We start from the raw sequence: 72089 nt of genomic DNA, 5'->3' as shown, positions 1-72089 counted from the left end.
GACTAATATATGTGTGTGATGGATGTTGTATCCGTTTATGATTTTGTGTTTTACTTACGGGTTAAGAAACTATATGCCTCTACTTAAACGAGAAACTATCCCGTGAGTCTCGAAAAGTAGGAGGAACTACTTGTCTTGATGCACGTAAGGGGTTAAATAGTATTGTTGTATTCTTTTGAACTATTTAAACTAAACGGTGATCATGTGGTATTATATTTGATATATGATTGTGAGCACGTTCGGATTTTGTAGAACTTTAATATTTATTAGTGGTGGTGTTACCCACGGGAACTTAGGGGTTCTAAAGATGATATAAGAAATTGAAATGGATGAAGCTTGATGAAGCTTGATGGAGTTGAGATTATTCTTCCTGAAAAAAAGATGGCCCCCTAGTAAGGCGATTTTATGTGTAAAAGGGCTTTTAGGTTTTTTTAACTTTCTTTTTCCTTTTTGGGTAACTTTAGTTCTAATTACAGCAATTGTGAGAGATAAGGTTGGCTCGGGAGAGGAAAACTTTCCCTTCGAAGGGTTAGCCAGCCTTCACCGGCAGTTAACCCCCTCTTTCCGGCATAACTTGTATGCTTTCGAGCATGGATATCGATACTCCTAATAACGAACAATCATTACAACGTAAAGATCCAGTCTTTTGCCCATGGGACTTTCTAGATGGGTGTTCAAGCAATAGCAAACAAGCAAATCCAAGAAGCCCCACTGAGAGTGTAATAGTCGAAGAGGGAAATGTTACAACGCCTCAACTGACAAACACAACAAAGAAATCATATGCAAATGCTGCAAAAGTTACCTATGGAAGGGATGTGGATACCTCATCGCTGCCTACACCAGGTCGACAAGGTGACTATCCCGCAATCACAATCCAAGCTTCTGAAGTGGATAAAGGCCTAGACTTCTGTAAACTTGCACTGGTTGGCAGACTAGATCTATCACGATGCAATATGAGCGTGGTTAATGATAAAATCAAACAATTGTGGGCTCCTAAGGGTGAATGGCAAGCTACACCATTAGGAAGAGGATACATTATGTTCCGCTTCACTGATGAGGCCGACTACAATAGAATCTGGGGGCAAGGAACCTGGGTTTTTGGTGATCAAGTGTTAAGGTTGTCTAAATGAACCCCCAATTTCTTGACTAATAAGGAAAATCATTTGAATGCGCTGGTGTGGATAAGATTTCCAGGACTCAGTCTTGAGTACTGGGAGATTAAAACAATCCTCTTGCTTGCTAGAGCAATTGGCAGACCAATCCATACTGATGAAACAATAGCAAAAAGAACACTATGATATTATGCTAGTGTCTTAGTTGACCTTGATTTAACAGAGAAGATCCCAGAGAAAATTTGGGTGGAGGTAGAAGGAAGAGACACTAAATTCTGGAAAAAGGTGGACACTGGAAAAATACCGAAATTCTGCAATCATTGTAAGAGGGTAGGTCACCTGGTAACTGAGTGTAGAATTCTCAAGGATGCATTCAGCAAAGAGAATGAGCAGTCTAAAGAGAATGATCTCTCGGGTGAAAAAGAACAACCTGCAACCGAGGGCATGCATAGAAACCAGAGAAGAAGATGGAAGAGGAAAAATAAGAACATTGGGGGTGTTAGAGGAGAACAGCAGGCAACTCAACCAAATGTGGTCACTCTAAACAACTTTGGTCCTGAAAATGTTTTGGGTGAGACACCGGTAAATCAAGACCAAGTACAGACAGAGGTGCAGTCAGTACATGGTGAACAAGTAGTTTCTCCTACAGAAGTGCAATCAGTGCATGGTGAACCAGTAGTTGAGTCTACAAAGGTACAGATAGTACATAGCGATAATCATGCAGATGAAGTGCAAGAAGAAACCATACAACATGTGGAATCTGACTTACCAAAGGAGACTGATGTTGTACAATCAGAACAACATGAGGGATTAGATGAAATCCTGGAAGTGGACAGGGGTCATGTGGAACAAGTTGAGACAGTTATGACAGAAAGGGTCACTTCAGTAATGGCAGGGAATTTTACTTCAGTAGTGGTAGAGAATGTCACTACAATGGCTCCAACACTGGTGGAGCATGAGGCTGGTCCTAGCTCACCATGTAAAGGATTGGAAATCAGTAACCAATTCCTCATACTTTAGAATGAAGAGTTGGATGGGGATAGTCACCCTATGGAACCTCAGGAAAAAGCAAGGACTAGCATTCGATGGACTGATATTGTGGAGAATCAGGCTCTAAAAGATAGTCCGAGGTGGAAAAAAAAAGGTAAGAGGGGGTCGTTTGTGCCTCCTGTTGCTAAGGAGCAGAATCCTAATCACAATTCTCAATGAAGATCCTCTTCTGGAATATTAGGGGTGCCTTAAAGATTACAGCTAGAGATAGATTGAAAGAGATGATCAATACTAATAAGCCGGATGTTGTTTGTTTGGCTGAGCCCCTTATCAGACCTCAACTAAATGTGATTAGCTCCTTTAGTATCAATTTTTTTGAAGAGTACATTCTACACAATGATTGCCCTAGCAGAATGGGTAATATCTGGGTTCTGGCCAGGAAAGGAGTGAAGATGTAAACATTTCTTCCTCGCCCAAAGAAAATAACCTGTAATGGTGGAAGATTGCATACTATCTTTTGTTCACGCAAACTGTTTGCTAGTTAATAAACGACAGCTTTGGGATAAGTTGAAGTTGGTGTCCACAGTGTTACCTTGGCTAGTCATGGGTGATTTTAATGTGGTTCTGAGAAACGAGGAAAAGAAAGGAAAAAGGCCACCTAGTAGAACAGCTATGAAAGAATTTCATGAGGTTGTTAGCACAAATAAACTTTTTGAAAGCCACTGGGTGGGAGTCCAGTTTACATGGTGTAACAACCAGTGGGGACCGAACAAAGTCCTTTCAAACTTAGATAGAGCCTTTTACAATGAGGCTTGGAATCATAAGTTCTCATGCTGGAAGTATAAGGTTGGTGCTCGACAAGGCTCAGACCACTCTCCACTTATGGGAATGCATCCTCTTATCCCCAAACCCAAGATACCTTTCAAATTCAATAAGATGTGGACTTCACACCCTTCCTTTTTAAATTTGGTTGTGTATAGTTGGAATCAAGATATGATAGCTGCACTAATGGTTAAAGTGATGAAAAAGCTCCAAAGACTGAAAGAGGACCTTAAGAAGTGGAATCGGGACATTTTTGGGCATGTAGATGATAATATAAGAAGAGCTCAAGAGGATTTACTCATATCACAAGTTCTGGCTGATCAACACCCTGAGGATGAGCAAATTACTTCTACAATTGTTCAGAAAGAAACAGAGCTTGATGCAGCAAGAGTAAATAGAACTTCTTTACTCAGGCAAAAGAGTAGAACTCACTTTGAGGACGATGGTGATAGAAATTCAGCATACTTCCACAACATGTGCAAAATTAGACAAGGAGCAGCCATTATGATTGAGATCATGACTGAAGATGGGATAGTGCTAGCTGAACAGGACCTTATCAAGGACCATGTTGTTGATTTCTACACAAAGAAATTCAAGGAGAAGCCAGTTCAGGAAGATTTAGGCCTACTGAGTTTAGTTCCTAACCTGATTTCTGAAGAAGATAACTACTCTCTTGATAGAACCCCTTCTTATGAGGAGATTCAACATGCTGTGTTTAGTATGAAGGTAGATAGTTCACCGGGCCCCGATGGTTTCCAAGGACACTTCTACCACAAATGCTGGAGCATAATCAAACAAGATATATGTGTTGTAGTACAATCATTTTTCATCCAAGGTTGCCTACCTAAGGGAATGAACTCCAATTTCATCTCTCTTATTCCAAAGAACAAAAAATGCACATAAGCTTAGCCAATACATGCCTATCTGTATGAGTAACTTCTTCATGAAAATTATAACGAAGCTACTCCAGTTAAGACTCAATGATGTGGCTGGGAAACTAATCACTCTTGAACAAACAGGTTTTGTTCGAGGAAGAAGTTCTCAGTCTAGTATAGCCATGGCCTCAGAATTGATGAATGAATTGAAGCAGAAAAGATATGGGGGGTCGGTGGCACTGAAGCTGGACATCACCCAAGCTTATGACACAATGAGCTGGGACTTCCTATGTCAGGTTATGCTGAAACTTGGTTTTTCCCTATGTGGATTAGGAGGATCAAAACTATTATAAGTTCATCACTCATTTCTATTCTGTTAAATGGTGGTCCTGTGGGGTACTTCCCAATGAGCAGAGGACTAAAGCAAGGGGACCCACTGTCCCCATTGCTCTTTGCTATTGCTGAAGATTCTTTGAGTCGAACCCTCCTCTACTTAAGGAGTATGAAGCATGTGAAGCCAATGGTCTCTATCAAAGGTGTCCATGCTCCTAGTCACCTGCTTTTTGCCGATGACATCATTGTGTTTGCAAATGGAGATATTCGAGGGCTAAGAAAAATAAATTATATTTTGGAAAGATACCAACGAGCATCCGGCCAATATGTGAACAAAGAAAAAAGTAAAAAAAAAAAAATGGAGGCTTCACTCAAGGAGACAACAATGCAGGAGCTGAATATGAAAGAGGGCTTCTTACCAGAAAAATACCTTGGTATACCTCTACACCAAAGTAAAATCACAAGAGCATCTATTTCGCCTGTTCTAGATAAAATAAAGAAAAAAATTCTCGAGTTGGAAGGGAAACTTGTTGTCGTTCCAAGAGCGAGTTATTCTTATCAAGTCTGTTCTCTGCAGCTTACCCATTCATAACATGGCAATCCTCAAGTGGCCTACATCGATGATCAATGGAAGTTGAAAGGTTGATAAGAAACTTTTTGTGGTCAGGTGACCCTACCATCAGAAAAGGTGTGACCGTAAGTTAGGAGAAGACGTGCAAACCTTTGTTGGAAGGTGGGCTTGGGATCAGAAAGCTTGTAGATATAAACACTGCTATGCTTATGAAGTTGGCCTGGGAAATCTTACACGAGAAAACTGATTTTGCAAGATTTATGAATGCAAAATATTTTAATGAGGATGGTGAAATTCTAAACTACCATAAGCCTACATCCATTTGGTCTGGGATAAGGAATGCCTTGGTGGAAGTGGTGAAGAGATCACAGTGGGTTGTGGTAGATGGGGAACAAGTGGATTTGTGGTGCAGCAACTGGTTGGGCACTCAGTCTTTGAAGCAAGCTCTCGGCGTCGATTCTACACAGATTAAGGGGTGTAGAACAAGAGTGTGTGATCTGTTAGTAGAAGATAAGTGGGTTATTCTTGATGTTATGAAGCAGTTGATGGATAGTGTCAACCTTAGCATTGAGGTTGTTCACAAGTGTGACCCCCACTTTGAGGATTTCATTGTTTGGTGTCCAGACTCAAGAGGTAAGTTCTCAGTGAAATCAGCGTATGATCAAATTAGAAAAAAGAAGCCAATCACTAAATGGAGCAAGTTTCTATGGAATTAGTATATCCACCCTCGCTATGCAGCTCTGGCATGGAAAATACTAAGACGAGGTGTGCCCATAGATGTGCGTGTTCAGAAGGTTGGTGTGCATTTAGCATCATGCTGCTGTCTCTGCAAAGATCATATTGAGTCCTTTACCAATTTGTTCTGGACATGCACCTTCTCACAAAAGCTTTGGAAGTGGATTGCATTAGCTTTTAACTACTCCACCCCTCTCATAGACTTCAGTTCAGCGATGAAGTTAGCTAAACTATGGAGCAGGAGAATACAACACTTATGGAGCTCAGCCATCATTGCAGGAATGGTAAGCATTTGGAAACAGAGAAACAAAGTGTATTTTGACAATAAAGTGGGTAACTTGTGGGAATGTAAGTTACACGTCAAAATACAAGTAAAGATGTCGGCTAGACTCTCTAAAGCACATAGCTGGAACACCGAGGGTGATAATGTTATTCTAAGATTCTGGGATGGCAATCCAAGACCAAGGCGAGCACCAAGCATCAAGCAATGTTGTTGGATACCTCCCGACAACAATATCATCAAGCTTAATACCGATGGTTCATCTATGGGTAACCCAAGTCCATCGGGCCTTGGTATAGTTTTTAGAAACTGCTTGGGCGAATTCCTTCTCAGTGTGTGGCAGAATATTGGAGTGGACACAAACTTCAGAGCTGAGTGTCTAGCAATTATTGTGGGGGTCGAAATGGCTTTACACAAAGGTTGGAAACAACTATGGGTAGAGTCTGATTCTGAAGCGGCTGTCAAGGCTTTTGAGAATGACCAGATCCCTTGGGAGCTTGTATTGAGATGGTTAAGCTGCAAACTTGAAGTTCAATCCATCAAATTCACTGCAATTTGGCGAGAGGCCAATATCATTGCAGATGCACTTGCACAAGTTGGTGGAGGTCTGCAAAATCAAGATAAGTTCATTTTCCTAGGAAGACCAAGTTGGATTCACAAGTGGGAAGCTCCTTTCCAAGTCTTCTATAGGTTTAAATGAATTATAACTAGATTTAGGTCTGACTTGGCTAGAATATGGTGTATGGCAGTCTGTTGCCTACACTAATAATTTTTGTACTCTTTCCCCTTTCTTTTAATACAATTTAAACTTACCTAGCAAAAAAAAAGTGTTGTTTATTGATAAGTGGATATTATGATATATATCCTGAAGAGCTTGTACTAGTGTTGGTAGTGACTTTTCATTTCCGTTTTATTATAAAATGATTGATTGACTCCTGGGGTTTTGGAATTACAATTAGTTTGCTTAAGGGCACGGTATAAGTTGTATACTTTTCTTTTGTAAACTTTTATTTAACTTATAAGAAATATTATATGTTTGTGTGCAGTCCCTAGTCCGCCACTACTCTTGGATCTAACTAGATTTTTTGACCCGTTCAACGAACGGGGACTATTTTTATATAATTTTTTTCATTTTTATTATTATGTATCAAAAATCTTACTTCTAAACTATATTGAAACTCATTATTGATCAAAGTTCTCAAGGCCAATAAAAAAATAACAAAAAAAAAAAAAAAATACCATATAGGTTTTGTGTTTATATTACTCTGATGTTTTTTATGTTAATATTAAGTGCTACTCTAATGGTAAAACTAAAATAGCATGCTTGATAACTATTACACATAATATGTTGTTTTAGTTAGCTTCTTGTATCATTTGGGTTCTCACACAAATAATATTAGCTTTCAGCCATCAACTCAAGCTTTTATGCCCATTTAAAGCAATTGTATCATCAATCCTCGTTTAAGTTACAATTTGTGATTTTCTCACTTGCAGGTAGAATATTTTAAGGACATACATCAGATATTTTAAGTAAAAGATCTTCATTATTATAAAGACAAACATCACATTGTTAAAGATCCTTTTAAATACAATAATTATGCTCTTTTATAAATAAGATTTCAAAAGGATACAAAAAAAATTGTTGAGAATGTAAATGACATAGTCATAGCATAATACAAAAACATCCCATGGCCGACCTTTTCCAAATCCAAATCTTCCTTAATCTCTTGTTTGCAGCCTCCTATTAAAAATGATCAAACACTTAAGTTGTTGCAAGGAAGTCCAACAATCCATAATCACAAAAGCCTCGCCAGCCATTTTATTAGGATCTTCTTTTATAACCAATGTCTTCAAAACATCCAAGTGTAACCCAGAGATGGGACGACATTCAAACAGCTTCCATCCACACCACCCTCCATAAGGTTCCCAGTGTTTCCAAATGAATTCTAAAAAGCCACTGCAACACACTTCCGTCATGGTGTTCCACCTTTTAATGTATTCTAGCCATCACTGTTAGTTGTAAGTCCTGCAGTGCTATAGAATTTTAAAAGAAAAGCATATAATTCTTAAGTAGTTTATAATTCTGACTTACAGTAACCAATAATTTCTATTATGTTATGGTGGCGCGTGAATCGAACTACAAAGTAAAAAAATAAATTAATAAAGTGTGAACATGTGACAATCATCACATTGTAAATCTTGTCACCTACATCAACTCCAAAGTGGCTTACATGTATCCTAATCCTAAAAGGCTCGTAAGGTCCCCTCAAGGACATGTAAAGTATCAAGCAATACATACAATGGTTTTAATATCAAATATTTAAAAATGGAATGGTATACACTGATTATGCACAAAAACCGTAGTTAAAACATGAGTAATATTGCCAAAGAAATTTGGTTGCCACACTTTTCATTTTTCAATAATGACATTATGTAGTGGACTTAAGGTCCCTATAATAGTTTAGTTCATCATGGGATTGATTAACTGGAAAAAGTTTATAGGATGAAGGCTCCTATGGTTTTGCTTCTTTAAACTACTTTCATGACTAATGTCAATTCAAATTCACAATCATCAAGAAAATTGTTCCCTATTGTCAGGGGTGACTAAGAAATTACATTGGTCACAGAGGACCTTGCAGTGTTGGTAGTGAGGTAGTATTGAATTTCCTCAATGTCTTAAGGTATAGGACATTGGGCGAGCATGCCAGCCTGATGCATGTGGGTGGCATATTTTCAAGTACGCATCAAATTAGAAAGATTTTAATAACTACATAAATGTGATGAGACTGGAATGAAGAAAATCTATTATCTGTTGCATCAGGATTCACATTGACGACCTTATAGGTAGCCACATCCTTGGATTCATGTAAACTGACTCTTAGTTACAATCATTCAAATCTATAATTATCAAATGCTAAACAATCCTTTTAACCTAACACAATGAATACGTACTGTTAAAGAATAAACCATGGCAAAGCAATGTATAGACACTTACGAAACACCAACATACAATAGAGAAGACCATATCTCAAAAGGAGTTCGGTCTTTGTGTTTAGGTATGGATTGCTTCAATTCAATTCAGCACTGCGTTGTGATAATGCAGTATTCATGGGGACTAATAGATAAAAGTGAGCAAGTAGTACAAAGACACAACATATAGCATATTATATTCATTTTGTCCAATTACTTAATCCGATGGATTATAAGTCATGGCAAGATAAATGAAAAATTACTATAGTGATGGAGCAATGCAAAATTTGTTGCCCAAATTGTGAGGCTGCATGCAAGCGCAAGATTTTGATATATATAAAATAATATATAAAATGGGCAATGCTCAATACCCCATGTTACAAATCAGTTATTCATATAGGAGCTAGATTTTCACTATAACAATTTTAACATTCATCCAAGGTTAAATTGATACCTTGTTTTCTTTCTCATTAGGCTTGAAGGCGTTCCATGCTATAAACTATTAGAATCCTTTGAGGCCTTAGTAGTCGGGAATCAAGTGTCACCTTCAAGGAGGTAGTTGGGAGTTCAGCTTAAATATAATAAGGAAAAAAAGAATAAATCTAAACCTCATGTAATGAATTATTCACAAATCATGTTTTGATTTTGCACCGCAATTTGTTACATGATACCAAAGCCGACTAATAGAAATACGATATTTTGGAATTTAGATCCATATCACCTCACAAAAAGGGCAATAACAACCTGCATGAGTACCTTTTCATATTTTTGCTGATGATGTTCGATATCCAAAAGGTTACCATATTATCATAAGAATCTAAGAGGGCTGCAAACTATTGGCATGTACTAAAACAATAAACTATGGATAGTTTATTGAATACTTTCACATATATCAGACAACATGTATAGATTATGGAATGAAAAAATAGATGGAGGGTAACAACTACAAAGATATAAAAATGATGAAGGTTGTGCATATAATGTCAAGTCCAAAGAACTATAAATGGGAAAGGTCTTTTGATTCTAGACATCAATAATGTCGTCGTAGTGCCCATATCTAGAAAATTGATTACTTGACGCATTTGTGTCCTAAAGTAATTTTGTTTCTCACCTGGAGGTGCATCATACTCCTTCAAAAACCAAAAATCTATCAACGGTTGTGTCTATAAGGACAGGATGAACAGAGAACCATATTACTTTCTATTCTATTTTTATTTTATTTTATTATTTATTTATTTATTTTAAATTCACAAAATGAATAGGAAAATGGAAAAAACAACGTAAATTGTAGATCTTCTCAAAGAAACAAAATATGTAAGAAAACCTAATGGAAATTGAATAGTGGCATGCTCCATAGACCAATACATGCTGCAAGGCTTACACTAAGCTATACTATTTTAGTTCGTTGGACCTTGCTTTGAAACGGGAGAAGGGCTTTGGTAAGTGAATTGAGACGAAGATGGAGTGTTTTTATTTTTGTTATCTCTATTTCTAAGAAAACCAAAACCCTTCGTTCCTTGGATTTGGGTTAAGTGTTACTATTTTTAATGGCAATCAAGATTGGGGAGTGACTATATTTTCTAAATAAACAAAGGAGAAAACAACAAATATCGGGAGGTGCTCCTAATTTTCAGCATTCCCTGTTTATTTGGACTCTCTAAAATTTAGATATAACTCATCTCAAACTCTTCAACTATCAATACCAATAGTTGGGAACATGATGATGCTTCTGGGGCCTAATGGCATATTATGGAAGCTGGAATTCAAAAGATCGTGAGTTGGCCATATTTAATAATAGTGCATGTGAGCATTATGGCTTACACCAACCCATATGACAGTGCCAATTAATCAACTACTCTGTGAATTATGAATAAGATGTAAAGGCAATTGCATGAGTTCAAAAGAAGTTTCACCTAGACAGTAAAATGTATCGTGTTCCATTCAATACAACTTACGATAGATGATATTTAATTTTAATTTTAGCTTTAACATACTATTTAGTAGTATGGCAAAACAATAAAACTAACCTCTAGAGCATAAATAGATGCATGACACTAATAAATACTTATATATAACTTGAGTAGCAAATCTGAATACTTGATAAAAAGAAGAAACAGCCTAAACAGTTGGAATAGCTAGAGCACCTTTTTGTCTACCTTTTAGTAGAGAAAACAAAATGAATTCAATTTTGGAGTTCCTATAAAACTGCCTAACTGCCACAGGCGGAAGTTGTGTGCCTGTGTACTAAACATTGCAGTAAAATACAAAACATCAAGATAAACATTGAAATGGCAAACTTTGTATCACTATGCAATTCAAAATACAAAGCACCAAGATAAACTTCTTCAAATTGTATACGGTCAAGTAGAATATAGTATTATAATTTCATAATATCCAGGTAAGAGCTAGACCAACTGCGACGAAGTGGCTCATGAGTTTATATATTAGAATGCAAATCAAAACGGAGTGACTGTGTTATAAATCAATTAATCCATCCCGATAAAAAAGAAATGAATAGAAAACATATGGTTTTAGATAATCGAATAGAACCAACCACTAATGGGATTCATCACAAAAAATCATTCACATAACACATACGCCTAGAATGTGAGTATAACCTTGAATTACATGCTAAATGGATAGAACCCACGGAATGTAGAAAAAATATAGAAACCAATCAATTTCCTCAACTGTCTATAAGAATCGACAGCAATGAGGTCCATTTGCACGCCTAAGTCTTTTAAAGTTTTTAAGTTGCTTGGTATCCTCAAAAGGATAAGCAACCACCATATATAGGAGCGTAATCGCTGATAAGAGCCCAAAACTGTAGTTTTAACCCCTTAACAATCATACTTTTAGATCAATTATGTGAGTAATAAATAAGAGTTAACACTGATTACGTGTTTTTATGTATTTCAGGCAGTAAAGTCAATTATGTGCAGAAATGTGCTACTTTGGCGAGATAAAGGAGCAAGGATTGGTTGCTAAGAAGTTCTGTGATAAAGGCCAAGATTCAAGGAGACAAAGCCTTCGTAAAGCCTGGTCAAAAGCTGAAAAGTCAACACGGGCAGAAATAGTGCACAAGTTGGCAGAACTTCCGAAGACCATATCTTTGGACTCAGACCTCAGAATTGGGCCTACCTTATGCCAAAACGACCGGCTCGGAAAGAGCTTTCCAATGGTCCAAGCCTTGGCCAAATCAGAGGAGCATAAGTGGACGAAAAGTCTGTTGAAGCCAAATCTAGCTGAAGAGCCCTTTTCGGACTGAAAGAATTGGGTTTTGGGCCCGATTTTCCAGCCCAAAACATGGCTCCAAGCCCATACACGATTTTTGGATTTGAAGCATATAGAAACAAAAGTTTAGCTCTTTGTAAAGGGTAGCTAATTAGACCTAAAATATAGATAATTCTAGATCTAGTTTTAATTGTTTTTAATTAAGTTTAGTTTCATTTCATTCCTGGTTTTAGATTAAACCTTGAAAATATTGTTATTGCTTGATTAGATAAATAAAATAGTAGATTCTTGTTCATTTTGATTTTTGTCATTTACAATTGTTTAGATCTAAATTCCTTTATTACTTGTTATTCATTTCCTATTTATTACCTGAGATTTCAATTATTGTTTAGTAAAATTGCATAAGATAGAAGTTTTATATGATGTCTAGTTTTAATTCAATGGGAAATGATATTAGTATAACTCAAGGCTAAACCTCCATTAGAGGGGGTTGAAGAAGCCTTGATGAAGTTTGATCCTTGTTAACTTAGAAATCGTCGTGAAAGTTTATTCCACTCTAGAAGGTCGTTGATTCGCCATGAGAATGGGTGGGCGACCTCACATGCTAAGTTATTGATTGGTAGAGATGCCATGTATAATTAGGGATTAGAATTACTATTTTGATATCACGAGCATTCAATTTGGATCACGACGAGTCTTTGTTAGTTGATTAAGTCGAGTTAAGGTGGATTCAATTCCCTTTAATTCTTTATCTAGATTCAAACCCTTAGCATTCTATCATTTCGTTATTCGTAACTTGTTAATTGAATTCACTTCGTAGTATAGAATTCCCCTCGTAAATCTCTCATTAGACTTTGGACTGATTAGTTGACATGAAACCATAGCATGCTAAAGAACTAGGAGTGGAACGAATCATCTACTCCCCTATATCTCAATAGGATTGAAAGTAAGGAAACTTTGTTAAATTAGATAAGAAAGAAGTTTTAGTTTTACAAGTGTTTAGAGTTCTCGCGAGCTTTATTCATTAGTAAAACTATTCATTTTACGATTATCAAATGGCGTCGCTGCCATCTTAGTTCCCTTTAGCATTGGTTTCATAGTAAAATTAGTCATTTTTAAGTCCCATTAAACCCACCCACCCTTTTTTCATTCATACTGTGGTTGTCTGTTTCAGCACTTAAATTTTCCTCGCAAAATTACACGGAGCGCACCTGCGCCCAAATAGAGCGCTACCTGCGCTCAAACGCCTGGAAATTCATTTTTGTACGGAGCGCACCTGCACCCAAACAGAGCGCCACCCCTGCGCTCAAAACACTGGACATCGGACAAGTCCTGAGCGCACCTGCGCCCAAAACGAGCGCCACCTGCGCCCAAAGACCTGAACTCTTGAAGTTGTCCTAAGCCCTTTCGCCCTGAAAAATTGCCCGATTTCCTCAGGTTTGTTTCAAACTTTCTATTTCTTCAAGTTTTCAGTGTTCTAACTTGTTATACACACTGAGCACGCGTAAACAAGACGCTATTCGTAAGCAAACCAAGGAGGCATTCAGGTACTCTTTTCTTCCACACCTCGCATCTCCAGTTAGAGGTTTATACTACTATATCAAGATTGTTTGGAGTGTTGTCGTGTTTAGACTTACACTTGCATGAGATTGAGGTCTGGTCGGAGAAAAACACAGAACGTAATTAACCGTCAACGTCAACAAACATGTCTATCTGGTATACCAATCACTACACCTCTAGCTACTATTCCACACACCACACTTGACATAATGGCTGAAGAAAGAGAGACTCCTCTCTCCGACTTTTACAAAGCCTTGAGCGATAGCCCTAAATCTTGCATCGTTCTAGCAGACCCAATGGGGGATTTTTGAATCCCCCCAAACATATTTAATTTGTTACCTGTTTTTCAAGGTTTAGACCATGAAAAACTTTATCAGCACATGCGTAGGATTGAACAAGTCCTTACAACATTCCACCATCCTACGGTTGGTGCAGAACAAATTAAACTGAGGGTATTTCCCTTCACCTTAGCCGATAAGGCGGCGTCTTGGTTAACTGCCCAAGCGCCTAATTCTGTTGACTCGTGGGCTAAACTTGTTCAGCTATTTATGGAACATTTTTACCCACCCCTAAAGACGGATGAGATGCTTTCCAAGATTCATTTCTTTCGACAAAATCCTCATGAATCATTTTCAGAGGCTTGGAATCGTTTCACCGATCTCCTTATAGAGTGTTCACATCATAACCTAGCGAAAGACATGTTAGTTCATGCCTTTTTCAAAGGACTTCTACACCACCATAAAGAAGTCCTTGACATAATGAATGGGGGTAGTTTCCTAACTAAAGGAGCCTCGGAGGCTTACAAATTTTTAGAATATCAAACTAAGCGCAATAATAATTGGGGGGGTAGTGATGATATCCCCCGCTCTGCTAGTTCTTCTTCAACAGTTAAGGTCGCCGGTATGTTTGAGATGAAACCCGATCCAGAACTTAAAAATCTAATCGAATCTCTAACTAAAAAGGTAGAGGCTATTTCTGTTCAACAAAAGCATGTCCCCATCATGAATGTCAACTCCAACCCATGTAATTTCTGTTTGAGTCCTAAGCACCCTGACTCCTATTGTCCTCTCGCCTATGAACAACAACAATCAGAGCAAGATAATGTTTGCTCCATTAATAGCTATCCTATGGAGACAAAATCCCAACTTTAATTGGCAAAACAATCAACAAATTACACCTCCAGGGTTTAATAACCAAAATGTTAGGCAAGCAAACAATTATAACCAAGCTCCACCTAGGCAAGGACAAGGACAAGGTCAGGGGAATTATAATAATTATAACAACCCAGCGCAACCAAGACAAGGTCAAGCACAATGTCAGGGTAATTATAATAGTTATAATACCAATAGAGGTATTGTTCCGGTTAACAATAATAACTATCACAACCCACCCATAAATAATCAACGTGAGATAGTTCGGTCCACCACTGTGACTACTACACCTACACACACCGGATCGTGATCGGCGCTTTTTATATAGGTTACCCAACAACTTTTCCAATCAATGACTCAATCAAACCAACAGACCTTACAATCCATAAATCGGGGGCACAACAACAAGCCCCCGACCAAAAGCGTGTTTCGAGGGCCAAGCGATACCAAACCCTAAAATAGTAAACACAGCCTTTGAGGTAAACGGTAATACTAGTACGGAAACTACAACCGTAGGTGAGCTAAATGCCATCACCACTCTCCGTTCTGGTAAAGTGGTTAATAACAAAGTAACTATGTCTATAGTTACCCCACCACCCTACACCGGATATCGAACTAGATACCGAAATAGAAACTGAAGAGCCTACCACTGTAGAGGTACCAGTTAAACCACAACCTAAGAAACAAATACCCAAGATTAGACATCCAGTTGAGCCATACGCTAAATATAGAGAGAAACCACCGTTTCCCCAGAAATTAGCCATACTAACTAGGGATACAAACATTGAGGAGATTAGGAACGTTTTCAAAAATCTAACGATAAACCTTCCTTTTCTCGAAGCTATTAAAAAGCTACCTAACCACGCTAAGTTTCTTAAGGAGTTGTGCACTACTAGGCGTAAGACCAACATACCTAAAGACGCCTTTCTAACTTAACAGTTCCCAACTTTATCAGAAAATAATGGAATTGTTAAGTACAAGGACCCTGGTCGTATTGCTGTAAAATACACCTTAGGAGATTCCCACACGACGATCGCTTTATTAGACCTGGGGGCGAGTGTTAACTTACTCTCGTTTTATTTGTATAAACAAATAGGTCTACAGGAAATGCAACCTACAAAAATGACGTTGCAGTTAGCGGACGTGTCTATAAAGTATCCTAAGGGTGTAGTGGAAAACGTGCTTGTTAAGGTTCGTGATTTCTACTATCCTGCAGATTTTGTTATCCTCGATACGGTCGCTAACGACTCTGTACCGATCATCTTAGAAGCGCCTCTTCTTGGCAACCGCCAACACGCTTTAAATTGCGATGGTAAGATGTCCTTATCTTTTGGCCATCTTTCTGTTGAGGTAAATATTTTAAAATGATGAAACAGCGATTACGAATCGTCTATAGATGGGGAGGTTAGCATGATCGAGAGCTTAGCTCAAGATTATTTTAACAACATGTTTCCCGAAAACCATATGTATAAATTCCTTTCTTTTGGAACTTCAGATTTTGTAAATGACTCCTACTTAGAGGAAGTCAACACCATCCTTGAGTCCACACCAATTGTAGACCCTTCGGTTGCTCCATATACTGAGTATGAAGACTTGCTACCTAAGCAAGTATTCATTACGCAAGATGAGGACCCTGATGAAACATCTATTAACATTCCTTCCACCCCGATGCTTAAACCTCTTCCCCCGGAGTTAAAATATATTCAACTTGATCCGGATGGTAGTCATCCGGTAATTATATCTTCTCTCATTATCTAAGGATGAAGAGACACATTTAATCGTGGGTGATTAGGGAACATCGGTCTGCGATTGGTTGGTCCCTAGCCGACATTAAGGAATTGACCCTAATGTTTGCACTCATCGTTATCTATTTGGAGGATAACGCCAAGACTTCTCGTGAACCTCAAATCGCTTTTGAACCCCGCCATGAAAAGGTGGTTAGGGAAGAAGTCTTACGATTACTTTCGATCGCGGTATCATATACCCAATCTCCGATAGCAAATGGGTAAGTCCCATTCATGTAGTTCCTAAGAAATCGGGGGTTACCATGGTACGTAACGCTAAGGGTGACTATGTTTTCACACAAGGTCTTATGAAATGGAGAATCAGATTGATTCTGAGGGCGTTTAAATGCTATGACACAAAAGGATCACTTTCCTTTACCTTTTATAGATCAGATGCTCGAACGTCTAGCTGGTCATGCTTTTTATTGTTTTCTGGATGGCTACTCTGGCTATTTTCAGATTATTATTGATATTGATGACCAAGAAAAGACTACCTTCACATGTCCCTTTGAAACATATGCCTATAAACGAATGCCTTTTGGCCTTTGTAATGCTCTTAGTACTTTCCAGCGGTGTATGCTTCATATATTTAGTGACATGGTAGAGCGCTTTATGGAAGTTTTCATGGATGATTTTTCTATTTATGGAGACTCCTTCACAGATTGCTTGTCAAACCTGTCTAAGGTTTTGACACGGTGTGAAGAAAAAAGCCTCGTTTTAAATTGGGAAAAGTGTCATTTCATGGTGAAAAAGGGCATAGTACTAGGTCACATTGTATCTAGTAATGGCATCGAAGTAGATAAGGCCAAACTAGATAAGATAGCGACTCTACCTATACCATGGACTGTCCGTGATATTAGAGCCTTTCTAGGCCATGCAGGTTTTTATAGGCGCTTTATTAAAGATTTCTCGAAAATAGCTAGGCCTTTAACTAATCTGCTTTTAAAGGATGCCATCTTTGATTTTAATTTTAATTGTAAGCAGGCTTTTGAAACTATAAAAGCCGCCCTAACCTCTGCACCAATTATACAGCCTCCCGATTGGTCTAAACCTTTCGAACTCATGTGTGATGCTAGTGATTATGCCGTTGGTGCTATCTTGGGACAGAAACTAGATAATAAGTCCACAGTTATTTATTATGCTAGTAAAACCTTAAACGATGCTCAACGAAATTATACAACTACTGAAAAAAAATTCTTAGCTGTCATTTATGTTTTAGATAAGTTTCGTTCTTATTTGGTTGGTTCTAAAACTTTAGTTTACACGGACCATGCAGCCCTTAGGTACCTTCTTGCAAAGAAGGATGCTAAGCAGAGATTAATCCGATGGATTCTTCTCCTGCAAGAGTTCACATTAGAAATAAAGGACAAAAGAGGGGTCGAAAACGTAGTTGCCGACCACTTATCTAGACTTACAAACGGCGATGATAGTGATTACGAGTCCATACCGGACTTTTTCCCGATGAGCATCTCTATGCTATTTTTTCAAAGACCATGGTATCTTTGACATTGTAAATTATTTAGCGGCTGATGTTATTCCTTATGATTGGTCAAGAAATGAACGTAAGCGCTTCTTGGCCGAGTTAAGTTATACTCACCGGGATGAGCCCTACCTTTTTAAGTATTGTCGGATCGATTATTCATCGTTGTATTCCCCAGTGGGAAAATAATGAAGTTCTATGGTTCTGCCATGACAAAGAGTGTGGTGGCCATTTTAGTGGAATGAAAACAGCCGCTAAAGTTCTTCAATGTGGATTTTATTGGCCTACCCTTTTTAAGGATGCCCAAGTGCATTGCAAGACGTGTATTCGTTGTCAACAACTTGGGCGAATCACGAAGCGTAATATAATGCCATTAAATCCAATCATGATAGTAGAAATTTTTGAGGTTTGGGGCATTGATTTCATGGGTCCCTTCCCTGTTTCCCACGGTTTCATTTATATTCTAGTTGCTGTGGACTACGTGTCTAAATGGATAGAGGCCATGGCTTGCCGTAGCAATGACCGTAAGACAGATGTATTTTTTATTAAGGAGTATATTTTTTGTCGTTTTGGCATTCCTAAAGCCATCATTAGTGATGGTGGAACACATTTTTGCAACATAATTGTTGCATCTCTAGTGAAAAAGTATGGAGTTACACACAAGGTAGCAACTCCTTATCATTCACAAACTATCGGACAAGTAGAAGTTTCTAATAGGGAAATCAAAAAGATTTTAGAAACAACTGTAAATCCTAATAGAAAAGACTGGTCGAAGCGTCTACCGGATGCCTTATGGGCGTATAGGACGGCTTTCAAAACTCCTATAGGTATGTCTCCTTTTAGACTTGTATTTGGGAAACCTTGTCATCTGCCGTTGAATTAGAGCACCGTGCTCTGTGGGCTATAAAAAGCCTTAACTTCAATATTGATGAGGTGGGTGTCAAACGCAAGTTGCAATTGAATGAGCTTGAAGAAATCTGTAGCGATTCTTACGATCTCGCGAAGGATTATAAAGCTAACATGAAACGTGTTCATGATAAGCAAATCTTGCGCAAAGAGTTTGTGGTCGGTCAAAAGGTCTTACTTTACAACTCCCGTCTACATATTTTCCCAGGAAAACTAAAAACCCATTGGTCTGGTCCTTTTCTGGTTACTGAAGTCACCCCTTACGGGGCAATCACCTTGGTAAATCCCAAAAACAACAGTACCTTTCAAGTCAATGGCCAACGGTTAAAACATTTTCATGAGCTTCTGTCCCCTGATGTAGAGGAAGTCCTTTTACAGGACCCTGTCTATGAGGAGTGACCTTTGTCATTTGGTGTACTTCCTTTCACTTCCATATAGTGGTAAGTGCACCATTCAGGTAACCGGGCCCTCCCTATGGATCAGTGTGTAGCTGTAAGTACCGGATCCTAAGTCCACGTTTCACATAATTCACGTTTTCCACTTTTGCATGTTTTCTCGGTTTCTGAGTCATGTTCCTCTATGGGGTGAATTATGTATTTATTGTTTTTCGTTTTTCTTATAATAAACTATTATAAAAATTTTAAAAAAAAAATCTAAAATCATATAAATAGCAATCCAACAAGTCTTGGGAATCTGACTTTAAACGACCCACGTTTAAAACAAATTTTGTGTTTAAAAATTTGTTTGGGGGTGGGCAGTCAGTCTTTCCATCCGGATTGCTCGAACTTTCCATTTGTGTTGCTTAGGCCCGTTAGTCGTAGTTCATTCGGGTTGACGTTATCTATAACTTAGATTTCCTTCGTTCGCATAACTTATGTCACACACGCACTTCAAGGCATTTTTCCACCTTCTTATATGTCACCCATGGTTGGAATTGAGTGTTTTATGGATCATTGGATTGGAACTTCTCTACTGATAATTTCCATAACTCATTCGCCAAAATCGGACCAATAACGAAGCGGCAAATTGAATTTGAAATTGCCCTAAATATCGAAAAAGTTCGGAATTCGATTTGGGCTTGGGCCCAAACCGCACGCACGTGCGTGGCACATGCGTCTCCTTCCTTCCCAAAACGCAAACAGTCGTGTTTCCTTTTCCATCCCGCCAGTTAACAAAGTTTAAAGGAAAACCTAACAACCAAAAATAAAAAAAACAAAAAACAAAAAACAAAAAATTAAAATTAAAATTAAAAAAATAAAAATTAAAAAATTTAAAAAAAAAAAGAAAAAAAAAACACCTATCTACACCACGCCCATTGTTAACCACCAGCCCGAGTTCTCTCAAACAAATTTCCCACACCACCGAAAACAACCGCCAATTCAAGCTTCCAACCTGCCACCGTACCCACCATCGCCACCACCATTGTTTTTAGTTTGTTTTTCATCAAACTCGCCTCCTCCACCGTCTACAAAACCATTGTTTGTTTCAAAAATTTCAATGGCACTACGACGAAGAATTTTGCCGGAACAAGCATTTAGGCCCGACCGTTTCACGCCATTCTACGCGGCGGAGATGATTAGGAGGGATTGGAATGGACTGTGGTACTCGACTGAGGAGTTCTATCACTACGATTTGGTAGAACAGTTTTATAAGAAGCGAGAATTGGAGGAGGATAGGATTTTCATTAAGGTAGCAGGAACGAGAAGGGAAGTAACGAGACAGTTGTTGGCTGAGCTGTTAGGCGTTACGCCTGAAAGCAACCTAGAAACTACCATTCAGGAATCCCAGTATACTGGAGTTCCTGCTTTGATGAAAGATACTGTCGTGGACGGTGAATACAATCCGAGTTCTCATTGGGTCCGCCAATCAAGTTCGAGAAACAACCAACCGATCAGAAGCTCGCTGGATTGGTAGGAACGCCCCTCGGGAAAGAAAAAGTCACGGCACATCCGCAATATGTCCGCGACGCTCTCTGGATTTTGCAAACGAATAAGTGTAATTTCTGCATCCTCGAAGTTAATTTTAAATCGATTAGAGGAGTGGGACAGAAGATCGCCCCTTCCAAGATTGATCACTAAGATCATGTTTGTTTTTCGAGTCGCCGCAAAAATCTGCTCCTATTAAGATCAAATTGCATTCTAATGCAAGTATTTATACGGATTGCATCCAAGAGACTTGGCCGTTTATCCGAAGGAAATGTAGTTGAGTTGGAGGATAAAATGGAAGATATGACATGTCCGGATGAAGATGCATTAGATAGTTGTAGTTCTAATTTAGAACGCATGCAAGTCTTTATAAAAACGGCTTTCGTTAGCGTTTATGGTATTTGTGAAGATATCCGAGATAGACAGATTGTAGTTCGAAATAAACAAACGAACCTTCGGACGAGTTGAAATGCTCGGAAGGGGTCGAGAAGATATCTTGTCTAACATGGAGACTATCCACCGGCCACCACCAAGCCCAAGATTATGCGATTACTTTCGGGACCGAGATGGAAGCACGGTGCTTGTTCGAATAGAGATCCTACGACGATGCCACCCTTTGGAGGGTTCTGTTTCGGATGAGTCCGAGAGGCATGAGCGTTGTCACCGGAACAATGGATGGCGCAGAAATTCATCACTCGGGACCAATCTCCATCTCCGGTCCAAATTTCATCACGGCTAGGTGTTTCGAGGAATGTTGTGTTTTGATGTTATTTTGTCTTTATTTATTTTATGGTTTTATTAGTTCGGATATTAGTTCAGTAATTAAATTAGAATTTGGGTTTGATGTTGTTTGAATTACATTTTTTTTAATATAATTTTGGTTATGTTAAAATTGTGCATGTTTTTATCATCAATCCCACCTTCCCGAATCGCTTGGGGGTGGTATTATTTCACCCTAGCATAATTCGTTATATGCTCATCTTTTGTAAAATTGTTTTGGAGTGAGGGTTGACAATTTGGCCGATATCGGCATATCTATGATTATATGTGGTGGCAACATGAAATTTATGAGAATTTAGAAGTTACTATTCTAGATTCAGCATAAGATATATTACATTTAGAATAGAATCCAGAATATGGGTTGTTTCTGTTTTCGGTTTGGAAACTTCTTGTTTCCGACAATTGCCTTAAATATTTTTGGCAACTTGCCGAATTGGTTTAGGAACCCAAACCCTATATAAACTTCATTCATTCTCCACCCAAAACTCACATCTCCCACATTCAACCATCACCCTTCACTCCCACGTTTTCCCTTCTTTTCCTTCTCACATTACGCGGTTCAAGAACTTCGGGCGCACTTTTGCCCCCCGGTGGGCGCCACACTTTGCGCCTTTGGCATCGCCACAAATTCTAGTCGAGCGCACTGCGCCAACACAAGCGCACCTGCACTTAGAGTACTGTAACTCGAAAACCATCAGAGTGCACCTGCGCCCCATACGAAATTTCACCTGCCCAAGTGCCCGGAAGTCCAATTCTTCGAGCTTACTTACCGCTTTCCCCATCCGAAGCATTGCGCGATTTGATTTCCGTGACGCCAAATTTCTGATTTTGGGTGAGTTGTTCCGGGATCGCCGCAGCTATTCCAGAGTAGTTTTGAGATGACATCTCCTATAGTCATTCCTTAAACAGTCATTCGAAGACTTGATGGGAACCGATACCTATGGAGCATCGTTCCGCGAGCGGATCGTGCAGTTAGGATGGCGGCATCTTCTGGTGAGGGATGACGATTCTTTTTCACCTCAGCTAACTGAATTTTTCTATAATCATATTACATTCTATTGTAACCAAGAAGGAGAACAAAAATTTTCCCTTGCAATTAATGACACGACTATAGAATTCAGTAAGTATTTGGTAGCTTTGGTTTCGGGATTGCCCTTGCCTGACCCTATGTTCACGTGGGGGTATATGACCGATAACTCATACCTCTATGAATATACATATTTCCATGAGTATTATGGAGGAGGGGTATTTCGTGTCATGGACCAAGGGAGATATAGCATAGCCCTTGGTAGCCTATCTCTCAACGTAGGTGCAACCATGTTATTCATTATGATGAATATATTAGGGGAACGGTAGTTTACTTTTGCCAATAGTACCGCTGGTGACGTTTTCCTTGCTTTAGCTGAGGGACGTCGCCGATATGACATTCCCCGAGTTTTAGTGGCTACTCTAAAAAGAGCTCATACCATGAGGCATAAGTATCTTCTTATGCCTGTTTTGGTTGGCGGATTATGCGTGGTTGCTTACTGAAATTCTGTACCCAGTTCACGGATTGGAAAAAGGTTGAAATCATGAGACCCACCAATCGCGTAGTCAGATCATTCCGAGCCATGACTTGGCCGAGATGGCAAGTGCAACCTCATTTGGTTGCCCCACCCCATCGACCAAGTAACACTTTCGAGATTAGCAATGGTTGATGATACGGCGGAAGGCGTGGCAAGTTGTTATGGCATGGCGGGATCGCGAAAGAACCTCGCCCTTTGAAAGAGAAGAGAATGACGAAAAGCGGGAGTGCAAGTAAGTTTTATTTCCAGTTAGTGTCCGCGTTTTATGTCCCAAGCAAGTAATTTCTTACTACCCCATAACGGGTGGAACTCCTATAGAGTTCGTCGGTTTTTATTTTTATATTAGTATGTTATAACTTTGTTTTGTAGATATTCCTGAATTTCACGCGCTTCAATGGTATTTTTCCTACCCTCTTTATTTAAAATACTTTGAGGACAAAAGCATGTTTCTTGTTTGGGGGTACATAGAAACACGTGTAATTAAGGCATCCGTTAGGATATAGATATGTATAATATGCATTTGTTTTCTAGTTAAAATTTCAAAAATTCAAAAATATAAATAAATAAGTTTATGCTATACACTTAGGAATATTGGTATTGTTTTCTTTCTCTATGCTCTTAATAATCTAGAAGTCTCCAATGTAGCTTTTGCATTATAATAATTTTTAGAAACTTAGGTTAATATGTAGGTAATAATCTTTGCATCTATCTATAAATATATTACATGAGTATCTATGATTGTTAGCAAAGTTTAAAAATCTAGGCTAGAGTACTTATTCTACAAATCCTGTAAGAATATAGCCTAAAAAGCCTTATATGAGCGAAAACATTTGAGAAATGACACAAGGGAGAAGTAAAATCCGGATAGAGAAATCACACGTCCACTTGCTTGATCACTATACCATATCCTAAGCGAGAATTTAGGCCCTATTTGGATCGATATAGCCAGAAATTCAACCCTTATGAAATTATTTTCCGCTAGTCGCCCCTCTGAGCCCTTCCTTAGCCTTTCATAAACCGCAAATTCCTTTACCCTGTTACGAAAACAAAACAAAATAAATAATAAATAAAAAAATAAAAAATCAACCTACCCAAGTTAGAATAAGTCTGAGAATAGGATGAGTGAAGAAAGAAGAAGAGAAAAACTTGTGCAAACAAAAATTAGTTAGTTACTTCAGAAAATAAAGAAAAGAAAGTTTCCATCCAAATAAAAATAAAATAAAATAAAAATAAAATAAAATAAAATAAAATAAGAAACAAATAAAAGAAAATAAAGAGTTAAAACTCCAAAAATAGGATCAAAGGAGTCAAAAGCCAAAGAAAAAGAAAAATATGGCTAAGGATGGAAACAAAGTGTAGAACCAAAAGTGAATAACAAGGTTCTCTCTAGTTACATAATACGAAGACTCTATTATCTCAGACTTGGTCTTTTTAAATATCCATTTCCTTCCTTATTAAACCATCTCCTAAACCCCGCAACACCTAATAAAGACCTCTAGCTCAATTAGGAATAGGTTAGTGTGATAGTAAGTGGCAGATGTGTTTGATCGACTCCGACTTCCTTGTGTGTTATTGAATTGTAAGGTAAAGTGTGCCCACTGCACACTGGAGTAGCAAAACTTGAGCGGAAAAATCAGAGTGGTTTTTGTCTTGACATTTATGTGAGGACCTACTTAAGGACGCTATTCCGAGTTTTCAGAAACGGGCCTGCTATTGCATTTCATAGTATTACTCATTGTATATGTTTATTGTAGAAGATTGATTATTATGCATATATTAGCTTAGGTTTCGACTTGATTATTCTATATTCATTGCTAGTGAGATGTATAGTAAATTTAGAGTATGAATAAGGAAACAATAGTTTTATTTCTTAGTCGTTGTAGTATAGATGAAGTTTGTGAGTACCTTCACTGGAAAACTCTCACGAGGCTATAACTCGTCCACTAGGGAATTCCTAGTGGTTTAAGGCCTTGTTGCATATGGTCAATGCAATCGCACTCAACAAAACGAGATTAGTTAGAACTCCATTTTTGGTCACTTATTCTAATTTCTTATATTTGCTTGAGGACAAGCAAAATGCTGTTTGGGGGTGGTTTGATAAGAGCCCAAAACTATAGTTTTAACCCCTTAACAATCATACTTTTAGACTAATTATGTGAGTAATAAGTAAAAGTTAACACTGATTATGTGTTTTTATGTATTTCAGGCAGTAAAGTCAATTATGTACAGAAATGTGCTACTTTGGCGAGATAAAGGAGCAAGGATTGGTTGCTAAGAAGTTCTATGATAAAGGCCAAGATTCAAGGAGACAAAGCCTTCGTAAAGCCCGGTCAAAAGCTTATAAGTCAACACGGGCGAAGCTTGAACAAGCACAATAAGTCGTGAGAACTTAGAAGACCATATCTTTGGACTCAGACCTTGGAATTGGGCCTACCTTATGCCAAAATGACCGGCTCGGAAAGGGCTTTCCAATAGTCCAAGCCTTGGCAAAATCAAAGGAGCAGAAGTGGACAAAAAGTCTATTGAAGCCAAATCCAGCTGAAGAGCCCTTTTCGGACTGAACGAATTGGGTTTTAGGCCCGATTTTCCGGCCCAAAACATGGCTCCAAGCCTATACACGATTTTTGGATCTTAAGCATATAAAAACAAAAGTTTAGCTCTTTGTAAAGGGTAGCTAATTAGACCTAAAATATAGATAATTCTAGATCTAGTTTTAATTGTTTTTAATTAAGTTTAGTTTCATTTCATTCCTGGTTTTAGATTAAACCTTGAAAATATTGTTATTGCTTGATTAGATAAATAAAATAGTAGATTCTTGTTCATTTTGATTTTTGTCATTTACAATTGTTTAGATCGAAATTCCTTTATTACTTGTTATTCATTTCCTATTTATTACCCGATTTTCAATTATTGTTTAGTAAAATTGCATAAGATAGAAGTTTTATATGATGTCTAGTTTTAATTCAATGGGAAATGATAGTAGTATGACTCGGGCTAAACCTCCATTAGAGGGGTTGAAGAAGCCTTGATGAAGCTTGATCCTTGTTAACTTAGAAATCGTCGTGAGAGTTTATTCCACTCTAGAAGGTCGTTGATTAAGCCATGAGAATGGGTGGACGACCTCACATGCTAGTTATTGATTGGTAGAGATGCCATGTATAATTAGGGATTAGAATTACTTTTTTGATATGCGAAGCATTCAATTTGGATCACGACGAGTCTTTGTTAGTTAATTAAGTCAAGTTAAGGTGGATTCAATTCCCTTTAATTCTTTATCTAGATTCAAACCATTAGCATTCTATCATTTTAGTTATTAAGTAACTTGTTAATTGAATTCACCTCATAGTATAGAATTCCCCTCGTAAATCTCTCATTAGACTTTGGACTGATTAGTTGACTCGAAACCATAGCATGCTAAAGAACTAGGAGTGGAACGAATCATCTACTCCCCTATATCTCAATAGGATTGAGAGTAAGGAAACTTTGATAAATTAGATAAGAAAGAAGTTTTAGTTTTACTAGCGTTTAGAGTTATAGCGAGCTTTATTCATTAGTAAAACTATTCATTTTACGATTATCAAAATATAATCGTAAACAAGTTCTCTGTTTATTTGTGATTAAACGTGTCTCTTCATCCTTAGATAACAGAGAAGATATAATTACCGGATGACTACCATCCGGATCAAGTTGAATATATTTTAACTCCAGGGGAAGAGGTTTAAGCACCGGGGTGGAAGGAATGTCAATAGATGTTTCATCGGGGTCCTCATCTTTATGTAATGAATACTTGCTTAGGTAGCAAGTCTTCATACTCATTATATGGAGCAACCGAAAGGGTCTACAATTGGTGTGGACTCAAGGATGCTTGTTGACTTCCTCTAAGTAGGAGTCATTTACAAAATCTGAAGTTCCAAAAGAAAGGAATTTATACATATGGTTTTCGGAAACGTGTTGTTAAAATAATCTTGAGCTAAGCTCTCGATCATGCTAACATCCCCATCTATAGACGATTACGGTAATCAAGTTTCATCATTTTAAAACATTTACCTCAATGAGAAAGATGGCCAAAAGATAAGGACATCTTACCATCGCGGCAATTTATAAAGCGTTGGCGGTTAAGAAGAGACGGCATACTAAGATGATCGGTGCAGAGTCGTTAGACTTACTTATCGAGGATAACAAAATCTGCAAGATAGTAGAAATCCTGAACCTTAACAAGCACGTTTTCCACTACACCCTTAGGATACTTTATAGACCTGTCCGCTAACTGCAACGTCATTTTTGTTGGTTGCATTTCCTGTAGACATATTTGTTTATACAAATAAAATTGGAGTAAGTTAGCACTCGCCCCCAGGTCTAATAAAGCGGTCGTCGTGTGGGAATCTCCTAAGGTGCATTTTACAGTAGGACGACCAGGGTCCTTGTACTTCACAATTCTATTATTTTCTGATAAAGTTGGGAACTGTTCAGTTAGAATGGCGTCTTTAGGTATGTTGGTCTTACGCCTAGTAGTGCACAACTCCTTAAGAAACTTAGCGTGGTTAGGTAGCTTTTTAATAGCTTCGAGAAAAGGAAGGTTTATCGTTAGATTTTTGAAAACGTTCCTAATCTCCTCAAAGTTTGTATCCCTGGTTAGCATGGCTAATTTCTAGGGAAACGGTGGTTTCTCTGTATATTTAGCGTATAGCTCAACTGGATGTCTAACCTTGGGTATTTGTTTCTTAGGTTATGGTTTAACTGGTACCTCTACAGTGGTAGGCTTTTCAGTTTCTATTTCGGTATCTAGTTCGATATCCGGTGTTGGGACTACTGGTGGGGTAACTATAGGCATAGTTACTTTGTTATCAACCACTTTACCAGAATGGAGAGTGGTGATGACATTTAGCTCACCTACGGTTATAGTTTCCGTACTAGTATTACCATTTACCTCAAAGGCTGTGTTTGCTATTTTAGGGTTTGGTATCGCTTGGCCTGAAAACACGCCTTTTGGTTGGGCTTTCTCTTGGGCTAACTGTTGTATGCCCTGATTTATGGATTGTAAGATCTGTTGGTTTGATTGAGTCATTGATTGGAAAAGTTGTTGGGCAACCTGTATAAAGGCGTCGATACGATCCAGTTGTATAGGTGTAGTAGTCACAGGTGGTGCGACTGGAACTATCTCACGTTAATTATTTATGGGCGGGTTGTGATAGTTATTATTGTTAACCGGAACAATACCTCTATTGGTATTATAACTATTATAATTACCCTGACCTTATGCTTGACCTTGTCGTGGTTGCGCTTGGTTGTTATAATTATTATAATTCCCCTGACCTTGTCCTTGTCCTTGCCTAGGTGGAGCTTGGTTATAATTGTTTGCTTGCCTAACATTTTGGTTATTAAACCCTGGAGGTGTAACTTGTTGATTGTTTCGCCAACGGAAGTTGGGGTTTTGTCTCCATAGGATAGCTATTAATGGAGCAAACATTATCTTGCTCTGATTGTTGTTGTTCATAGGCGAGAGGACAATAGGAGTCAGGGTGCTCAGGACTCAAACAGAAATTACATGGGTTAGAGTTGACATTCATGGCGGGATAGGCTTTTGTTGAACGAAAATAGCCTCTACCTTTTTAGTTAGAGATTGAATAAATTTTTAAGTTACGGATCGGGTTTCATCTCAAACATATCTTGGCGGCCTTAACTGTTGAAGAAGAACTAGAAGAGCGGGGGATATCATCACTACCCCCATTATTATTAGCGCTTAGTTTGATCTCCTAAAAATTTGTAAGCCTCCTCAGGTTCCTTTTACTTAGGAAACTACCCCATTCATTATGTCGAGGACTTCTTTATGGTGGTCTAGAAGTCCTTTGAAAAAGGCACGAACTAACGTGTCTTTCGCTAGGTTATGATGTGGACACTCTATAAGGAGATCGGTGAAACGATTCCAAGCCTCTGAAAATGATTCATGAGGATTTTGTCGAAAGAAATGAATCTTGGAAAGCATCTCATCCGTCTTTAGGGGTGGGTAAAAATGTTCCATAAACAAATTGAACAAAGTTTAGCCCACGAGTCCATTGAATTAAGCTTTGGGCGTTAACCAAGACGCCTTTATCGGGCTAAGGTGAAGGGAAATACCCTAAGTTTAATTTGTTCCGCACCAACCGTAGGATGGTGGAATGTTCTAAGGACTTGTTCAATCCTACGCATGTGCTGATAAGGTTTTTCATGGTCTAAACCATGAAAAATGAGTAACAAATTAAATATGCTTGGGGGGATTCGAAAATCTCCCACTAGGTCTGCTAGAACGATGCAAAATTTAGGGCTATCGCTCAAGGCTTTGTAAAAGTCAGAGAGAGGAGTCTCTCTTTCTTCAGCCATTATGTCAAGTGTGGTGTGTGGAATAGTAGTTAGAGGTGTAGTGATTGGTATACTAGATAGACGTGTTTGTTGACGTTGACGGTTAATTACGTTCGGTGTTTTTCTCCGACCAGACCTCAATCTCATGCAAGGGTAAGTCTAAACACGGCAACACTCCAAACAATCTTGATATAGTAGTATAAACCTCTAACTGGAGATGCGAGGTGTGGAAGAAAAGAGTACCGAATGCCTCCTTGCTTAAACTACGAATAATAGCGTCTTGTTTACGGCGTGATCGATGTGTATAACAAGTTAGAACACTGAAAACTTGAAGAAATGGAATGTTTGAAACAAACCCGAGGAAATCGGGCAATTTCAGCGGAGGGGCATAGGTGCTTCTGTTTGAAGCGCAAGTCTTTCGGACAACTTCGAGTTCCAGTCTTTGAAGCGGTGGCGCTTCGTTTTGAAGCGCAGTGCGCTTTCGGGGAGTTATCCGATGTCAATGTTTTGAGCCGCAGTGGCGGCTCTGTTTGAAGCCTTGAGTGCGCTCCGTTACAAAATGAATTTCCAGCGTTTGGCCGGTAGCGCTCTATTTGAAGCGCCGAGTGCGCTCGCCGTATTTCGCGGCGAAAATTTAAGTCTTTAAACAGACAACCACGGTATGAATCAAACAAGGGTGGGTGGGTTTAATGGGACTTAAAATGACTAATTTTACTAGGAAACCAATGCTAAAGGGAACTAAGATGGCAGCGGCGCCATTTGATAATCGTAAAATGAATATTTTTACTAATGAATAAATCGATGAAACTCTAAACGAAAGTAAAACTAAAACTGCTTTGTTACTAGATTTATCAAAGATATTCTTACTCTCAATCCTATAGAGATATAGGAGAGTAGATGATTTGTTCCACTCTTAGTTCTTTAGCATGTGATGCTTTCGTGTCAACTAATCAGTCCAAAGTCTAATGAGAGACTTACGAGGGGAATTCTATACTACGAAGTGAATTCAATTAACAAGTTATGAATAACGAAATGATAGAATGCTAAGGGTTTGAATCTAGATAAAGAATTAAAGGGAATTGAATCCACCTTAACTTCGACTTAATCAACTAACAAAGACTCATCAAATTGATCCAAATTGAATGCTTCGCATATCAAAATAGTAATTCTAATCCCTAATTATACATGACATCTCTACCAATCAATAACTAGCATGTGAGGTCGTCCCACCCATTCTCATGGCGAATCAACGACACCTTCTAGAGTGGAATAAACTCTCCGCGATGATTTCTAAGTTAACAAGGATCAAGTTTCATCAAGGCTTCTTCAACCCCTCTAATGGAGGTTTAGCCTTGAGTCATACTACTATCATTTCCCATTGAATTAAAACTAGACATCATATAAAACTTCTATCTTATGCAATTTTACTAAACAATAATTGAAATCTCGTAATAAATAGGAAATGAATAACAAGTAATAAAGGAATTTAGATCTAAACAATTGTAAATGACAAAAATCAAAATGAACAAGGATCTACTATTTTATTTATCTAATCAAGCAATAACAATATTTTTTCAGGTTTAATCTAAAACCGGAATGAAATGAAACTAAACTTAATTAAAAACAATTAAAACTAGATCTAGAATTATCTATATTTTAGGTCTAATTAGCTACCCTTTACAAAGAGCTAAACTTTTGTTTTTATATGCTTCAGATCCAAAAATCGTGTATGGGCTTGGAGCCATGTTTTGGGCCGGAATGGCAGGTGCAACCTCATTTGGTTGCCCCTTACACCCCATCAGACCAAGTAACACTCGAAAGATTAGCAATGGTTGATAATACACGATGGAAGGCGTGGCAAGTTGTTATGGCATGGCGGGGATCTTGAAAAGAACCTCGCCCCTTTGAAAGAGAAGAGAATGACGCCAGTGTTTAGAGTGCAGGTAAGTTTTTATTTCCAGTTAGTGTCTGTTTATGTCCCAAGCAAGTAATTTCTTACTCCATAACGGGTGGAACTCCTATAGAGTTGCGTCAGTTTTTATTTTCTATATTAGTATGTTATAACTTTGTTTTGAAGATGTTCCTAAATTTCACGCACTTCAATGGTATTTTTTCTACCCACTTTATTTAAAATAATTTAAGGACAAAGCATGCTTCTTGTTTGGGGGGTGCATAGAAACACGTGTAATTAAGGCATCTGTTAGGATATATATATGTATAATATGCATTTGTTTTCTAGTTAAAATTTCAAAAATTCAAAAATATAAATAAATAAGTTTATGCTATACACTTAGGAATATTGGTATTGTTTTCTTTCTCTATGCTCTTAATAATCTAGAAGTCTCACGTAGCTTTTGCATTAGAATAATATTTAGAAACTTAGGTTAATATGTAGGTAATAATATTTGCATCTATCTATAAATATATTACATGAGTATCTATGATTGTTAGCAGTAAGTTTCTGAAATCTAGGCTAGAGTACTTATTCTACAAATCTGTAAGAATATAGCCTAAAGCCTTATATGAGCGAAACATTTGAGAAATGACACAAGATAAAAGTAAAATCCGGATAGAGAAATCACACGTCCACTTGCTTGATCACTATACCATATCCTAAGCAAGAATTTAGACCCTCTTTGGATTGATATAGCCAGAAATTCAACCCTTACAAAATTATTTTCCGCTAGTCGCCCCTCTGAGCTTTATAAACCGCAAATTCCTTTACCCTGTTACGAAAACAAAACAAAATAAAAAAAAAAAAATCAACCTACCCAAGTTAGAATAAGTCTGAGAATAGGATGAGTGAAGAAAGAAGAAGAGAAAAACCTGTGCAAACAAAAATTAGTTAGTTGCTTCAGAAAATAAAGAAAAGAAAGTTTCCATCCAAATGAAAAAAATAAAATAAGAAACAAATAAAAGAAAATAAAGAGTTAGAACTCCAAAAATAGAATCAAAGGAGTCCAAAGCCAAAGAAAAAGAAAAATATGGCTAAGGATGGAAACAAAGTGTAGAAGCAAAAGTGAATAACACGGTTTTCTCTAGTTACATAATACGAAAACTCTATTGTCTCAGACTTGTTCTTTTTGAATATCCATTTCCTTCCTTATTAAACCATCTCCTAAACCCCGCAACACCTAATAAAGACCTCTAACTCAATTAGGAATAGGTTAGTGTGATAGTAAGTGGCAGATGTGTTTGATCGACTCCGACTTCCTTGTGTGTCATTGAGTTGTAAGGTAAAGTGTGCCCACTGCACACTGGAGTAGCGAAACTTGAGCGGAAAAATCATAGAGGTTTTTGTCTTGATATTTATGTGAGGACTTACTTAAGGACGCTATTCTGAGTTTTCATAAACGGCCCTGCTATTGCATTTCATAGTATTACTCATTGTATATGTTTATTGTAGAAGATTGATTATTATGCATATATTAGCTTAGGTTTCGACTAGATTATTCTATATTCATTGCTAGTGAGATGTATAGTTAATTTAGAGCATGAATAAGAAAACAGTAGTTTTATTTCTTAGTCGTTGTAGTATAGATGAAGTTTGTCAGTACCTTCACTGGAAAACTCTCACGAGGCTATAACTCGTCCACTAGGGAATTCCTAGTGGTTTAAGGCCTTGTTGCATATGGTCAATCTGCGACTCAAAAAAACGAGATTAGTTAGAACTCCATTTTTGGTCAATTACTATAATTTCTCATACTTGCTTAAGGACAAGCAAAATGCTGTTTGGGGGTGGTTTGATAAGAGCCCAAAACTGTAGTTTTAACCCCTTAACAATCATACTTTTAGACCAATTATGTGAGTAATAAATAAGAGTTAACACCGATTACGTGTTTTATGTATTTCAGGCCGATAAAGTCAATTATGTGCGAGAAATGTGCTACTTTGGCAGATAAAGAGCAAGGATTGGTTGCTAAGAAGTTCTGTGATAAAGGCCAAGATTCAAGGAGACAAAGCCTTCGTAAAGCCCGGTCAAAAACTGAAAAGTCAACACGGGCAGAAACGATGCGCAAGTCGGCAGAACTTCCGAAGACCATATCTTTGGACTCAAACCTCGGAATTGGGCCTACCATATGCCAAAACGACCGGCTCGGAAAGAGCTTTCCAATGGTCGAAGTTTTGGCCAAATCAGAGTAGCAGAAGTGGACAAAAAGTCTGTTGAAGCCAAATCCAGCTGAAGATCCCTTTCCGGACTGAAAGAATTGGGTTTTGGGCCCGATTTTCCGGCCCAAAACATGGCTCCAAACCCATACACGATTTTTGGATCTTGAGCATATAAAAACAAAAGTTTAGCTCTTTGTAAAGGGTAGCTAATTAGACCTAAAATATAGATAATTCTAGATCTAGTTTTAATTGTTTTTAATTAAGTTTTGTTTCATTTCATTCCTGGTTTTTTATTAAACCTTGAAAATATTGTTATTGCTTGATTAGATAAATAAAATAGTAGATTCTTGTTCATTTTGATTTTTGTCATTTACAATTGTTTAGATCTAAATTCCTTTATTACTTGTTATTCATTTCCTATTTATTACTTGAGATTTCAATTATTGTTTAGTAAAATTGCATAAGATAGAAGTTTTATATGATGTCTAGTTTTAATTCAATGGGAAATGATAGTAGTATGACTCAAGCTAAACCTCCATTAGGGGGTTGAAGAAGCCTTGATGAAGCTTGATCCTTGTTAACTTAGAAATCGTCATGAGAGTTTATTCCGCTCTAGAAGATGGATTTGATTAAGCCATGAGAATGGGTGGATGACCTCACATGCTAGTTATTGATTGGTAGAGATGTCATGTATAATTAGGGATTAAATTACTATTTTGATATCACGAAGCATTCAATTTGGATCCATGACGAGTCTTTGTTAGTTGATTAAGTCGAGGTTAAGGTGGATTCAATTCCCTTTAATTCTTTATCTAGATTCAAACCTTAGCATTCTATCATTTTAGTTATTAAGTAACTTGTTAATTGAATTCACCTCGTAGTATAGAATTCCCCTTCGTAAATCTCTCATTAGACTTTGGGTGATTAGTTGACCGAAAGTATCGCGACGCTAAAAAAAGGAATGGAGCGAATCATCTACTCCCTATATCTCAATAGGATTGAGAGTAAGAATATCTTTGATAAATCTAGTAACAAAAAGCGGTTTTAGTTTTACTTTCGTTTTAGAGTTTCATCGCTTTATTCATTAGTAAAAATATTCATTTTACGATTATCAAATAAAGCCCTGCCGATTTTTTGTGAATAATGAATCGGCCCATTTTGATAATCGTGAAATGAATAGTTTTACTAATGAATAAAGCTCGCGAGAACTCTAAACTCTAGGAAAACTAAAAAAAAATTCTTATCTAATTTATCAAAGTTTTCTTACTCTCAATCCTATTGAGATATAGGGGAGTAAATGATTCGTTCCACTCCTAGTTCTTTAGCATGCTATGGTTTCGTGTCAACTAATCCAAAGTCTAATGAGATTTTATTTAGGGAATTCTATACTACGAGGTGAATTCAATTAACAAGTTACTTAATAACGAAATGATAGAATGCTATGGGTTTGAATCTAGATAAAGAATTAAAGGAATTGAATCCACCTTTAACTCGACTTAATCAACTAACAAAGACTCGTCGTGATCCAAAATTGAATGCTTCAGATATCAAAATAGTAATTTAATCCCTAATTATACATGGCATCTCTACCAATCAATAACTAGCATGTGAGGTCGCCCACCCATTCTCATGGCTTAATCAACGACCTTCTAGAAAGTGGAATAAACTCTCACGATTTATTTCTAAGTTAACAAGGATCAAGCTTCATCAAGGCTTCTTCAACCCCTCTAATAGAGGTTTAGCCTCGAAATCATACTACTATCATTTCCCATTGAATTAAAACTAGACATCATATAAAACTTCTATCTTATGCAATTTTACTAAACAATAATTGAAATCTCAAGTACTAAATAGGAAATGAATAACAAGTAATAAAGGAATTTAGATCTAAACAATTGTAAATGACAAAAATCAAAATGAACAAGAATCTACTATTTTATTTATCTAATCAAGCAATAACAATATTTTCAAGGTTTAATCTAAAACCAGGAATGAAATAAAACTAAACTTAATTAAAAATAATTAAAACTAGATCTATAATTATCTATATTTTAGGTCTAATTAGCTACCCTTTATAAAGAGCTAAGCTTTTGTTTTTATATGCTTCAGATCCAAAAATCGTGTATGGGCTTGGAGCCATGTTTTGGGCCTGAAAACCCAATTCTTTCAGTCCGAAAAGGGATCTTCAACTGGATTTGGCTTGAACAGACTTTTCGTCCACTTCTGCTCGTCTGATTTGGCCAAGGCTTAGACCATTGGAAAGCTCTTTCCGAGCCGGTCGTTTTGGCATAAGGTAGGCTCAATTCCGAGGTCTGAGTCCAAAGATATGGTCTTCGGAAGTTCTGCCGACTTGTGCACTATTTCTTCCCGTGTTGACTTTTCAACTTTTGACCGGGGTTTACGAAGGCTTTGTCTCCTTGAATCTTGGCCTTTATCACAGAACTTCTTAGCAACCAATCATTTCTCCTTTATCTCGCCAAAGTAGCACATTTCTGCACATAATTGACTTTTCTCACTTTTGAAATACATAAAACACGTAATCAATGTTAACTCTTTTTTATTACTCACATAATTGGTCTAAAAGTATGATTGTTAAGGGGTTAAAACTATAGTTTTGGGCTCTTATCAATCGCAGTTATTAATTTGTGTGTGTGTGTGGTGGTGGTGGTGGGTGGTAACTAACCCCCTATGTAATATCGCTTCAAAGGTATTAGGGAACTGTTGCACCTAATGAGTGTAGACTTTGTGATCAACAAAAGAGAAGGAAAAAAGTAAAATTAAATTGATGAAGAATAGCTAACCTTGAAATCATACAACTAGTGTAGAGTTTGTTACTTCCTTTCAGTGTACACCAAGGACCCGTGGACTCTCTTAATCCATTGTTCCATATAAAACCTTAGCTGAAATACAAAATGGAACTGTTTTACCAAATCAATTGTGATATAGAAATTCCGAGAGGAAAAATTATGCATGAATTGTTATCCAATGAAACCTAGAAATATTTGACAATAAATAACTAAATAAATAGAAAAATTGACCCAGGCAATAAGTATTACCTCATTTATTTCAGTTATACATCTTCTTAGTGTCGCTGATGTCTCACGATTGCTAAAATACTATGGCTAACAGTCAACTATTTCATTCATTCCAAAAGTTACGTGTCTTTCTAAACTTCAATCTCAAATTCTTTTTCATGGATCTCAAAGTATAGTGCCATTCTAACTCTATATATTGTCGTGCCTCTGAACGTGTCCACATGAATCATATATAAGCTATTTGATATGGGCGTAGTCACATTCATTAAAGTCATAAGGTTTGAAAGAGCAAGCAAATCACCTTCACATAGTTATCCCACACATGAACATCAGTAGAAAACGTTATTTGATTTTCTCCTTTGCCGATTATGTTTGGGTTTGCCATTAGACTTCAACCCACGCCCTACTTTACCCATTCCTTTTTGGTTTCCCAATAAGATCTTCATCAACAACTGACATATCAAGGTCAATCATTATTCATCATCATCATCAGAATCACCGTTATTCCAATCTTCGTCCTGTTTTTGAAAAACACCAAAAATATTGATAAAAAGTAAGGCAGTAGCAATGTGGGTATACATAAATCACCACGTTCCTTGAAGCTGTCTTAACCCCGTATCCTTAGGATCCCTTGGAGTTTACTTCTGTAACAATTTTGAAGTTTTCACCCAAAGGAGATCTCAACAATGCAATCTGGTAACTAACCCTATGTAATATGCGGCTTCAAAGGTATTAGGGAACTGTTGCACCTAATGAGTGTAGACTTTGTGATCAACAAAAAGAGAAGGAAAAAAGTAAAATTAAATTGATGAAGAATAGCTAACCTTGAAATCATACAACTAGTGTAGAGTTTGTTACTTCCTTTCAGTGTACACCAAGGACCCGTGGACTCTCTTAATCCATTGTTCCATATAAAACCTTAGCTGAAATACAAAATGGAACTGTTTTACCAAATCAATTGTGATATAGAAATTCCGAGAGGAAAAATTATGCATGAATTGTTATCCAATGAAACCTAGAAATATTTGACAATAAATAACTAAATAAATAGAAAAATTGACCCAGGCAATAAGTATTACCTCATTTATTTCAGTTATACATCTTCTTAGTGTCGCTGATGTCTCACGATTGCTAAAATACTATGGCTAACAGTCAACTATTTCATTCATTCCAAAAGTTACGTGTCTTTCTAAACTTCAATCTCAAATTCTTTTTCATGGATCTCAAAGTATAGTGCCATTCTAACTCTATATATTGTCGTGCCTCTGAACGTGTCCACATGAATCATATATAAGCTATTTGATATGGGCGTAGTCACATTCATTAAAGTCATAAGGTTTGAAAGAGCAAGCAAATCACCTTCACATAGTTATCCCACACATGAACATCAGTAGAAAACGTTATTTGATTTTCTCCTTTGCCGATTATGTTTGGGTTTGCCATTAGACTTCAACCCACGCCCTACTTTACCCATTCCTTTTTGGTTTCCCAATAAGATCTTCATCAACAACTGACATATCAAGGTCAATCATTATTCATCATCATCATCAGAATCACCGTTATTCCAATCTTCGTCCTGTTTTTGAAAAACACCAAAAATATTGATAAAAAGTAAGGCAGTAGCAATGTGGGTATACATAAATCACCACGTTCCTTGAAGCTGTCTTAACCCCGTATCCTTAGGATCCCTTGGAGTTTACTTCTTTAACAATTTTGAAGTTTTCACCCAAAGGAGATCTCAACAATGCAATCTTGTAGGTAGCTAGTGAACTTGCCACTGACTTTCCTTCATCATAGGGCATGCTATGCATTGTTTATTGTAGTGTCTATGTACCAAGTTCTATATGTAGCTTATTTTTGAACAATTTAAGAAAACAAAATGCATTCGATCAGTGGGTAAAAGAAAATTGACTCTCAAAATGAAATCCTATCAAAACTCACCAATGACCTAATTGAGATGCAATCAGGTACAAACAAATGATCTAGTTAATCTATGAACCCTTCTCAACTTTACAAACAAATCATGATGAACAAAGATGAGTCCAAGTAAGGAACAAACATTAGCACTTCACGTCCATGACACACTTTCATTTTGCTAGTATAGATACACATGTTAACAAACTATAGTGGCTGAACATGAACTAACCCTCTTGTCTATGTATTTGTGTAAATGGACTCTAGTTGTTTATTTTCAGTTCTATCCACTTTATTTACTTGCGTAAAGGGATTGAAGTAAGACAGAAATGCCAGCTTGAAAATAATAATGAATTCGGCATTAAGACATATCTATCTCTTCAGCTGCACTGATACATACCATGCATAGGTCCAACTCAGAGAACCCAGCTATGATGAAATCACTATTGCTTAATGATTAGCACTTGCACGACAAATGAAAGCTGTAAAGTTTAAGTATCTATGGTGCAACCACATTATGATTATAGTAACTATAACATCAAGAACCTAGAAATTAAAAAAAAAAAAAAAAAACATACCAGATTAGAGTGAAATGTATAGGAGCACTGCTTGCAAACCTATATACAGACAACTACCATAGCAAGAGTTGCAAGCCTGGATATATTAATAGTTGTTTCATATACAAATTACAAATGAGTAAATGCTGACGAAAAGGAAGAGGAGAAACCAAACTGATAGTGAGACAAAAGAAAATTGTCTTTACTTGCGATGACCGCGATGTCAGTGCTTCGTCAACAAAAAGAAGAAACATGATCTTAGGTAATTTATCTCAACCCCACCAAACCAAAGGCGCATACCAACTTCGTTTTACATTAAAACATAAATTAAGACAAAATCAACAATCAACATACAAATTCATAACATTGCTCATACCTACAAAGCTGATCTTAAGTAAATGCGTGTCTTTCGCTACCAACGTCTCTTTGACTTCCATTGCCTTGCTATGACAACCATATGTTGTTATCTACTGAATGAAAAATGAAAAGACAATCTCTTGAACATTTATTTGCAAATGGCTAAACTTGGTTTTTTATATATTTTTCTCGTTATAAAATGGTTTGGATATATAGCACGGTTGAGGTACCAATATTACATCTTTATCACTAAAAAAGTTCCAAGTAATCTTAACCAATATATGGTAAACCACAAAAAACTGATAAAGTACCTCAACTGTTGTTTCAATCAATTGGATCCCAAACGTCCTGTTGAACAACCGAGAGAAGTTGTTACACAGGTGATGTCAAATAATCAATCAAGTCCATGTCGTAGATGTGAAACACCTATTCCTCACAAATTACTGATAAAAAAAATGCAAAAGCTTAAAAAATAACAACATAGTAGAATAAAGACCAAATCCAAACTCAATATATGTTTTGTAGCATCGATGGGTAACTAATCAATACTCAAACAGACAACAATATGATCAATTCAACAACATGAGTAAGACGTAGCAACACACATACCTCCAGCATAAGGTAATAAAAATCTTAAACTGAAAAAGGAACAGTTCATATATTATAAATTTTTAAAAGATTGCAAATCTACATCAAGTTAACTCTCAAAGTCAAATTCTCCATAATCATAACTATGTCCTTGAAACGCTCATGTTCAACATGATTGTCCACAGTTGTTTTCTTCATAAGGATTCACATTACAATAATGTCATAACTACACAGATAGCAATTCCCATCTCAAAAACTATTCAAGCTATCCACCTGCCCCATTAAAAACCTACATAGGTGAAAGTTTGACTAAGCTAAAATTGGAGCTTACCTCAAATTTGTACAGTTAATCTAAATTGATTGTGCCAAACATTCTAGAGTATGTTCTCAAACAATGAAACACATCTTTTGATTCTATGCCCTAGTTAAGTGATAAGCGTAAAATTGAATAGTTTACCTACGAAATGAACGATGAAACTCAAAACGCAAGTAAAACTAAACTTAATTACGCGTTGCTATCAAAGATTTTTGTACTCTCAATTCTATCGAAATAGAGTGGAGTAAAAAGTCTGTTCCACTCCTAATTCTTTAGCATTCAAGTTTTCTACAATTTACTAGTAAATCCAAAGTCTAATGAGAGCAATGGTGGGAATTATACTACGATGTGAATTAAAACTAGACGTAATATAAAGATTATAACTTTATTAATTTTAACTAAACAATAATTGAAATCTAAATTAATAACTAAGAATTGAATAACAACAATTTAAATTAGATCTAACAAATTTAAATGACAAAATCGAAATGAACACGAAATGACTATTTTATTTATCTAATCAATGAAGAACTATGATTCAAAGAATTAATCTAAAACCATGTATGAAACTAATTAATTTAACTAATTGAATTCAAAAACTAGATCTACAAGCTATCTTAATGGCTACTTTCTATTCAAGATTATCTAACTTTATCTAACTTAAGAGCTAAGTCTTCTTTTATGCAAAGGAGGAGACCAGATCCACAATTTCGTGCATGGGATGAGGAGCCATGTTTTGGGCCGGAAAATCGAGCCCAAATTCTTCAGTCCATAGAGCCTGTTTCAGCTGGCCTTGACTTCAGTAGACTTTTCGTCCACTTTTGCTCCTCTGATTAGGTCAAGGCTTGGACCATTAGAAAGCTCTTTCCGAGACGGTCGTTTTGACATAAGGTAGGCCCAATTCCAAGGCATGAGTCCAAAGATATGGTCTTTGGACATTCTGCTGACTTGTGCATTGTTTCTGCCCGTGTTGACTTTTCAGCTTTTGACAGGGCTTTACAAAGGCTTTGTCTCCTTGAATCTTGGCCTTTATCACAGAACTTCTTAGCAACCAACCTTTGCTCCTTTATCTCGCCAAAGTGGCACATTTCTGTACATACTTGACTTTACTACCTGAAATACATAAAAATACGTAATCAGCATTAACTCTTATTTATTACTTGCATAATTGGTCTAAAAGTATGATTGTTAAGGGGTTAAAACTACAGTTTTGAGCTCTTATCAAACCACCCCCAAACAGCATTTTGCTTGTCCTCAAGCAAATATGAGAAATTAGAATAAGTGACCAAAAATGGAGTTCTAACTACTCTCGTTTCGCTGAGTGCTATTGCATTTACCATATGCAACAAGGCTTTTAACCACTAGGAATACCCCTAGTGGACGAGCTTAGCCTTGTGAGAGTTTTCCAGTGAAGGTACTCACAAACTTCATCTATACTACAACGACAAAGAAATAAAACTATTGTTTCCTTATTCATGCTCCAAATTATCTATACATCTCACTAGCAATGAATACAGAATAATCAAGTCGAAACCTAAGCTAATATATGCATAATAATCAATCGTCTACAATAAACATATATACAATGAGTAATATTATGAAATGCACTAGCAGGTCCGTTTCTGAAAACTCGGAATAGCGTCCTTAAGTAGGTCCTCACATAAATGTCAAGACAAAAACCACTCTGATTTTTCCGCTCAAGTTTCGCTACTCCAGTGTGCAGTGGGCACACTTTACCTTACCATCTCAATGACACACATGGAAGTCAGAGTCGATCAACACATCTGCCACTTACTATCACACTAACCTATTCCTAATTGAGCTAGAGGTCTTTATTAGGTGTTGCGGAGATTAGGAGATGGTTTAAGAAGGAAGGAAATGGATATTCAAAAGGACAAGTCTGAGATAATAGAGTCTTCATATTACGTAACTAGAGAAAACCTTGTTCTTTACTTTTGCTTCTACACTTTGTTTCCATCCTTAACCATATTTTTCTTTTTCTTTGGCTTTTGACTCCTTTGATTCTATTTTTGGAGTTCTAACTCTTTATTTTTTTTTATTTGTTTCTTTTTTTTTATTTGGATGGAAAATTTCTTTTTTTATTTGAAGCGACTAACAAATTCTTGATTTCAAAGGTCTTTCTCATTTCTATTTTTCATCTCTATTCTCAGACTTATTCAAATAATGGGTAGGCTGATTTTTTTTATTATTATTTTTATTTGTTTTGTAACAAGTTAAAGGATTTGTGGTTTATGAAAGGCTAAGAAAAGGCTCAGAGAGGCAACTAGCGGAAAATAATTTCATAAGGGTTGAATTTCTGGCTATATCGATCCAAAGAGGGCCTAAATTCTTGCTTAGGATATGGTATAGTGATCAAGCAAGTTGACGTGTGATTTTTCCATCCAGATTTTACTTTTCCCTTGTGTCATTTCTCTAATGCTTCACTCATATAAGGCTTTAGGCTATATTCTCACAGGATTTGTAGAATAAGTACTCTAGCCTAAGTTTCAGAAACTTACTGCCAAACAATCATAGATACTCATGTAATATATTTATAACTAGATGCAAAGATTATTACCTACATATTAACCTACGTTTCTAAAAACTATTCGAATGCAAAAGCTACGTGAGACTTCTAGATTATTAAGAGCATCGAGAAAAAAAACAATACCAATATTCCTAAGTGTATAACATAACTTTTTATTTATATTTTTGAAATTTTTGAATTTTTAACTAGAAAATAAGTGCATATTATACAAATCTATATCCTAACAGATGCCTTAATTACACGTGTTTCTATGCCCCCAAACAAAAAGCATGCTTTGTCCTCAAAGTATTTTAAATAAAAGGGTAGGAAAATACCATTGAAAAGCGTGAAATTCTAGAACATCTGCAAAACAAGGTTATAACATACTAATATAGAAAATAAAAACTGATGCAACTCTATAGGAGTTCCACCCGTTATGGGGTAGTAAGAAATTTCTTGCTTGGGACATAAGCAGACATTAACTGAAACTAAAACTTACCTTATCTCCCTCTTAATCGTCATCCTCATTATCTAGAAAGAAATGAGGTTCCTTCACGTCCTGCCATGCCATGATAATTTGTCAGGATTCACGCCATTTATCATTTATGATTGCTAACCTATTAAGCGCCACTTGGTCAGAAGGGGTGTAAGGTTCAACCAGGTGAGGTTGTATCCTCCACCCTTGCCAAGTCATTGCACGGAAAGATCGAATAATACTATTGGTGGGTCACACAGTGTCGACCCCAACCCAATCCGTGAAACAGGTACCAAAAATAAGGAAGAAACATAGCATAATTCGGCAAACTAAAACAGGCATAAGAAGGTACTTATGCTTCATGCTATGGGCTCGTGCTAAACTAGACATTAAGGTTCGGGGAAGGTCATAGAACATACGTCCCGTGGCTAAAGCAAGGAAAACGCGGCAAGTGGCTTCCTTCACAGAAGAAAAACGTCATTCCCCTAATATGTTTAGCATGATCCAAAGCATAATAGTGCCCACGTTCATGGAAAGGCTACCAAGGGCGACGTTGTATTCCCCTTGGTTATCAATACGGAAAATTCCTGCCCCATAAGCTTCATGGAAAAACTCATAGGTGTAGACATACATATTATCTGCCCAATAGCCCCATGGGTCTTGTATTTCAGCAGACATAGCAAGTCCGAGAACAAATGCTATTAAAAACCTGGTAATTTCCATTGGTTCATCCTCAATGGTGATAAAGAATACTTGTTCTCCATTTGGTCTATCAAAGAACACACAATTATCATAAAAATACGATGTAAGTGCGGGAGAATAATGTTCATCAGGTCTTACCATTAGCGGTTCCCAGTCGACGTGTATGATCACCTCGCGAAACCAAGCACCATAGGCGGGGCTTTGGAATAAGTCTTCGAAAGATTGCTCGGGGATGACTTTAGGAGTTGTCATCTCAAAACTACCTTCTAGGACCGCCGCAACTATCCTGGAACAACCCGCAGAAAACTGGAAATTTTTTGTTCCCACAGAGGTCAGGGCGCAAGGTGCGCTTAAGCTATGCTTGGGATGGGCGCAGGCTGCGCTCGGGTGATTTTCGAGTTCTAGGCACTTGGGCGCAGGGTGCATTCACTTTTAGCCAAGGATGGGCGCGGGTTGCGCTCTGGATGAAAACTGGAATTCCAGTGTTTTGGCGCAGGTGGCGCTCAGGTTTAGGCTTGGAGAGGGTGCAGGTCACGCTCAGGGTAGATTTCTCTGACAGTGCTTAGGGCGCAAGTGGCACTCCTCTGGAGCTCAGGTGCGCTCGGAGAGCTGATAGGCCAAAGTGCGAAGGAAAAATAAGGTAAAGTGGGAGTGAAACGTGAGAGATGAATGTGAGATGCAGTTGGAGTTGTGAGTGTAGAATGAATGCAGTTTTTATAGGTTTTAAATTGCTAAAATGAATTGGGAAGTTACCAAAAAGCTTTAAGGCAATTGCCGGAAATAATAAAATTTCCAAACCCGAAAATAGAAATGACTCATATTCTTGATTCTAAAACAACCCTAATATCTTTTAGGTTGAATTTAGGATAGAAACTGCCTAATTCATCAAGATTCCATCCTACCACAATATCTATTCATAACGATTCCCATATCGGTCATATTTTCAACCCTCACTCCAAGACAAATTCTAAAATAGACGATCATATAACGAATTATGCTAAGCTATTTAATACCACCCCTAAACAATTCGGAAAGGTGGGATTAATGATAAAAACCACGCACAATCCGAAAATAACCAAATTATATTAAATTTTAATTCAAACAACATAAAACAACCAAATTCAAATTTAATTATTTAACTAATAGCCGAACTAATAAAACAATAAAAACAACTAAATAACAGCGAAACACAAAATTATTCGAAACATCTAGCCATGTGATGAAAAAGGACCCTGAGATGGAGATTGGTCGTGGGAAGAAGAAGAGCCCGAGCCATCCGTTCTTTGGCGACGATGCTCATGCCTCTTAGACTCATCTGAAACAGAACCCTCCAAGGGTGGCATGCGTCGTAGAATCTCTCCTCAGAACAAGCGTTGTGCTTCCATCTCTGCCTTCAATTTCAGATATCTGCGTGCCACTCCCTTTGGAGGGCCGATCTCCATGTTATAATGGAGATCCGTCTGGCTCTTGTTTAGCACTTCAAAACCCGTCTGGAGGGTCTTTTGTTTATTTCTAATTATAATCTGCCTATCTCGTATATTTTCACAAATAGCGTAAATGCAACGCACGCTAGTATGCAACACTGACATGCATTCTGAATCAGACGTACACCTCTCTAAGGCATCTTCATCTAACCATGTCATGTCCTCCCCTTCCTCATCCGAATCCACCACCCTATCCTCCGACAACATCCAAGTCTTTTGGATACACTCCTTATAACTACTTTCATTTGCATGCAATTTCAACATCATCCGTTCAGTTCTTGGTTTATTTCCCCAAGACAACATTATCTTCGTAATTAAAATAGGAAATTGTGCGATACTCTTCCCAACTCCTCTAATCATATTTAGCAAAAACTCGAGGATACAAAATTCATACCTCTTCTCTTACAATATCCAGAGAACGTGCAGACATGTGAACCCGATGTCGCTCACTTTCTCCTTCCCAATGACGTTCTTACCAATCCACTGAGCTACAGCCAGTTGGTTGGTTCGCAGAGATGACTGTCGAGCACAATGAGAAGTTGTATTATATTGACCCTCCATGAGAGTGTCGTTCATCAATGCATGAACTCCAGTATACTGGGACTCCTGCACGGTGGCTTCTAGGTGGCGTCCAGGCATAATGCCTAAAATTTCAGCCAACTTCTCTTTCGATAATTCTCTCTTAGTCCTAGCCACTTTCATGAACATTTTCTGACCGTCCAACTTTCTCTTTTTATAGAACTGTTCGACCAAATCGGGGTGGTAGAAATCATGAGTCGAAGAAATCATGAGTCGAGTACTACAACCGATTCCAACCCCTCTTAATCATCTCGTCACCGTAAAACGGCGTGAAGCGGTCGGCCTTAAACGCTTGTTCCGGCAACAACCTTCGTTTTTGAGCCATGATATTTTAGAACGATTTGGGGGTTTAACTGGAATGTGGGAATGGAGTTTGAGACTCTCTCACTAACAAAACCGTAGTGGTGGCGCGGCAGTTCCGATTTGTTTGAGTTTTGGGTATTTTTCGGTGGTGGAAATTTTTGGGATTGGTGGAGGATTGTTTTGGAGAAGATTTGAAGTTGGAATTGTATTGTGGGCGTGGGTGTTTTTAGGTTTCTTTTTATTTTTATTTTTGGTTAGGTTTTTGAAATTGGTAATGGCGGAATTGGAAAGAATTGTGATTCTGTTTGATTCGGAGGAAGGAGACGCACGCGCGTGCGTTGGGCCCAAGCCCAAATTGATTTTCCAATTTTTGTCGATTTTTCGCGCAACTTCAAACTAAAATTCCCGCTTCGTTATCGGTCCGATTTATGCGAATGAGATATGAAAATGATCAGGAGAGAATTACCAATCTAATGATCCATAAAACACTCTATTTCGACTGTGAATGATATATAATAAGATGGAAAATGCCTCAAAGTGCGTGTATAGCATAAGTTATGCGAACGAATGAAATCTAACTTAATAGAAAATGTTAACCCGAATCGTAATACAATAAAACGGCCTAAACAACACAACTGGAAAGTTGAATAATCCAGGATGGAAACGAACACCCCACCCCCAAACAAATTTTAGACACAGAGTTTAGAAAATTTGTTTTTAAAGGTGGGTCTTTTAAAGTCAGATTCCCGATACTTCTTAACTTACTATATTTGTGATTTTAACAATTTTTTTATTTTTTATGAATAAGATTTTTAATATAAGAAAAACAAGAAAGCAATAAATGCATAATTCACAGCATAGAGGGACAGGACTCAAAAATCGAGAAAACATGCAAGAGTGGAAAACGTGAATTATGTTAAACGTGGACTTAAGATCTGGTACTTACAGCCACACACTCCATAGGGAGGGCCCGGTTACCTTAATTGTGCACTTACCAATATATGAAAATGAAAAGAAGTACACCAAACAACAAAATGAGTCGTTTATAGTCAGATACTCGAGACTATATATATATATATACTGCAGTTTCCATATATCAACAACCTAAATTTGTGGGTCTTTCCATAAATAAATAACATGGAATGCACCCCCAAACAGAATCAAGCACTAAGACTTTCTACGATGCAACCTAGTGGAATGAAAGCGAAGTCTGATAGACCTAGAACGTAACCGAGCATGCACCTTCTTCTTCATCTTTGAACGAGAGGTTGTCCAAGTGAATGAGTGTGAAAAAATGGGTGGTTGTGGAAGATATGGTGGATAAAGATAAGTATTATAAGGAAAGAATGGAAAGAATGAGAATATGGGTTAGCACAAAACTCATTCATGGTGTAGGTAGGAACTGTTTCAATTCTGAAAATGAAGGTGTCATGTGCCTTTTCTTCGGGAATTATTTCCGTATTAGGAGGATTTAGAAAATCATTAAGCACAGAAGAAGCAAGAAGGTCAAGTGCAAACTCCATGTTCCTTTGAAAAGGTGGAGGGCGGGGAACATTGATGGTGGAAGATGAATGGATATTAATAGGAGGGGACTCTCGAGGTGGCAAAGAAGAGTTGCAAAAGATGCTAAGAAAATCTTCCTCGATTTCCTCTACATCTAAAGAGTCCTTGTTGAAGTTGGAACTTTCAAGGGCAAGGAATTTGTGCATCTGATTATCTGGAAACATGGTTTTGAAATAATCATGAGCTAAACTCTCGATCATGCTAACCTCTCTATCAATATTGGTATCAGGAACCTGTGTGATCGGTTTAAATACATTGACCTCAGCGGAAAGATGGCCAAAAGATAAAGACATCAAACCATCGCGGCAATTTATAAGCGCATTGGCAGTTGCCAAGAAAGGGCGCCCTAAAATGATCGGGACAGAGTCGTTAGCAACTTCTGTATTGAGGATAACAAAATCCGCAGGATAGTAGAAATCCTGAACCTTAACCAGCGCGTTTTCCACTACACCCTTAGGATACTTGATAGACCTATCAGCTAATTGCAACGTCATTGTTGTAGGTTGTATTTCTTGTAGACCTATTTATTTATATAAATAATAAGGGAGTAAGTTAACACTCGCCCCCAGGTCTAGTAAAGCAGTGGTCGTGTGAGTATCTCCTAAGGTGCATTGTACAGTAGGACAACCAGGGTCCTTGTACTTAACTATTTTATTATGTTCTGATAAAGTTGGAACATGTTCAGTTAGAAAGGCGTCTTTAGGAATATTTGTTCTACGCCTAGTAGTGCACAACTCCTTAAGAAACTTAGCGTGGTGAGGTAATTTTTTAATTGCGTCGAGAAAGGGTAGGTTAATCATTAGATTTTTGAAAACTTCCATAATCTTGTCAAAGTTTGTATCTCTCTTTAACATAGCTAATTTCTGGGGAAACGGTAGTTTCTTACTATGTTTAGCGTATGGTTCAATTGGATGTCTAACCTTAGTTTTTGTTTCTTAGGTTGTGGTTTAACTGGTACCTCTACAGGGGTTGGATCTTCAGTTTCTGTTTTGGTATCTAGTATAATATCTGGTGTAGGAACTCCTTGTGGGGTAACTATAGACATAGTTACTTTGTTATCCACCACTATGCCTAAACGGAGAGTAGTGATGGAATTTATCTCTCCTACGTTTTCATTTTCGTTACTAGTATTACTGTTTACTTCAAAGGCTGTGTTTGGTATTTTAGGATTAGGTATTGCTTGTCCTGGAAACACACCTTTGGGTTGTACTTTCTCTTGAGCTAACTGCTGTAAGGAAAGTTGGATGGCTTGTAAAATATGTTGTTGAGATTGCATAAAGGTATCAAAGCGATCCGGTTATGGAGTGGTATTTATTACTGGTTGTGTGATAGGAACTATGTCACGTTGATTATTTATAGGTGGGTTGTGATAGTTATTATTATTAACCGGAACGATACCTCGATTTGCATTATAATTATTATTGTTATAATTATTATAATTACCCTGACCTTGTCCTTGTCGTGGTTGAGCTTGGTTGTTATAATTATAATTACCCTGACCTTGTCCTTGCCTTGGTGGACCTTGGTTGTAATTGTTTGTTGGCCTATCATTTGGGTTAAACAACCTTGGAGGTTGTTGATTATTTCGCCAACCGAAATTATGGTTTTGTCGCCAAGCTGCGTTAGGTTCGCTATTAATGGAACAAACATTATCTTGTTGTGATTGTTGTTGTTCATAGGCGAAAGGACAATAGGAGTCGGGATGCTCTGGACTCAAACAGAAATTACATAGATTGGAGTTGACATTCATGACGGGGATAGGCGTTTGTTGGACAGAAATAGTCTCTACCTTTTTAGTTAGAGATTCGATTAAATTTTTAAGTTCTGGATCGGATTTCATCTCCAACATACCGGCGGCTTTAACTGTTGTAGAAGAACCAACGGAACGGGAGATATCATCACTACCCCCCCAATTATTATTCTACTTAGTTTGATCTTATAAAAATTTATAAGCCTCTGAGGCTCCTTTACTTAAGAAACTACCCCCATTCATTATGTCAAGGACTTCTTTATGGTGGTGTAGAAGTCTTTTGAAAAAGGCACGAACTAACATGTCTTTCGCGAGGTTATGGTGTGGACACTCTATAAGTAAGTTGGTGAAACGATTCCAAGCCTCTGAAAATGATTCATGAGGATTCTGTCGAAAGAAATGAATCTTGGAAAGCATTTCATCGGTCTTCAATAGTGGGTAAAAATGTTCCATAAACAGTTGAACAAGTTTAGCCCACGAGTCCACAGAATTAGGCGATTGGGCAGTTAACCAAGACGCCACCTTATCGGCTAAGGTGAAGGGAAATACCCTCAATTTAATTTGTTCAGCACCAACTGAAGGATGGTGGAAAGTAGTAAGGACTTGGTCAATCCTACGCATGTGCTGATAAGGTTTTTCATGGTCTAACCCATGACCATGAAAAACGGGTAACAAATTAAATATATTTGGGGGGATTTGGAAATCCCCCACTAGGTCTGATAAAACGATGCAAGATTTCAGGCTATCGCTCAAGGCTTTGTAAAAGTCCGAGAGAGGAGACTCTCTTTCGTCAGCCATAATCTCAGGTGTGGTGTGTGTTGTGCTAGCTAGAGGTGAAGTGAGTGGTATACTAGAAAGGCGTGTTTGTTGACGTTGTCTGTTAATTATGTTAGGTGTTTTTCTTCGGCCTGACCTTAATCTCATGCAAGGCTAAGACCAATCTTAATGAAAAACAACAACACTCCAAACAATCCTGATATGCTAGTATGAACCTCTAACAGAATATGCGAGGTGTGGAAGAAAAGAGTACCTAAAAGCTTCCTTGCTTCACTTATGAATAGTGTCTTGTTTACGCGTGCTCAGTGTATATAACAAATTAGAACACTGAAAAACTTGAAAGCAATGGAAGTTTGAAACAAACCTGTGGAAATCGGGTTGTTTCAGCAGAGGGAGCGGGTGCGCTCAAAATAGGTCTAGACAGGGAGCAGGTCGCGCTCATGCAAAAATTAGGATTCCAGCGTGTGATGCGGTGGCTCCCAAAGTTGGCCTTGGTAGGGCGCGTGTCGCCGGGCAAAAAGTTGGAATTCAGCGCAGTGGCTGGGGGTGCGCTCATGTTTTGCCTTGGCAGGTAGCAGGTGGTGCTCGAGCAAAATTTGGGATTCCAGCGTGTGGGCTGCGGTGCGCACCACTTTGCTTGCCCAGTAGCGAAAAGGCCCGAGTAATTTTTTGTGGAAACTTGCAAAACTGAAACAGACAACCACAGTGAGAATCCAAACAAGGGTGGGTGAGTTATGGGACTTTGAAAAACTATCAAGTCTACAGAAAACAATACTAAAGAGTACTAAGATGGCAGCGACGCCATTTGATAAGCGTAAAATTGAATAGTTTACCTATGAAATGAACGATGAAACTCAAAACGCAAATAAAATTAAACTTAATTACGCGTTGCTATCAAAGATTTCTGTACTCTCAATTCTATCGAAATAGAGTGGAGTAAAAAGTTCGTTCCACTCCTAGTTCTTTAGCATTCAAGTTTTCTACAATTGACTAGTAAATCCAAAGTCTAATGAGAGCAATGGTGGGAATTATACTACGATGTGAATTAAAACTAGACGTAATATAAAGATTATAACTTTATTAACTTTAACTAAACAATAATTGAAATCTAAATTAATAACTAAGAATTGAATAACAACAATTTAAATTAGATCTAACAAATTTAAATGACAAAATCGAAATGAACACGAAATGACTATTTTATTTATCTAATCAATGAAGAACTATGATTCAAAGAATTAATCTAAAACCATGTATGAAACTAATTAATTTAACTAATTGAATTCAAAAACTAGATCTACAAGCTATTTTAATGGCTACTTTCTATTCAAGATTATCTACCTTTATCTAACTTAAGAGCTAAGTCTTCTTTTATGCAAAGGAGGAGACCAGATCCACAATTTCGTGCATGGGATGAGGAGCCATGTTTTGGGCCGGAAAATCGAGCCCAAATTCTTCAGTCCACAGAGCCTATTTCAGCTGGCCTTGACTTCAGCAGACTTTTCGTCCACTTTTGCTCCTTTGATTGGGTCAAGGCTTGGACCATTGGAAAGCTCTTTCCAAGACGGTCGTTTTGACATAAGGTAGGCCCAATTCCAAGGCCTGAGTTCAAAGATATGGTCTTTGGACGTTTTGCTGACTTGTGCACTGTTTCTGCCCGTGTTGACTTTTCAGCTTTTGACAGGGCTTTACAAAGGCTTTGTCTCCTTGAATCTTGGCCTTTATCACGGAACTTCTTAGCAACCAACCCTTGCTCCTTTATCTCGCCAAAGTGGCACATTTCTGCACATATTTGACTTTACTGCCTGAAATACATAAAAACACGTAATCAGCATTAACTCTTATTTATTACTCGCATAATTGGTCTAAAAGTATGATTGTTAAGGGGTTAAAACTACAGTTTTGGGCTCTTATCATTAAGCTTAAGGGTTATAAAACAAACAACTTGTTACAACATAGAAGGAGTATGGTTCTTGGTGTATACTCGGTTACTTTCTTTAATGATACTACCATATTAAAGTAGTATCATACAAACCTTAGTATCAATTTAGAAACTCACTTATTCACATAGTTACCTCGTTGGAGCCAAGATCCCAGAATATTGTACTAAACAACAAAGCAAGATTAGTTATTTGTAAAATCTCACCACAGTACTTTCTGGGTCGCATTAGTATATATATTGAACAAACCCTACTTCTTAATCCAGCAATTAATCATTAAGAATAGTATGTAGAGTTACTATGTAAAATATTTTTGAAAAAATAATTAAATATGTTAAGGCACTATGCGTACTACACAACTTAGAAACCATATATTATCAAAGATATACAATGCATTGTCAAAGATAGATGGAAAGTGAAAATATTTGAAATATCACTTCAATCAAGGGTGTGTATATCCGATATTCTTATGTAATGGGGCATGGGTTGGATGGTCAGCAAGTCGATGTAGTAAAAAGTCAAAGAGCACTATTAAGAACAACAAAAGAGATGAAAGCAATTTCGAAACCTAATACTACGTACCACCTATAGCGGCATAGTTTGTATGTTAGAAAATCAAACCAAATTCTAGAGAGCTGAGGGTCTAAATGAACATAAACGTGTATGCCATAGCCCATAGGGACCTATAATGAAATGAATTTGGACGTATTCTCACCTCCATATATTTGAAGCCAAGAGTCATCAAGCTTTTATTTGTAGTACTTTATTTTCACGTTTACATAATGAGAACATGCAACATAGAAAAGAGTAAAGGAAAAGGAAATTTTTGAAGCGAAGAGAAACTGTAGTCATTTATTTAAACTCAACAGAAGTAATAATCGCATAATCACACTGACATACAAAACAATAAACATGATTAACATGATATACTAATTGCATCCAAGTCCTATTATCACTGCAATTCGTGAAAGAAACCCAAATAATGGAACAAACCCAAATTTCATTAAAACTGATATTCACACCTATAGAACAAATAATAGAACAATTATCAAGAAAATAGACTAAACTACATTAACTGAATTATGATGATTCAAGGAAATTATGATTGTTAGCACTGCAATCATAGATACGTACACAAATGAAATCCCTTACCACAAAAATCTTTATACGACTAATTTACATGTTGTATATTGCTAAACTCATATGGGTTATGAGCGAGAAGAGCAAATTTGTTTTATTTAAAACTCATTCCAAATCTAGAAATATTTTGTGGAGCCCTAGTAGTAGCAAATGCATAAAAGACTTCTTAATTAAATTTCAAATGTAAAAAAAGGTGGCGAAGTTGCATGCTTGCGACATGTTTGAGAAATATCAAATTAGAAAATAATTAGTCAAATACTATAACAACCATTAGTAAAAGTTAGTATGACAAAGCAAGATTAGAATTATTACGAAAAGACATATAAAAGGAAAAAATCAATTGCGCGCACTTTACAAATACTCTTGGACGCTTAGCATATAATTGGAGAAGGAACTCGAGTCATTGTTATATGGTTAAGTTGACAGGTATCACGACCTACGTTTCGCTAAACCAATCTTCTTTTACACTACTCCAAGCAAATAGCATGGACAGACATATAACTTCTAACTTCTATATTTAAGTGTCATTTACTTTGTTAACAATTCTTACTGTGAAGATATGTCTTAGAAAGTACTTGAAGTTAAAGTAATGCTGAGACAGCCTCATGGGATTATGTCGTCTACACAAAAGTTAAGGGGGTTGATAGCCAAGTTAGCCTATTGAACTGACCTATTATGACTATTCTTAATAATGTGTTAAAGATTAAGAAATTACCTTGACATATCTATGTTAGACACCATTGTCAAGACGGTAACTAATAGAGTCGATTACTTGGTGGAAGAGCTTTTTGCTATCGGCTTCTACAGGGATCTCATATTTCATTATCTAACTCCCATATTTCAGTGTGGGGAGTAGTTGATGTCCTTCTCCATTCACCCAAAAAAAAAATCCCTTGTCAAGGAGCAAATAGTGCATGTATGATTAAATCCACCACCACCATAATTTGACATAAATGAGGCATTCAAATATTGGATGGTTGATTTATGTGGTCCAAAATATATTTAGAAAGTTATAGATGGTATTAAAAACAACTTCCAAGACCACAAAGAACAATTGTTTTTCTACCTTATAACCTACCTAAATGAAGTTAGACTCAAAGTATCAATCAACATTACCAATTAATGAATCAATAGAATTACCAATGTGGGCATACTTACCAATCAAAAATACTTCAAAGTGCTTAGTTATTAATCTTAATATTATCTTATCTTGCAACCTTACTAATCTTAAGATTAACTAAAAATTCAACGTTTACGCTCACCTCAACACTTAGTAAGACACATGATAAAACACTTCTACAATAGAATTACCAATGTAGGCGTATTACCAGTACCGGCTCGTCCATAAGGCGAGTTAGGCGATTGCCTAAGGCCTCAGTGAAAAAAAGCCTCAAATTTCCACAAAAATCGTACTATGCAACATAAAATACCTACTAAATAGCCAATAAATCTTACTAAAAGATTTTTGGATACTACAAAACATAATACATATCCCATAAAAGTCTCCTAATAAAAGGTAATAACTCTCCTTCTCTTATGTTAAAAAGAATTTCCGAAAATACCTCAAATTTCAAATGGTTAAATTTTCAATTTTCCATCTCTATACTATATCTCCAAAAATGATAAGTCTAACCAGACCCATGAGAAACAAATTAATCAAAATAAACATAAATTTCAATCCTATTAGGCAAAGAAAACTTGCTATATAGTGTAGAATTGCAAAATAAAAAAAATGGAGTAACTGACTTAAAATTTGGTTTGGAAAAAGGCCTCAAGTTCTGAGTTTTGCTTAAGGCCTCACCGAAGCTAGGGCCGGCCCTGCGTATTACTAATAAAAAATACTTAAAGCGCTTAGTTATTACCTTGCCACTTAAACGATATAAACCAAAACAATATCTACATCAATGCTTGCTTATAACCACACTATCAATCACCTTTTGATTTGTAGCAAGTGATATTAATATCAATCCTCACTCTGAATGCACAAACAATAGCTACAAATACTCAAAACAGTTTGATATTCGTTATTCTAATGCCATTTTTTAAGTGAAATTATTATGTCCATTATAGATGCGATATGTTCATTATAAATATCATGTCCATTGTAGCATGTTACCAACGTCCGTCATACAGTAATAGTAATCTGGGAAGGTAAACATGTTAAATGGGAGGGTACATACCATGGCAGGTGAGTTATTTCACTGGTTAAAACAAAAAATAAAACCAAAAACCCAAATACCTATTTAATTAGAAACCATAGAAGAAAATCCAAACCTACTAAATGAACCTTCATCGGAATTGCGTCGCTTGAGCTACTCAACTTTGTTGGTGCTCGAAGTTCCTGCGTTCATTGTGTTAGCACACTATTAAAAAGGAAACAAACACGATTAGGAAAAATAAATTGGGAACAAATAACAGTGTAAAGAGAATTGAAGGTGAAGCCAAACCATATATAGCTACAAAGGGTTTCAATGTTTCATTTTTAATACATTGTGTAGGATTTTGTTCTAGGTTTCTAGCAATAAGGAAAAAGATAAGCCATAATTAAAGAATTATGCAAGACATTTCTACTTCAAGAGAGGAATCTCGTGAGTCCACACTACAAGAGTTGCGGAAAAACAATTCACTTTATGACTATTTTACGAAGGAATATATCATGTTATCACGTTCGGCATTAAGTACCAAAATATGTTGATTGTTCACTGTCTTGGTCAAACATTTTGAATCAATATACAATTTATTAAAGCACATTTAAGATGTTGGACTGCCAATACATAATGGACTATAGAACATTTTGAAGGTAGACCGGGCTTGATTAATACACTAAACATTTGAGAGAAATGAGAAAGAAAAATAGAATAAACCAACCATGAAAGAGTTTTACTAATGAACCTTGATAAACCCCAAACCCTTAATCTTTTTCATTTTTTCTCTCTGAAGAAGTGTAGCCACCGTTAGAAACGTATGAGATGTTTTATTTATTTTTATTTTTTTGGATTTCGGGATGGTTAAGTTACTCTACAATGAAGAAAACAAATGCACACTTTCTTAGCATATGAAGAATTTAATGGCTAAAAACCTGTTAATAAGAAAAGCGAATAAAGATTAATAAACTCTATCTACGTTCACATGAATATCTAAGAAGGGTATCAGTAGCGAGTGTGCAGTCTAGTTTAAGCAAATGTAACTGCAGGGAAGTGCTTCTAATTTTAAGCAATTTAAATCTTCCGTTTTTATTGGGTCTCTCTCAAAATGCTCTATTAACAAAACCAATAAAATTATGAGGTGACAAAAATGGAGATCACCTAAAACTAATCCCTCCAAATCAAGCCTACATGCCAGCAAGACCCCCACATCCATACCTCATCAAAAACAAATAATAAGCACCCACGCCAGATTAGGAGCCATTGAGAAGTTTAGAAGTAGAGAGTAATTAATGCAAAGAAAGTAATTATTCAAGATAAGATCAACCTTCAGCCGCAAACACATAATAAACAAAAATCATTCCCTTCGATTAATCTAAATGAATTTGCTTATCCTAAAAGCTAAATTACCAATTGCCAAATTTGCATACCCATTTTACATTATCAATAGCGAAATTTGCATATTCATATCATGTTTGTGTGTGTAAAGAAAATATATCATGTGTTTTTCAATTATTCAATGTTGAACACTTTCTTCTTAAAGAAAAAGACAATTTAAATCTTGATATGGCTTTGAAATCAAAAGTTTGTAACACCATCTAGCACTCCCGATGATTTTGAGCATATTTATGTCACCTCCCTCTAAAGCTAATCAATCGACACACAACAAATAATCAAGAAAACTCATAATTAAACCAAAAAAAATTATATATATATATGATTGAAGCTAACCTCAGTTAAGAGCCGGCCTAGAAGTTGAGATTGTCGAGAAATAATTCAAAATAGAAACTTTGAATAGAGTGTTCATACTTGATGCTTCCACTAATGGTGCAATTATTGTTAATATTAGATTGTATCAAAGCACGCAATCTTCAGGTTCTGATGAAGGATTTGAAGAAAATAAAACTATTTAACACCAAGCCTGGGCATGTCAGATCATATCAAGATACCAAACAATTAAATGCATGTAGAACACCTACATAAAATAAGTGTGCATGTACTAATAAAAATGTCTCTATTTAGTTTCTAAAGCTTCTTTGTACGAATGATTTCAACATAAATTTTACCTCCAATTAACTCATTAGAATTATATTGAAAAGTCATGCTTGAGTAAATAGAACCATAACTTACCCATCCTGGTATTAGAATTGGTTTGCAAGCAGGAAGCTCTTAACACTTTGAACTATTCAAATTGTCATCAAAATCACATCCTAAAAAAAAAGATGAAATCAATGAAGCATCTTGAATTAAATGCAAATGGGAAAACATTGAAAATAATTGGTCTAGGGCAAAAGCTTGCCGATGAAAATATGAAGAACAATTTAATTGTCATGTGCAGTATGTGATTTTTTTTTTTCAAAGCACTACTGCAGCTGCCTGGTTCGAGCTAGCATGCAGAACCGTACCCCATACAAATGTCAATGAAAATACTTACATGTCCTTGTGGACTAATTAAAATTGTAGCTCAACGTGGCATAACTTAGACTAATGTGATCTTTAAATTTAATGAGTCGCTAAGAAGGTGGATTATCAATTAAGAGTCAATTAAGAGAGTTGTCGATATTTAAATGAAGCACCAAAAAAAAGGTGGACCTACGATTTAGTATGAATAATAGCCTAATATCTTAGCTACATCATTGGGTTGACTGTGTTTTTTTGTGTGTATTTGGGGGATGACCCTAATTGCCCATCTAGTGGGGGTGGGGTGGGGTGGGTAATACTCGTTAACCCTTGACTACCCATATTTCTATCATCTTGTACTTCTGCGTACTGTGTGATTAATTAAAGGAAAACTGAAGTTATCTATGATTTTTCAGTTATCAGTAAAAGTCTTTCTCCTTCTCAACACGACTGAAGTGTTTATTTCCAATCTAGCTAATAAAGTTTCAAAATTAAATCTTATGAGGGATTTAGGAAAAATTCTTCATTATTAGTAAATGATATGGTTGTTCGAAACCGAAAACAAAGAAGTAAAAATTGCACCACGCCAAATCTAAAGCATTAGCACAATAACCTTAATAAACCAATTCTATAGCCAATTCATACGTACAGATCGATCAAGATTACTAAAGGAGATAGTTATGTCTGGAAACCCTATCGACTGTAAACAAAACTCTTTACTTGAAGAGAATCTCACTTGTAAGTAAGCAATATGCAGAACAGGTATAGGCCGCATTTACTCTAGCAATCTTCCAAATGGAAAGAAACACAAAGAAAAGGACAGAGAGAGGTGTGAGTCAATAACAACAATACTATACTTTGTTTATAGATTTCCATGTATGAAACCATTGAGGAAGAAAATTAAACATATATCAAGGAAGACAAAGTTACATGATTAAAGGATAAATAAAGAGGGGGTACCTTGGATGCCGGGTGTTTTTTACCACTTTCTAGCCATACTTTCTCCACTTATATCCATCATTCAAGACATCGACATCACTTAAGAGTCTTGAAACAAAACCTTGGCTCTCTAATTTTCCTCCTTGCCTTCACTTTCTTCATCTTCATTGCACCAACCCCAAGTTGATTATCTCCTTCATATCTATTTTTTCCTATGCTACCATCCATATATTTCTCCCCATGGCCTGAAATTACAATAACCTTATTCATGTTTGAAGTCATGAGATATTTGTTTACTAATAAGCCGAGAAGCAACCTCTTAATGTTCTTCAGGCACGTTAAATGATAAGAATCATTTGTTGTTGGCAAAGCAGGACAAAGACTCCTTGCCATTGTCTTTGTATCAAAGTCAATTCTTCTTTACGACTGTGCTTCAGACCAATTGGTTGAAAACTCTAGTATTCTATTGGTATGAAAGTCAATATTAGTCATATGATTCTTTTTCTTAACCTCAAAATATCCTCGAGTACGTGCTTCCAATAGCCACCCCACATGCTTCTCAAGTGCCTGCACTGCAGCAGAAGTATCTAATGGTTCCCATGTTTTGTCCATTATGGCTGAAACCCAGTAACTATTGACTTTAAGACAATTGAGTGAACAACTATATATGTTCTTTTGGAAGTTCATGCAAGTGAGATGTCAAAACATGTTGCAGATGCGATTCAGGATCAGAAAATTTCTCACCACACTGACAACATTTCCACAATGACCATTCCGGGTTATTTTTATCTTTTGCGAACAACAACTCTTCTTCTGACATAACCTCCCCAGCCAGTTCATGTTCTAATGGACTGAAATGAATCTTTAAATCCTGAATCAACACTTTTAAAAATGTATTCCTTTCATTAACATTCAAACCATTCCAGTAATTTTGAACCTTAAGTTTCTTTCTAGCTAAAGATGAAAGGGTACTCGGATTCACCTTTTGGACTTTGTTCTAGCATTCTTGAAGATGAGGGTTTCTGCCCTTGAGTTGAAACCATGCCAAACTTTTCGTTGAGTAAGCACACAAACTTTCATGCCTCAATTACTTCTCTTCGATCTTCAACTTCAAGACTCGACAGCTCTTGCACTTTCATGATCAATAATAACTATTTTATTCAAATTATCATCTCTTACGATTCCAGTTTCCAATTCATCCAATTTCCCTTTCATTCTAGTCTCATTCGGAAAAAGTTGAAACACCTTTCTTGTACACCGGATCGTCTTCTTGTTCCCTAGGGACTCTAAGATTGATAGCAAAAACCTTGCGTGCAAACTGTACCTGAGTCCTCCTCATGTTTGAGGTGCAATTTTCTAATCAGTTCCAAAGTTTTGCTGGTCATTGTGACGATGGAAGGGTGAGAGTGAGATTTGGGAAATGGGCGTAGTTTTGCTCGATGCAATAGTAGGGCTATTGTGAACTCTTGCTTGGTATTGGTATGGAAGAAGATAAGAGACAATCGTAGTTTAGGAGAAAAGTTAGGATTTCGGTAGAATTTGTATAAGGATTAATTAATTTGTTATTATTATTATTATTATTTTTAAGTTGAGGAGTCCATAGAAAATTAAGAATAGATTAGGGAGATTTAAATAAATCTGGGGAGGTGTCACTAATTATTATTCTATCCGATTTTTTAGAAGCCAATTATATTGCTCGAAGTGCAAAATAAAGCGATATGGTGAGGAGAGAGAATTTTTTTTTTTTTTTTTTTTACATGTTGATATTTTGGTATATAGCTATGATATTTCGATTATCGTCGATATTTTAGAATTTGCCATGATATATCGTCGATTTTTACATAGTCCCCTATGTAAAATGTCGTCATTTGGGGGATTAGTATTTACCCATAATAGGCATCTCGCATAACAAGGTTATATTATTCGTTTGTTCTAACTAAACGGGTCTACAAGTGATCAAAGTTGTTGATCTGTTACCATTTTTTGGTCTGATAGCGGGGTTGTCGTGGTTAATCAGGTGAGCTTCTTTATTCATATACTAAGCTACAACTAATGAGCTTAGTAAAATTCCGTTTATAGAAATCTAGATTTCAAATAATTGTTTGATGAAATGCCTAAAAATGAGAAACTCTTGTTGGGTGTTTTCTTACTATGTGCATTTTTAAACAATGAGATTAAGGGGGAAAAAAAGCAAAATCTTTTATTTTGAAATAATAATTAATACAACCTAGATGATCCTAACTGTCTAATGTGTATGAACATTTCTTGATCTTTTGTCTGTTATATTCTTTCTTTAGCTCTTTCGTTCCGTTGTCATTGTTAAAATCGTTGAAAGCTGTGTCCTGTGCCAATTAATTAAGTGTAGTTAGGACCTGTTGTAATGCTTTTAACTACTTAACTTTAATAGAGTATTTTTTGTTATGATCATTCAATTCCCTGTGGACAATTGTAGTCATTCTCAGTCATGTATACTTCTTATCTAATCAAGTATATGTATGCAAGGTTTGGCAGACTTTGCTATTCCTCTCATATATTAAGATTTCAGAGTCTCAACTAAAGTTTTCTTTTACAATAACAGGTCCATTTTCAAATGGAGTCTTTGCGTAGGTCACTTCAGAATTGTTTTGATCAGGCAAATATGTGTATCTTCCTGCGAAAGTGCATTTTCCGTGTGCTTTCTGTGGGCCCTATTCCAAACCACATTGCCTTCATCATGGATGGGAACAGGAGATATGCTCGTAAGGGCAATGTAAATGAAGGGACAGGTCACAGGGTTGGGTTCCTGGCTCTCATGTCGATGCTCAAGTATTGCTACGAACTGGGAGTCAAGTACGTGACTGTGTATGCCTTCAGCATTGACAATTTCAGACGGACACCTCAAGAAGTCGAAAGTGTGATGGATCTGATGCAGGACAAGATCGAAGATTTGCTCAAAGAAGAGAGCATAGTGAAGAGTTTTGGAATTAGGGTGCATTTTGTGGGAAATCTGCAGCTCTTGCGTGAGTCTGTAAGATTAGCTGCTAAGAAGGCTATGGCTGCTACTGCCAATAATGATAAGTGCGTTCTTTTTGTCTGTATAGCGTATAGTTCTACAGATGAGATTGTACATGCTGTGCAGGAGACTTACAATGAGAGAAGGTCTGAGATTCAAGAATTGAAATCTAAGGAGGTCAACAAAGATGCAAGTAGAGCAATTAGGCAGATGATTGATAATGAGTGTCCTATTAAGTTGTCTGACATTGAGAAGCACTTCTATATGGCTATGGCCCCTGACCCAGACATCTTAGTCCGTACATCTGGTGAAGCCCGTCTGAGCAATTTCCTTCTATGGCAGACTACGTGCTGCTACTTGTATTCTCCTTCTGCTCTTTGGCCAGAAATCTCCTTACGGCACCTGGTGTGGGGAATATTGAGCTACCAACGGGTCCAGCCTTATTTAGAGAAGAAAAAGAAGCAATTGTGAAACTTATGCATGTAGATTGTTTTACAGGATTGTGGTATGGTTCCACTGTTTGTAATCTCTTTCTGGCTGATCTTGAGCTGTGATGTACAACTGGAACGGATTTTGGCGAAGTTGTGGAAAGAAGTTTTCTGTAGGCTCCAGTCGCTGGTTCTTCTTCCAAGAAAGACGTGATCCAGGTTAATGTATATTGATTGTGTACGTTTACTGGTAACTGTATCAGTTTTATTTCCTCTGTTGTTTTACTGAATGGCTACAGACACAGAGGAGTCTGTACCCAAAACCCAATATGCTCTTACAGTGACAAGAGTGCAGAATCTTTTCTTCTTCAGTGATCCCATAAAAAAAAATGTTTCTTTTTCTTCATTCTTCTACTTTTTCCATTTAAAGAAAATATACTTTTAGGCTTTTAACATGAGGTTCTGTGGTAGGGAGGGACAGTATACGTGATCAGTCCTATCTTTATCAACATGGTAATTATTTTACCGTTGGTGTGTCCAACTTGATCCGCGGCGTGATATGGTGGATGGAATGATATCTGGAATTTATCTTCAGAAACAAAAGACAAATAGTATCCAATTCGGAAGAGTGTTTGTTTGTTGTCAGTTGAGACAATCATTGCGTTAAAAGCACAGAATGATTGCCAATTTGCCATATTAACTCGTCAATTATTCCTTTGTTGCAAAAATCAATCTGCCGCCACCGAGATTTTTAACCAAACATTTAGCCTCGGCCCAAATCCAGTAAGGATTACAGTATTATATTTTGGACAACAAGTCTCAGGTGCATACAATACACATAAAGTCATAAAATAAATAGGAAGAGCATATAAACCAACCCACTAGTGTGCAAGAAATGAAGATGATGATGAAAGATCGTTCAAGATTCTTCTTCTTCTGGAGCTCTGCTTTTTTCTTTTTAATCGTTTCATTCTTTCAGGTGAGTTTTTCCATCTTCATTTCTTTTGACTATTTTTATTATTATTATTATTATTATTATTAATGACTAACTTGTTTGTTTCTTTAACTAATATTTGAATTTTGCCTGGTATCTTGCCAAAAGTATTTCATTTCCCAATTTTTTCTTCTTCTTAATAATTGTACTGGTGCTTGGGACATCTATTTTTCCCTATCAAGCTAACTTCTCATATCTTGTGATTCATAATTGCAGATAATGTTTCTTATGCATTTAGTGGGAGCAGACGTGCCGGATATTACAATGTAATGTTACTTATTAGGATTGTTCCTTCATATACAAATTTCAATATTAATTAATACAAGATGAGACATTGCACACTACAGTTTTTGGAGGGAAAGTGCACACTTTTTATTGAGTTATGATGTTTAGTAAAACAAAACATGCCAGTTTATATCTGCTATCTAAAGCACTTAATGTAGAAAGTAGGTTTTAATTACTTTAGTTTGTAATATCTTGTTTGAGACCCCTAGATATATGATGAACAAAATGGTAAAGTACTGTGTATACCTCCATGCAAACAGAATAGGTAACTTTCATACATATAATAGTATAGTACAAGTTATGGTGCATTCCTTTGACCCCTAATCTTTGTGTATTTGTTCTTCTTGTTCCTTACAGTCAAAGGAATATCAAAGGATATGGACTTGAGTATGATTGTGAGCAATGCGTCAACAGCAAGGTTTCCTTCTTCCTATGCCTTTCAATTAATTTTTAATGTACTTTCAAAACCGTTGGGAATCATTTCGTCTAAACTCTCAAATTTGTAGAGAGGCACAAACAATATATATTACCGGATCCTGGGTCAGACATGTTGTAGGTACACACCTCACCACACACGTGGAGGTGGAGGTGGAGGTGCACACAAGAAAAACAAAAACAAGAAGAGAAATATAGTTGAGAAAACTTGAACCTGTGCCTTGTGGATTGATGTTGTAAGTTCAGATAGAAATTTGTGAAGATTGAATGCTTGAGAGCTGAGATATGTAGAAATAGTACTTTTTCCATTACCTTACTAGTTTCCTGCTATATTTTTCTTTGGGGATAGTGTGCGATAATGTAAACTTGCTCCATCTTGTTTGCTGTATGAACTGTATGCCATCTGTGCAGGAGCAGTTTTATAACAAAGAACGTAAATCTGGAGAATTGGACAGCTATCTCTTGGAAGAGGTACTAAATAATCCATTTTCACACACAATATTGTTGTTTAAGTTGCATTATGCATTTTGGTAAAATCATATGCAGGACATTGACATAATTGCAACATACACTGATGCTTATGGGGTTGTTCAAATAAGTACAGTCAAATCTAAGGATTTATCTGCTTCCTGGGTCTGGCAAAACCCTGATAATAAAAGCCATGATCAACTGTACAGTGACCAGGTATTATCATCAAATGTCCTCTTCGTCTAATGTCTGATATGCTTGTTTATCCGTCTCCATATGGTTTAAGGAACTGTTATGCTTCGTGTTGGCTAATATTGGCATCGTATGATTCTTTTTATAACTCTCACTGATTCTTAGGCAAAGGACTATCTGTTCCAGCCAGGAATGAAAGAAACAGAAGAAAGCTCAGCGCCCACTGATAAATATCGAGCTGGGGAGGAAACAGTGCAATATCAAGAAGAAGCTCCAACTAATCCATTGAGGCTTAAACGTCGGGTGAATTACGTTATTTTAGTTCATCTCTCCATGCATTTTGATCAACTTATGCAAGTTTTTCTAAAAGTTTCTTGTACTGCAGCAACTTTGACAAGAAAGGAGAGAAGCTCGAAGTTCTGAACTCATGCAATTGGGCAAGGATGCTGAAACTCTGATGCAAGCTGAAGCCATTGAAAGGTCAAAAAGGTTTAATACCACAGTCAGGGGAAAGTACAGTATATGGAGGAGAGATTATGAAAATCTGAACTCTGATTCTGCTTTGAAACTCATGCGTGATCAAATCATAATGGCCAAAGCATATGGCAGCATTGTAAAAATGAAAAATGAGATTGGTCTGTATGATTCTCTTGTAAAACACATCAAAGAAAGTCAACATGCTATTGGAGAAGCAAGTTCAGATGCTGAGCTACGCCCAAGGTACTGGTATTCAAGTTTGCGTGTTTATCACATTCTATCTTCCTCAATACTAATATGGGTCTGGTCCAGGGCACTTGATCGAGCAAAAGCAATGGGCCACATTCTATCTCTTGCCAAAGACAAGTTCTATGACTGTTTTGTCATGGCAAGGAAGCTAAGGGCCATGATTCAGTCAACTGAGGATACTATAAATGCACTGAAAAAGAAAAGCGCATTCTTGATACAGCTTGCTGCAAAAACTCTTCCTAGACAGCTGCATTGCCTATCTCTTCGGCTTGCAAATGATTATTTCTTGCAGGACTATGGAAGCACAGAAATACAAAACATAGAAAAGATAGAAGATCCGACTCTCTACCACTATGCCATTTTCTCTGATAATGTACTTGCCACATCTGTGGTTGTAAATTCTACTGTTTTACACGCAAAAGAACCAGAAAAACATGTCTTCCATATAGTTACAGACAGACTGAACTTTGCAGCTATGAAGATGTGGTTCCTTGTCAGTCCTCCTGCAGGTGCCACAATACAGGTTGAGAACATTGATGATTTTAAGTGGCTGAATTCATCTTACTGCTCAGTTCTTCGTCAACTTGAATCTGCTAGAATTAAAGAGTACTATTTTAAAGCAGATCACCCATCCTCTCTGTCTGATGGGTCTGACAATCTCAAGTATAGGAATCCCAAATACTTGTCCATGTTGAATCATCTAAGGTTCTACCTTCCTGAAGTCTACCCAAAACTAGATAAGGTCCTATTTTTGGACGATGATATTGTAGTTCAGAAGGATCTAACACCTCTGTGGTCTATCAACCTGCAAGGCATGGTCAATGGTGCAGTGGAGACTTGTAAAGAAAGCTTTCATCAGTTTGACAAGTATCTAAACTTCTCCAACCCAAAGATATCTCAGAACTTTGACCCAAATGCCTGTGGGTGGGCTTTTGGAATGAATATTTTTTATTTGAAGGAGTGGAAGAAGCAAGATATTACTTGAATATATCATCATTGGCAAGACATGGTATTTGTCCTAACCTTGTACTTTTCCACATTTTACTTTCCTCGAGTATAAAAATTGTGGGTTACCTGAAATATTGCATGTGATGTATATGGTATTTGTCATGAACGTTGTTAAATTAAGAATCTAAGATAGTGCATCAGAATTGTACTATTTTATTATCTTTTTAATTGCTCAAATGACTTGCTGGGTCTACAACGTTCGTAGAGCAAGACTGTTTATTTCCCCTTCCGTCATATAATGTACATCAGCTGCCAAAAAGCATCATATTCATCAACTATAGTTTTGTTGTTTTTGTTTGTTTAGCACTTACTGACATAACCTTTTTTCCCCCTTAATGTTCTATATTGTTGAAAGATTGCAAAAGTAAAAGATCTCATACTGTCGATATTTCAATTAAGCCATTATTGTTGCATTAGATGATCATCATTGATCATGATGAAGAAATCATCCTTGGCTGGAATCAACCCTCACGTCATCCTTTCTGCATCACAAGTTTATGTGTGTTTTTTTTGTGCTCTTGGATGATAACATCATGTTTACTGATTTTTTGTAGTTGCAGTTTCTCATTTTAAAATTATTTGTGTAGAATGAAGACCGCACTCTTTGGAAGCTTGGGACACTGCCCCCTGGACTCATAACATTTTACAACCTAACATACCCACTGGATCGGGGCTGGCATGTGTTGGGGCTTGGCTATGACCCCGCACTTAACCAAACAGAGATAGATAATGGAGCAGTTGTACATTACAACGGAAACTACAAGCCATGGCTGGATCTCGCAGTCACCAAATACAAGTCCTACTGGTCCAGATATGTAATGTTTGATAACCCTTACCTTCAGCAGTGCAACCTTAGTGGATAGCGACTTTTTTTTTTTTGATTGTTTGTTGTAAATTTGTTGTTACTATTGTGCGGAATAGGCCTCTATAGTCCTTGGAAACATCTACAAATTGTAAGAATGTGCTACATGGGAGATATCTGTGTGAACGCAGGATCCTGAGAAGCCACTATACATACATGTATATAAATGGTATACCATTTCACGGATCATACCAACAATATCCATAATTTACGTTTCCTGTCAGAAACAAAGATTTTGAGTCTTTAAGATTTTAGTGGTGTAAGGTGTTCACCCACTCTTTCAGCTGCAAACAGAAAGCTTCGAACGTTGAGAAGAATGACCCTTCATGCTTCGTACGTCCTCGGTATAAGATTTTGTTTCAACGTTAGCTGTCAAGAGTCGAGACAAAGTTTTGACTTCCATTAGAATTTGATGATAAGCGGTCCCTGAGGCTTTCTTTACCACCTTGGCATGCGTTTCTCAAACATTCTCTCCACAACTTGAAACAAAAGATCAAAGAATTATCATTTCAAGGACACTGGCAAAATGTACTTACCCATTATCTTGAACTGAAGAAATCCGAAGACCCAACCTTATTTCCTAATGTTTTTAAGTCATGTGCAAGCCTTCATGGCTTAAAAGAAGGAACCTCTTTTCATGCATGTGTAATTAAGCAAGGTTTGAAACCATACACTTCTATTGGAAATTCCATTATTAATTTTTACATGAAATGTGGGGCCATTAATTCTGCATTGAGTGTTTTTGCTTGCATGGTGAACAAGGACTCAGTTTCTTGGAATATTGTGATAGATACATGGGTGTCTTGGTATATGTTTGTGAAAGCAAGGGGTGAAGTGTTTGAACCCAATGTTTCGACTTTGGTTCTTGTTCTTCAAGCTTGTCGCAATCTTAGAGCTATTTATGAAGGTCTGGGCATTCATGGGTTATTGGCTGATATTTCTGTCCAGAACTCATTGTTGGGGTTTCACAGTGAGTTTGGTGGATTGGAGTTTCCGAGAAAATTGTTTGATGAAATGCCTGTGAAGGATGTTGTTTCATGGAGTGTGATGATTGGGGCATATGTACAAAGTGGAGAAGGTCTGGGTGGGTTTCTTTTGTTCAAGGAAATGCTCTCTGGTAATGGGGTTGAACCTTGGAGATCCTATTAAATGCAAGTTCACCATTCCAGGGTGATACGATGGGGATTTGAAGCCAATGAGTTTGTGAAAAATGCTTTAATTGATGCTTATGCAAAATGTGATCTTGCTGAACTAGGTTGGAAATTGTTTCGACAAATGGAGAGAAGGGATACAATATGTTGGAGCACCATGATCACAGCCTTCTTACACTCTGGCAAACCTGAAACAGCAATATCCCCTATTCCAAGAGATGACTCTGTTACAGGACAAGTTCAATTCGATTACCATGTTGAGTGTACTGGAAGCTTGTGCACTTATAGGCTTATAGCTGACTTAAGATGGTCAAAATGGGCCCACGGTTTATTCGATGTAAAATTTAAAGAATTGTAGCCCATTCAAAAATTGGACATCAAAGACCATTAATACTGAGTAGTCGAGAATGCTCTTAATGAAACACGTCAGCTACCTTTTTTCTTTTAGATTGACACCTCAACTTTCCGCAGGAAAAAATTGAAATACACGCCCTTTTGTACGCATAAACAAACTGAACGAACAAAAAACTGAAGAAAGAAAAAATAAAACCTATCCTCCCCAAACTCTCTCTCTCCCAAAAAAATGGTGGCTGTCATTCTGCTAACATCTCTCAACTCACCCAAAACCAATTAGCTTGAACCAAGAAAAAAAACACACACACACACATCATTCGTGCACTTCTCATTTTTCTTAAATTCCTTTTCTAAAATTCAAGGTTGTTCTTTTTGCTTGAAGAGATTAATGAGTATAGCATTGGATCTTTACCTATTATTATTCCAATTCATATTCACAGCTATTTTAATCGGTATTGGATTACTTCACTTGCTTAAAACCAATGCTTCTTCATACTTTCTAGGCGACGCCAATTTCCAAGAACAAGAAAATAATAGTAATAATAATGTGTGTCGTTGCTGTTGAAAGCAGCGATGGTGGTGTTTGTGGTGCGTGTGGGAAAGCTAGGAGTAGTAAGAGGTGTTCTGGTTGCAAGGTTGTTATGTATTGGTAATTTTTCTTTATCTTTTTTGTTAAATTTCGTTTCTTGATGGTAGGAATTTAATGCACATTGTGTTGTTCATTGTAATATGTGTCCAACTTTACTGTTGTGGATTAGGAACACTAATTTGATTGGGGGAAAATTAAGTTTGGTAGTCTGTTATGTTAACCAAGGGGCATCATCATTACTGGTTTAATAGTGTTACAGAAATCTTTGTAATATGTTTCCGTTAACGTGGCGGCTATCGTTTTGTTTTTTCAGCTCTCATACTTGCCAGTTGGAGCATTGGAGATCAAGTCACAAACAAAAATGTCAGGAGCTCAAAAAATTTGGAGGTCTAAGTGCAAAATCAGATATCAGTAGCATTGGTGGAAAAGCTTCTTGTTGTGATGGTAAATCTACTAAAGAATTTCCACTGATAAAGAAGGTAAGTGTAACTAGCTGTCATTATATGAATTTGTATTGGCAGTATTCTCCTTCAACAGTGAGAAACTCATTGCTTTGCGTAATTCACAGGTTTTATTTCCTTATGAAGAATTTGTGAAGCTCTTTAACTGGAACGACGTGAGATTCCCCCCTTGTGGCCTTTTAAATTGTGGGAACATGTCAGTGTAAGGGTATGAGTGTATGACAATCTATTCTCCTGTGATTGGATGATGCTAACTTTTCTGCTTTCACTGTGCAGCTGCTATGCCAATGTTGTTCTACAATGTCTACATTAAGAAAAAAAACTCATATTTCTTAAGGGAGATAAATGGATATGTTATCTCTCTATCGCTTCAACTATTGGTTCTCAGTTCAATCTTGATTTCAATCATCCATACCCACCAGGTACACTCTTCTATGAATTTCATATTTTAAAATCTCTGATTGAATTCAATTTCAGAATTCAACAATTGCACATCATTTGTTTTCAGGGGGGAAGTAATGGACCTGGTTGGAGAAGGGGGAAATTTAGTTAATCTGAACTAACTATGAAAGCAATTAAGGACATGGATTTTGAGACTATGACTTGGGTAATTCTTTAAAACTCTTTTTTGCTGTTTTCTGTATCGGTTTCTCTAGCAAAATACACAACTGATTGGTCGGACAAGCTCGCCTATGATGCGCTTGGCTAACGGTAATTCACTTCTTTTCATTTCAGAAAGATAAGTTTCACTTTTCTATAAATATTTAGTCCAATTCACTATTAAAACTGACTAGCAATGGATGACACAAATATAGCTTCAATGCTTGCATTAGATTGTAATGGCTACTACTGGACTGGATACAACGTGGTTATGTTGATCCACCCACTTGAGGTAGCCATATATTGGACTAAAATCTTTTTGGTTTATCTCTACACTCACGATGAACCCTTGCTTTTGGCCGTTGCTGGTGAAGTTGAGAGTGTTGGGTTCAATGTTGATTCTCATTCCACTAGGGGACTCTAAAATTGCTTGATAGATGGAATTGTCATCTCCAACATTCGTGACAACCCTAGTGAAGTTCTTTACCATTGGGAAAGTAGTGACGTTTGAGGCAGTCAACTTCACAAGTGGTGTTGGTGCAGTCAGAGTTGTAACTAGACAATTCCGTTCTAAACACATGCCTAGAACTTAAATTTTTTTTATACCCCATTCTTATTTTTTGATGATTTATTCATTTGATCATTTATCTGATTTTATGAATTTGAAATTGAAAAAAAAAAAAACTTATTATGAAATGCTAACTGTCATTGTTTGTGTTGAATTGATTGGGGTCTAAGTGTCTGTGACAATGGAACCAAATCGAATAGTTTAGCGACACATTTAATTTAATTGACCCATTCACCTGTAAGTAAACTAATAGGTAATCTAAATTAATTTTCAGTAAAATAGGTGTTTGACGTGTGTCAAATATGGCAGCTCTAAATGAGGCATTGACTACGGAAGTCCAAATGGCCGGTCGGGCTACAAATACGTTGGGTGGAGAAGTACACAATTCCAGCTTTGCTCAACAATTATCCATGAACCCCGAGATGTTCCAGCAATAGCATCAACAGACTAACAAGCTTAATATGTTTCAATTGAAGCCGCATCAACAACAAATGTCACCTCAGCCACAGGAATAGCAAAGCAGAACAACAGCTCAGTCACAAAGCATGAGTCGGAGCAATAGAATTATTGAAAGGGAGTATTTTTTTTTTTTAATACTCATAAGATGGTACCTTGGACGCACTAGTGGTTGCTCGCCGCTTTTCATGCACTCAGTTCACTGTCTTGAAGTTTAGCGACACATTTAATTGACCTTTTCACCTATGAGTAAACTAATAGGTAATCTAAATTTTCAGTAAAATAGGTGTTTGACGTGTGTCAAATATGGCAGCTCTAAATGAGGCATTGATCATGGAAGTCCAAATGAATCGAAGCCGGCTACAACACGATTGGGTGGAGAAATACACAATTCCAGCTTTTGCTCATCAATTATCCATGAACCCCCCTGGATGTTCCAAAGAACAACATCAACGGACTAACAAGCTTAACATGTTTCAATTGAAGCCGCATCAACAACAAATGTCACCTC

The 72089-nt window shown here is 37.0% G+C and overlaps 2 protein-coding genes, 2 long non-coding RNA genes and 2 pseudogenes across 6 annotated transcripts; 4 read left to right on the top strand and 2 right to left on the bottom strand.

Annotated features, from left to right (window-relative positions):
• Positions 1 to 2594: 2594 nt before the first annotated feature.
• LOC147482543 (uncharacterized) lies at positions 2595 to 5419 on the top strand. Its single transcript, XM_086579337.1, has 5 exons — positions 2595 to 3650; positions 3886 to 4028; positions 4133 to 4694; positions 4800 to 4820; positions 4919 to 5419. Exons 1-5 carry the CDS (start codon positions 2595 to 2597, stop codon positions 5417 to 5419), a joined length of 2283 nt encoding a protein of 760 aa, XP_086435463.1.
• Positions 5420 to 7565: 2146 nt separating this feature from the next.
• LOC147482542 (uncharacterized) lies at positions 7566 to 9543 on the bottom strand. Its single transcript, XR_015204671.1, has 2 exons — positions 9143 to 9543; positions 7566 to 7752 (listed from the first exon to the last, which is right to left on the bottom strand). It is a non-coding gene; the product is annotated as an uncharacterized LOC147482542 (long non-coding RNA).
• A 46077-nt stretch (positions 9544 to 55620) lies between these two features.
• Positions 55621 to 59256, bottom strand: LOC147482541 (uncharacterized). The gene is made up of 4 exons (XR_015204670.1): positions 59031 to 59256; positions 57801 to 57880; positions 57402 to 57548; positions 55621 to 55867 (listed from the first exon to the last, which is right to left on the bottom strand). It is a non-coding gene; the product is annotated as an uncharacterized LOC147482541 (long non-coding RNA).
• A 1612-nt stretch (positions 59257 to 60868) lies between these two features.
• Positions 60869 to 62835, top strand: LOC147482540 (dehydrodolichyl diphosphate synthase CPT3 pseudogene; annotated as a pseudogene). Its single transcript, XR_015204078.1, has 2 exons — positions 60869 to 61026; positions 61588 to 62835. The product of XR_015204078.1 is annotated as a dehydrodolichyl diphosphate synthase CPT3 pseudogene (transcript).
• A 134-nt stretch (positions 62836 to 62969) lies between these two features.
• On the top strand, positions 62970 to 67588 carry LOC147482539 (putative galacturonosyltransferase 3; annotated as a pseudogene). The gene is made up of 9 exons (XR_015204077.1): positions 62970 to 63408; positions 63640 to 63689; positions 64066 to 64126; positions 64555 to 64614; positions 64690 to 64827; positions 64969 to 65106; positions 65189 to 65523; positions 65593 to 66538; positions 67125 to 67588. The product of XR_015204077.1 is annotated as a putative galacturonosyltransferase 3 (transcript).
• Positions 67589 to 67716: 128 nt separating this feature from the next.
• On the top strand, positions 67717 to 71157 carry LOC147482538 (ubiquitin carboxyl-terminal hydrolase 19-like). Its single transcript, XM_086576608.1, has 5 exons — positions 67717 to 69553; positions 69807 to 69972; positions 70062 to 70150; positions 70231 to 70376; positions 70463 to 71157. Exons 1-4 carry the CDS (start codon positions 69450 to 69452, stop codon positions 70265 to 70267), a joined length of 396 nt encoding a protein of 131 aa, XP_086432734.1. The 5' UTR covers positions 67717 to 69449; the 3' UTR covers positions 70268 to 70376; positions 70463 to 71157.
• Positions 71158 to 72089: the final 932 nt, after the last annotated feature.

The sequence above is a fragment of the Coptis chinensis genome, chromosome 8 (assembly GCF_015680905.1).
Source record: "Coptis chinensis isolate HL-2020 chromosome 8, ASM1568090v1, whole genome shotgun sequence".
NCBI lineage: Eukaryota > Viridiplantae > Streptophyta > Magnoliopsida > Ranunculales > Ranunculaceae > Coptis > Coptis chinensis.
Note: the sequence above shows the minus strand (reverse complement) of the source record. Positions and strands in the feature narration are given on the sequence as shown.

Excerpts from the sequence above, each read along its gene's own strand:
- LOC147482543 (XM_086579337.1), top strand. The coding sequence starts at position 2,595 with ATGGTGGAAGATTGCATACTATCTTTTGTTCACGCAAACTGTTTGCTA. Across the intron at positions 3,651-3,885 it reads ATGCTGTGTTTAGTATGAAG|CTACTCCAGTTAAGACTCAA; the intron begins GTAGATAGTTCA and ends ATTATAACGAAG. Across the intron at positions 4,695-4,799 it reads GAGCGAGTTATTCTTATCAA|GTGACCCTACCATCAGAAAA; the intron begins GTCTGTTCTCTG and ends TTTTGTGGTCAG.
- LOC147482538 (XM_086576608.1), top strand. The coding sequence starts at position 69,450 with ATGTGTGTCGTTGCTGTTGAAAGCAGCGATGGTGGTGTTTGTGGTGCG. Across the intron at positions 69,973-70,061 it reads AATTTCCACTGATAAAGAAG|GTTTTATTTCCTTATGAAGA; the intron begins GTAAGTGTAACT and ends CGTAATTCACAG. Across the intron at positions 70,151-70,230 it reads CTTTTAAATTGTGGGAACAT|CTGCTATGCCAATGTTGTTC; the intron begins GTCAGTGTAAGG and ends TTCACTGTGCAG.